This window comes from Lytechinus variegatus, chromosome 12, assembly GCF_018143015.1.
Source record: "Lytechinus variegatus isolate NC3 chromosome 12, Lvar_3.0, whole genome shotgun sequence".
Lineage (NCBI taxonomy): Eukaryota > Metazoa > Echinodermata > Echinoidea > Temnopleuroida > Toxopneustidae > Lytechinus > Lytechinus variegatus.
In genome coordinates this window covers 17,942,545-18,014,633 of record NC_054751.1, presented here as the reverse complement: position 1 = coordinate 18,014,633, position 72,089 = coordinate 17,942,545, and the positions used below count along the sequence as shown (strand labels likewise).

Below are 72,089 nucleotides of genomic sequence, written 5' to 3'. Positions count from 1 at the left end.
GTATATAATATCATACCGGATGAAAACAAGGCAGCTGACATTAATGATATAGGAATATAAATACATATACTGTATAAAGAATGAGTGAAGGTCGATTATGTTATTTGCAAAGCCGCTTATCGATTCTGATGTGGGCGAAAACATCGTTGCCATGGTAACAAGAGTTTTTGTGGAAATATCAGAGATGCCCTTTTAGCGCTCTACCAGCTGCATTTCTTCTCCGATCTTCTTAAAATGTGGCATGAAGGTCCATTAAAGGGATACTCCAGGCTGAGGATAATATGATTCGAACAGAAAACACTGAAAATGATCAAAATCGGAGAAGGAATAACAAGTTATGACATTTTAAAGTTTTACATTATTCCGGTGATATAGTTGTACGCTTGTCTTCATGAATACTCAATGAAAAAAATGATGATGTTATATCCCCAATTGTTCTTTTGCATTTTATTATATAAATCAAGGTTTATTCATTTGTTTACCTTTCAAAAATTAAAAACATTGGATTAAAAACCGATTAAGTGCTTTATTAGATATTCATTGCTGCAACTTATTTCATTATAAGGGAGACATATCATTCACACATGTATGAAATAAGGAAACACTTAAGATTTCATGTAATAACATTTGAAAATGGAAGGTGGGGATGTGACATCATCAGCCTACCTAATGAATATTCATGACGATGTGCATATCACTGTTTTATAAAATATTGCTTAACTTTAAAATTCAATAACTTCGCTATTTGTTATCAGATTTTCATGTAATTTTCAGCATTAGACTCTGTTAATTTTACTCCATTTATTTAGATCAAACTATTTTAGCCTGTGCGAGTATCCCTTTAAGCAAAGCCGCCTATTGATTTTGGTGTGGGCGGAAACATCGTTGGCATGGTAACTAACGTTTTTTTGTGGAAATAGCAGAGATGTCCCTGTGGGCGCTTTACCAGCTGCATTCTTTCTTCGATTATCTTCAAATGTGGCATGAAGGTCCATTATGGTAAAGCAAAGCCGCCTATTGATTTTTATGTAGACGGAGACATATTTCCCATGGTAACCATATTTTTGTTGAAAATTTGGTAAAACCTGTAACTTGTGTTTTTTCCAGTTTGTCGTAACAGTTGGCACACAGAAGCAATATTAGAAGGTAAATGCCTATCATTTTTGGTCGGAGGGGGGGCAGATTACTCTATAATTGCATTCCCCAACAGGAGCTACTGGACAATACTGTCTGCAGAGTCCCGGTGCTGCGTCAAATTATCATCATCAAAGTCGGTGCCCACAAGCAAAATGGGGGCAGGGCCATTGTTGCCATGGTAATTATATTTATTCGCCACATGTGTGTGTAAAAGCTCTATACATCGCAATAATGGATGATGCGGTGGGTTCGGGGGATACATGTGCTGACCTATTATTATTATTATTTTCATTATTATCATTATTAATATCATGATTATCATCATCATTATCATTTTTATTGTTGTTATTATCATTATACATAGTTTTAAAGCTTGTGTATAGTTTTGGTAAATCCACCAAAATGCAACCTATCACTATCATGACTATTCCAATTCATTGCTAGCTAATATGAATGGATATGCCCTATAACAGTTATGATGTGGAGGATATGAAATGAAAATGTGTTTTACAGGATAAATTTTGCGATTTTACATGGAAATTTAACTTGATCGGGTCACCCGATCAAATTAAAATATCTGTGTGTTTTTGTCTTTCATTTAAATCCTATTCCAAATCATGGAATGGGCTGAAAATTTCAAGATATGTTCTTTGTCTGTAACTTTTGGATATCTAATCACTAAATTTACAAGATAAGTGCTTGAATGCCCATTTTTTTAATTTAAAACAAGCATCGCCGAGAGAGGGCGATATATATCCAAGATTTGAATCTTTGACATTTTCTCAGAGAAGTGCAGTTGGAAAAATATCTAACGGTCTCTACGCTTCAGTAAGACTGTCATATTAGATGATATTCAATTATCAATCACATTATTGACCCTTTACCAAAGCTATACACGGGCTTTAAAAGCAGCTATTGCAAATTCTTTTTTTCCTACACCTTTATATCACACATCAATACGTAAGGTCTATGAAGAAAAAAACAATTTCATACCTTCCAATATCTTTGCCTGTACGGGAGATGGACAAATTTCCTGTCGCTACCTTCATATAGCATAGAAGATACTAATGACATGATGAATATAATTGCAGGAAGAATAACTAGTAATCTGGAGTTGGTACACAGAAGAGTCTTCATTTTCTTTCCGGGGTCAAATGAAGACTTCGTCATTAGTAAGTAGTGAACGCTGAGGTGGAAGAGAAAACAAACAGAATAGAATGCTATATTCGCCAAAAAATGATTAATCACGCATTATTTAGAAATTCTTTTCAATGTTATCTTTCAATAAACTATTGGCAATCCTTCATCAATAACTTTGTCTATTTTTTATATCATAACAAACTTGATACCAAGGTTTTTGGCCGATTTTTTTACACATTGTTAGTTGCCTTGGATCCAAACAATACGTGTCAGCATAGATTAAAAAAAGAAGCAATTTCTATTCTTAACTTTCTAGCTTTTCATCATCTCCCGAATCTAACAAATACTTAGAAACACATGAACCTTAAAAATGGAAGCATAATATAAATACAAAAAGAAAACCGTATACTTCTACCCGATTCTTTCTAATGACATGTGTGTGATTGGATTTATTAATCCAGAAAGGGTGAAGATTGCGTTCTATTTTCAAAGTCCATTAGTCAGGGAGGTACAGTGCTTGTATACCTCTGTTATCAACTTACCTAGTTCCCTACAAATAAACCCCTCAAAAAAAAGTTTGGAAACCTGAGTTTGGCCATTAATTTCTCCCAACTTCCAATGTTACACAATGCATATTTGACATCATTTAACAGATCATTTAATTTTCTTTAAAATGATACCATACTTGTTATGATCATGCAATCATGAAAAGAGTAGGATTCAAAAGTGTTGGATGAGGTCTAGATATTCAGATATTCAAAATTTATTGTCATGCTCAAAATAAAAGAAATTACATTGGCATAAAAATCATAAATTCTAAATTGAAAAGCTGCAAAACGAGCAGAAATTGACATGAAGGGTCAATAGACCGATTTCACGGCCGGTTTATTTGGCCCTCTATCGGCGACGCCATTGCTGCGGTGGGCAAGTGCGCTGACCGCGATTGGCTCTGTGTACAAATTCAATGAAAGATTACAGATAAGCTCTGATATTGTGTCATTAACTTCATCATAAATCAATAAAATAAAGCATGGACACCTGGGTAGACGATGTAAGACAATGGCCACATCTGACCGATGTAGGTATGATGAATTTTTGCACTTTGGCTACTTTTTCCCCTTAGTTTTGTCAGTAAAAGTGAGTTGATGACCAAGAATCGCTGTTGGTTTTCATCAGGGAGCTCACTTCTTGTTGCTAGTAAATTGTGTTAGAGTAGCGGGAGAGTGAACGAGACATAGAGTGAGAGAGAGAGAGAGAGGATGAGAGAGAGAGGGAGAGAGAGAGAGAGAGAGAGAGAGAGGGACTGATATTTCCATCTAAGCATGATCAAATAAATCCCCCCTCCCTCCCCCTCCACAAAAAAACCACCACCACCACATTTTATGCAGGCCTATAAGTATCCAAAAGGAGGGGGCAAGGCCCCCTTTCTTAACTTTAAAGTCCTTTCTGTTGATGTTTTTTATCCACTGGCGACGCATTCCTTCATCACGGCCTGGAAACCTATGCAGGGAGTACGGCTTCACACACAAACAGGCTTCATGAGTCCAAGGCGAGTGAATTTCACATTCACTTTGCTTCCAATCCTGAAGCTTTCTCCAATTGTTGTGGCAATTGAACACAGCACAGCTGCGACCTGAACTTCTCCGATTAATGCTCATTGTGAATCTTACAAGAAATCTGCTCAATTGGTCAAAAAAAAAATCGAACGAATGTACCAAATACCCTATTGACTTGTGTACTATAAAAGTTGATTCGCCCACCGCAGCATGGCGACCAGTCTGCTGCCCTCTCACGTTGTGAAATTGGTCAATACATTCGCTCTCGAACATGATTCTTTTGTCTGTGTCAAGAGAGTTAAAAGTCCATTCAAAATAAGCTCCTGCTTCTTCATTTTTTATGTTTTGTTGTGGTTTATGTAGCGATGGTTTGTTTATTTGTTATTTGTTTGCTTGTGCAGAGGTCTGTTTGATTCCATGTTAATGTTGATGTTAAGGTGCATGAAAACAATTAAAAGACTCACTCATCACTACGGAAATAAGAACAGTGACTTTCAATATTGTGTCATTATGCAACTTTTGAATTTTGAACTTGCCCCACATTTCAAGGCACTGCACCTCCATGTGAATCATAATCATATCATGTAGGGTATCATTTTGAAGAAAATTAATGATCTACTCATTGATATTTACTAAAACCGAGGAGGGATTATCGATCAAATTCAAAAGAAACCGCTGAGAAACACACTCATCACCACCCCACATTTCAAGGCACTGCACCTCCATGTGAACCATAATGATATTATGTAATGTATCATTCTAAAGAGAATTAAATGATCTTTTTAATGGTATTAATTACACATTGAAATTTACTAAAACCGAGGAGGGATAATCGATCAAAGTCAGACTTCCAAACTTTTTTGAGGAGTTTATAATAATAAGTTATACATAGAACATTAATAAAGTGGCAACTACGCATGCTGTCTACGTAGAATTTTTAAATTAAAGGCGCACTACATTTGTCTCTCTGGTTTTAGCTCGAGCTGCCTTCCAGCGCTCAGTGCATTCAAAGCATCAATCCTGCCGGGTACCCGTTCATTTCACCTGGCTTGAGTACAACACAATGTGGATTATGTTGCGTTGCTGAACATGCTGAATGAATAAAACACGCCATATATGCCTGAGATTCAAACAATGACTCTGATCGAAACACGAGAGTTACAACCACTAGACTACAGCGACACAACAGATGCTATTCATTGTGACAAAGAAACAAAAACAACCATTTAATAAGTCATCAGTAATCTTTGCCGATCAAAACGTGATATCAAACAAATGTTTGTAATGTTGTGTCTACCGTTGATGTATTGCTACGTGAGTAGCTTTAGGTCCCGGGGGGGCCACTTACATTGACGAGTGGATACCATGCGCGACCAAAAAAACACGTAAAAAGGATGTCTTTTTCACGATAGGGCACGTTACGTACGTAACGTGATAAGGGTGTCAAAAACACAAAAATAATGAAAAAAGGGTATCTATTTCGCTAGGAAAATTACGTGTTTAGGGTCGAATTTGCGGGGATGATAAAACAAAATTAAATGTTTTATAAAGGATGTCCTTTTTGCCCCAACACTACGTGTTTAGAGTCCGATTTGCGCGAGGTATAGAAGGTGGGGTCGTACTAAACAAGCCGACGACCGAAGGACCCGTAACAATAGAACATTCCTGTACTTGTTTAGGGGTTCATTTCAGGGAATAATTGCCAAGAGTATCGTTTTGTTTCCAATACTTGTTAAGGGTAGGGTTTCACACGCCGATACTTGTTAAGGGGTCCATTTTCAGAATATGGAAATTACGTGTTTAGGGTGCTTTTCGAGACCCCATGGTCGCGCATGGTATCCACTCGTGAATGGAAGTGGCCCCCCCGGGCTTTAGGTTTACATGCGATCTCATTGTTAAATAATTCAATCTACTAACCAGGCTTATGTTTTCGGACATAACGCGAGCATAGTTCGCCAATCGGGGACGCATCATTCTATTCCAACTTGAGTTTAATTTGCTTACCAGGAAGTTTCACAAACCCTAGCTTCGCTTACTATACAGAGTGTCCAACTGAAAAAAATGGCACTTTAGATTGGTATAATATTACAATTATTTATACCGTCACAACCGTGAATACATGCAGTTCACTTTCTTCAAGTGGATGAAATTCTATGTTATATGGTGTATTAATCGTGAAAGTATGAGCATTTTTTCATTACACAATAGGAAACCTATCCAAGTTTTGTATTAAGTAGTATATGCAGTCAGGTTTAGCTAACGATGTTTATTATATATTTACGTTCAGCCATTGGTGTAAACCTGTGCAGGATTTTTTTTTCTTCCGGACTTGAATATGACCTAAATATTCGATGAATATATAGAAATTTATGCATAAATTACGAAACCCAAAAGGATGCCTTTGTTGAAACAGGGGTCTTAAAATGTGTAATGTTCTTAAATGCACAGGAATACAGATGACATACAAGTATATAGTGTTACAGTTGGTGACTTTATTCTAACACACGAGCCAACGTGGCATGTCGCTTTTATAAGATTCATACCACATGTCATTCATGTGGTAAGTAGACGGTCAGAGGTGACTGGTCAGAATGTTGTGTTGGGGTTGGATGATTTAAGCTTGTAACCGATTTTGCAATCGGCAACCGATTCCATTCGATTTCACCACAATCGGCGATCACTTGCCGATCTTCGATCATGCCCCTTGACGGAAAAAATCGGATAAAAAAATCGGCGTAGATCTAACGTTAGTTACAATGCGTGATCGTTCAGAACATATTTCAAGATTGTTTTTGAGGTGCTAGCTATTTCGTGGTCACATTAATCAGTGAGAAAGACGCGGTATTATCTCTGACGATGTGGTGATATCATCGATTGCATTTTAAATTTCAATCAGACTTAAAAGAGACAAATTATCCATGCAAAGCCTGTACAGTTCATATATACATTTATTAAAGATTATAAATAAGTTGATGATGATGATAACAAATAATACAGGAACATTTAGTAAGTCTGATGGTGACTATACTCTCTAAACTCCAATCTCTAATATATCTGTATGCTGGAACAATCTCTAAAGTAATCTGCAATCTCTAAAGTAATCTCTAACAATCTGTAATAATCTAACAATTTGATTTGGTTCAGAAGTGAACTCATTTTATATTGGTCTGGTCTAGACTCTTTACGATCAAACAGGTGTTGGTCAACCTTGGACGCTTGACCAAAACAATCTGTACGTCATGTATAACTTTACTCTGAATTGGGGGAGGTGACCTTTTAGGGAGAACATGAAATGTAGTGAATAAGAAACCCATAAAATGTGTGTGCGTCAGAAGTTTAGCTGGAAGAAGAATGAGTACATGTAAAACTTTCTAATGAAAGTTGGAGCTGATATACTTCCTGTAGAAGTATTGATTAAGTAATGATTATGTATTGATATTATATTGAATATGTGAGATATATGTCTTATCAACACATAACAAGAACTTAAAGAGAAATTCCAGTAGTTGCAGTAAACATTGATTTCATGTGAAAGTCTGTAAAACCAGGCTATTGTCAGAATATCATCGATGATCTAGATCTGGTACAGTTACATAAACTGAACTTTGTGAAATCTTGAAATCTACGCTGAAAAATGTTCTCACTGAAGATCACCAACACAGATAAGCGCATGTGGGACAGTGTATTATTATTGGTTTGAACGTCGGCCCGACACTTGACCCGAATCCTGTGCTTATTTGCTAATCTCTCAGCAATTACACAATTTCTTCCAGAATCCATTGGCACATATTTTTTTTATTTATACAAACAGACAATTTGGTGGTCATTTCATTGGATTCTGTACGAACTCATTTTGATATCGTTAAAACAACTGGCATTTACCTTTAACCTCTTTTCCAGAGTTATTCTCAGCACAAGATATGTTAAAACACAATTTACAGAAATCTGAATAGGTAGGGTACTACTAGATGAGTTCGAGGTAAAATGCAACGAACAAGCACCATGCAAGATGTCAATACTAAAATAAAAATTATTACAAATCATTACAGGACAACGGGTACAAGAAAAACCTTAACAAGGGCAGATGGGGGAGTATTAAGAGCTCGAATTAACACAAGAAAACTTTGACAAGGTGAGACAAAGCCTCATTCAAGAACCCCGACATAGCTCCAAGAGAAAGAATGTTTCATAAATAAGTACATTAACATTCAACCGAAGTACTAATAAAGGCGTAGCATTTCATCCCTACAAACTAAGCAGGAAAAAAAATGAATACAGATGTTTTCAGGGTGAGATCACGGATTAAAGTAATGTTTTGATTTAATTTGTTTTAGTAATTGTTAAGTCATGTCAGTATAATACAAATACATTTTAATTTTGCATGGGCCCGCAAGTTGTGGGCCCAAAATCTAAAAAGGGAACTAAAATAGGTGTGAAAGAAAACGCAATTGGACTACGCACTTTGTTCAACGAAATCACGAAACATGACGGCGAAACTTGCATTGAGAGGTTTTCTGACGAGTGCTGTAAGAAGGCTCATACATGTAGGGGAAGGCGGGGTAAGTTGAGCATAGGGGCAAGTTGAACCACCAGCCCCAGGCCAATAATGAATGAGTCAGACATTGTGGTGTTGTCATGTATTGATGACCCACAGCATAAACCCTAAACCCACCACATTGTTTTCAACTTTGAAACAAAAAGTAGTTCTTTAGAGGGAAAAATATGAATTTCAGCCAAAAAAGTAAAAAAAGAGTGTGAAATAGATAAGTGCTTTATACACACACACGTCTTTAAATATAATAAAGACATGATAACAACATTTGTTAGTCCAGGTATGGATCTTCATTCTTCTTGTCATAGTCTTTTATATGATGGATGCATAATATATATGTGGATATTAAATCATCGCACTAAGTTCGGACTGGGGTAAGTTGAGCCAAACAGCATGGGGCAAGTTGAGCCATGGTATTCTTGTGGTAATGTATCTTAAAAAACAAACAAACCATAAAAATCGATTGAAATGCAGGCTGAAAGGAGCAAATTTACATGACTGCTCTTTTCCTTATAAAGGATGTTATTATTTATAGAGAATTAGCAAGTGAAAAGACTTTAAACAAAAAATTGACATGCTGGTTCTCCCCCATACATTTTTTACATAGTTTTTGTGGCTCAACTTACCCCAGAAGGTGGCTCAAACTTACCCCACAGATGGGGCAAGTTGAGCCATTTGACAACTCTTTTTTCAAAGGTGACAATGACTTTCAGTGTGGGGATAGAAAGTTATATATAGGTGAAAAATATTTCAGAAGAATTAAATTTCAAGGCAAGGTACTTATTTCGACAAGATTATTAATCATATCAATTCTAACATGCAAAAAGTAAACACTGTCACAACTTACCCCGCCACCCCCTATATATGTGTTCAATTGACCATACTGCATAAAATTTCAGTCAGTTGAAAATAAACGGCAGTTTATGATTAAGAATTATATACAATATGATTCAGACAGTTTTACGTAATACTCATTTAAGTGCCATTAACATTTTTTGTGGGACTGTCTGGGACACGCTGTATAATGATTTCATATGAGAAGATGAATTGATTGGCATAGTTATCTTGGCCGGGGCTTCCTCGATTTATTGGTAAAACGTAGGGAAATGTCCCCAGTAGGCCATTGGAAATGCTAGCACAAGGAAGTACACACATTTTCACCCCCTCCCCATATACACACACACCCTTTGTCACAGGGGAGATATAATAACAAAAATTACTTACCTCACTTAAAAAAAAACGATCAGCTTTTATGAATATCTTTCACCCATTGAAACACTATACGTCCTCGTGAGGCTGATATTGTTGGTCGGTAATACAATATGTTACAACATGGTATAACCAGCGATTGATTTTACAACGGGGAAAATTACTGTACGTCTAGGAGCAAAAGCATTTGCAAATCTCAACACGCAGAAAATACATATTTGACAAGTTGCATTCTGATCTGCAAGTGAAGAATGAGATATGATACCACCCTATACACAACAAGGAATGAGAAAGTCATAACAAGAAGTCTGTGCATGCGAAACGATGCCCGGAAATAATGGAGACTGACTATGTCATTATGAGTGCAGTGCCAAGTGTTCGCTTGGGTGTTCCGTGAATACATTCCTCTGACAAAATCATTTCCAAACTCATACCTCGTTCACATTTGCCCTACGGCGGCCGTACGGCGAGTCGATAACAGCCGTTTTAACATTTGTGTACCAGCTAAATATGGTGGTTTGAATAAAAATGTGTAAAACGGTTGTTATCGACTCGCCGTACGGCCTCCGTAGAGCAAATGTGACCGAGGTATTAATTTTGTTACCAAAAACAGTCACTGAAATAATGCCATGAAAATGCAATAGATAGTGAGAATAGTCTTTGTGGATGTGTGGAATGGGAATCGATTTAGTTGACTAGTTTTCTTCTATTTGATACTATTTTAATATATTCTCGGGAACATCTCCACCATGTAGGCATTGCGGTGATATGCCTTCCAGTGCACGCATGGCATTTTAGCTGTATTATTGATTGCGTCAAAGATACACAAAGATTTGTTTCGTAGAATCATCTCTTTTTTATATATATAGACGACTTGATTTATGTTATTCGTATGGTTTTGCTGAACACTGGCTGACGAGATATTTTTAATTTCCCATAGTAAATTAATTTCATACTAGCACGAAATAATAATTTGCAATGCATACAGATTTCATGGTGCATTTCACTTTTTGCACATGACTGAAGTTTTTTTGTTTATTTTGTTTTCGATATTATAAAGACCATCCTTTGGTAAGGCATTTATCCTCATTACCAGGTCACTCGGAGATGACCTTAAGCCGTCGGTCCCCTGGGTGCTTGCTCACATGCATTTGTGTTTTCTTTGCAGTCAGGTTAAAATAAAAAACCTCGGTGTAAACCTCGGTATGATAGTTAGTATTGGTCATGTGCGCACATTTTGTTTACATAGCAGACAATGTTAGACTGTGATACTATACGTACGCAGATCCTATTGCAAATCAAAATCAATTCCGGACGATACTACTATAATTATTGGCTTTCTCAAATTGGAGCTATATTATAACTATCAGTCGGTAGGTTTAATAGTACAAGAACATTGTTACCGTCAACAGTAAGAGCGTGTTTATTCATTTTGTTTGGACTGAATTAATTGTTTCAAATGAAAAGAGTCAAGGCACGGAAATATGCTAGTCACGTGATGTTCTTCAACGGATGCCATGTTCTGCCTGCTCGATCTCAATGTTCAGTGGCGGCCCCACAGAAGCGTTGTTAGCTGAACAGAACGCTAATAGTAGGGCCAGTCATATCTTTCACGGGCGACCACCGCCTTGACGCATCGTTTTCACTAACAGAGCACTAACCGAGAAGGCCTATTGGTATCGACAAACTCACAGAAGCTTAGCCTTAATTCCTAATAATCTAACAATAAAATGTCAAGCAGAAGCTAACGGTGGCGCTAATGTTGATAGACGGGTCAGTATATGGTTTGACCCGGAACAAATGGCAACAAATGATTTTTTAACTGTTTTTGGCAGTATTTGACCTCAGGAATAACATACTAAAAATCTACCTAAATCCGCATGTTGGCAACTGGTCATTTTCACTCATTATCCACCCTGGAATCCTATTTGGGTTAATATTCAATGGTCCAGTTGGTAAACGAATTTATTGATACAAGTTAGAGTGAATAGTTACATTCCAGGGTACCAGGATGATCCAAGATGGTGCCCAACATGGCTGCCACAAGCTATATCCAAAAATCCAAGATGGCTTCCAAAACATGAGTTTAAAAGGGCTGTTAATACTTAAAATGGACAAAACTCATATCACATCCACCTGAGAAGTATGATTTTGGTGTCTAGACCATGGTTTCAATGGTCAAATAATACACTTGGACAAGTTACAAGGACAGTCAGCGGTCCAGTATGTTAAAAATATGCAAGATGGCTTCCAAAAATTAAGGGAAATATGATTTTTGTGCCTAAACCATGGTATGGGTCAAATAATACATTGGGATAAGTTGCAAGGACGATGGGTGATACTATGTCTTAAAGTCCACGGTGGCTTAAAAAATAGCATAAATTAGCCGTGTTGGTATTTACAAATGGACATAGCTCATGTAATATCCGTCAAGGACATATGATTTTGATGACTATACCATGGTTTTAAAAGTCAGAATACTAGTTACAATGACAGTCAGTGGTCCTTTCTTTCGAAAATCCAAGATGGCTTCCAAAAACCGGAGTCTAAAATCACTCCTTTTACTTTAAAAATTGACACAGTTCATTTAAAATCCACCAAGATCTACATGTATCTGTAAGAAATAATGTTGGTGTCTAAATTAATACATTCGAACAAGTAACAATGATGGTTAGTGTTCCATTTTGTCAGAAAATCCATGATGGATTCTAAAATTTCATCACTATGAGTGCTGTTACCAACTCATGAAACAATATGTCTACTTATCCCCATGTGTAAGCATCAAGATAATTTCTCACAGGTGGATATTATATGGACTAAGTCCATTTTTAAGTAACAGCGGTCAATTTAGATCCCATTTTTTGAAGCAAACTTGGATTTCAAGGCAAAATGGGTAACAGCATATCAGGGTTACCAGTCCCAAAGTATTGTTTACCCTTGAAATCTTAGTGTAGACACCAAAATAATATCACCAAGGTGTATTTGTAATGTTCTATATTCACTTTTAAGTAACAACAGTCATTTAAGACACCGATTTTTAAAGCCATCTTCGATTTTTGGACATACGTGACACATGGCTGTCCTTTCAGCTTAACCCAATGTATTACTTAACCATTTAAACTCTAGTGCAGACAGCAAAATCATACATCCAAGGTACAGTTCTGATAAACTATGTAAACTTTTAAATAGCAACACTAAATCTACACCCCTTTTTTAAGTCATCTTAGATTTTTTTTAACATGCAGACATTTGACTAGTCTTTTAACTTGCCCTAGTGCACCTGACCCTTTAAACCATGGTTTCGACACCAAATTCATATTCCCTAGACAGATATTGAACAAACTAAGTAACATCAGACATTTATATTACTTCATTTTTGGAAGCATTCTTGTAATTTTTAACATAATAGACCACTGACAGTCATTGTAGTTTGTTCTATATTATAATTTGACCCTTGAAACCATAGTTTAGACACCAAAATCATATCTCACAGGCGGATTTGAAATGAGCTATGCCACTTTTTAAGTATCAGCATCCATTTTAAAATCAATTTTTTGAAATATTGGATGTTTGGTCATACCATACCACTGACTGTTCTTAAAACTTGTCCTAATGTAGTATTTTGACCCTCAAACCAGTTGTTTAGACATCAAAATTGCATCTCCCATGCCGATATGAAATAATCCTTCTCCGCTTTAAGTAACAGCAGTCAATTTAGAATCAATTTTTGGAAGCCAACTTAGATTTTTTGACAAACCAGGCCACTGACTGCCTTAGTAAACTACCCCAATATATTAATTGATCCTTGAAACAAGTGGTTAAGACACCAAAATCACATCTCCCAGGCCGATATGAAATGTGCTATGTCCGCTGTAAGTATTAGCAGCCATTTCGGAATCAATTTTTGGAATCCATCGCTGATTTTTGCACATGCCAGACCACTGACTTCCTTGTAACTTGTCCCAATGTATTATTTGACCCATTTAATTATTGTATAGACACAAAAATCATATGTCCCAGGCGTATGTGAAATAAAGTATGTCCATTTTAATTATCAACAGCCATTATAAACTCCATTTTTGGAAACCCTATTTGATTTTTGGAAACCATCTTGGATTTTTGGACAAACCACACCACTGGCTGTCCTTGTAACTTGTTCCATTGTACTACTTCACCCTTAAAACCATTGAATGAAAACCAAAATTAAAGCATTTTAGATGAATTGTGGATTTTCAGTCTACGGCAGCCATTTTGGGCGCCATCTTGGATTTCCAGGTACACTTGAGGGCTTATAATATTCACTCTGGCTTGTATCAATAATATTTGTACCCCCAGACCATGGAATATGTACCAAAATAGGATCTAGGGTAGACAATGTTCCAGTTTTATCCATTTGCACTGAATGGCGGCCATCTTGGACACCATTTTAAGAATAACCGTTTTCCCGGATTTACCTGTTTACTGTTCAAACCTGATTATTTTCTTCAGCCTTGAGTTCCCCTTCTAGGCAGTGTTTATGTAACCAAATAATTACGCGAGTAGAAAGAGTTTATATACGTTTTTAACTGCTCGAAAAGGTAGGACTAACTACTGCTATTGCGGTTAGCCATGGAGACGTTACATATTTCAACAATCAAATAATGCGAGCGCCAGGTGCGAGCTGAAATTTTTTTGACATGTTTACCTAAAGAATGGAAATACTAAGCACTTTTTGTAACTTAAACAGAATAGGTATATAACTTAACAATTGATGCGAAGCGCGAGCGGAAAATTTCAAGATTTAGACCTAGAAACGAGACGCTCTGTTCATGTTTTGTAAATCATGAAACGGATGAGTAATTGGGGAGTTTCCTTACATTAATAATGCGAGCGCAAAGCGCGAGCAGAAAATTTTTATCTACGTTTTGAACTGATCGGAAAGGTAGACCCAACATGTCAAGGACTGCTAGCAGTTAGCCATGGAGATGTAAATATTTCAACAATCAAATAATGCGAGCGAGAAGCGCGAGCTGAAAGATTTTAAATTTCTACATAAGGAATGGAAAATTTTATTCAATATTGTAATCGTGAACAGGATAGCTATATAACTAAACTATTGATGCGAGCGCGAAGCGCGAGCGAAAAAAATCGAGATTTAGACCTAAGAACGGGACGCTGTTCATGTTTTGTCAATCATGATAAGGATAAGTAATAGCTATCTTCCTACATTAATAATGCGAGCACAAAGCACGAGCAGATGCACCCGCGTGTTTCAGATTTAATCCTAGAATCTAGGCATTCTAAACACATCTTTTATCATGAAAATCAAAGCGAGCGCGAAGCGCGAGCTTAACATATTTGATATTTCGATCTATAAAAGGGTCAATATTAGCTCTATATTTCAAGCACTTTGTAGGAAAATTGTGAGGTGGATGGTCACTTTGAGTTTTGACATACAGGACTGGAACATCCCTAGGACAAGTCATTATATGAAAATAATGACTATCTTTCTATTCCTCTTGCTAAACAAGCGCGAGATGAAATAAACGGGGCAATCTAGTTATTTAATTGACATTTCAGTGCATAATGAGGGCACCGAATTAATGCGAGTGCAAATCGCGAGCCGAACTTTTTAATAAACTGTCATGAAAAGTGGATTTTAAATAGTTTGTTATGTAATCAATATTGACACATACAGTAGTACATAACTCGCCAATCAAAATGCGAACGTGCAGCGCAAGCTGATACGTTTTGACAATCAGGCATGAAAAGTGATATTTTGAAAACTTTATGGAATACACGAAAATGATAAGTACCTGATAAATCAAAATTTGCGAGCACGCCGCGCGAGCAGAAAAATGTTAATATTCTGACCATAGAACTGACATTTTTACAGAGCACTTCATACAAATCAATTTGTACATCACACAAAATAATGAAAGTTCGATTTCCGAGGTGAAATAAGTTTTGTATATTGACCTCCAAACTTGATATTTAAGCTCCATATTGAACAGATTATGTAAATCACCTAACAGGCAATGCGAGCGCGAAGCGCAAACGAAAATTTTATATAGGCTTATTGAAAGATTCTCTTTATTTTCCAAGTCTTCCCCTCATTTTAATCTTTTTTATTCAGTCTTCTTCCTCCTCTTTTTTTTCCCTCTCTTTCCCCCTTTTTTCTTACTTTCCTTTTTTTTTCTTTTTTTTTGCTCCGCCAATAGGGGAATCTGCCTGGATCCGGCTATGGGGTGAATCATACGAATAAAATGTCTCCACAAGAATAGGCTCCATTGGGTACGTACATGTACGTAGTATACGTATGTGTGAACATCCACGTGTCATACTAATATGAAAGATTGCAAGCAGTCAATGTCAAATGTGTATGCCTGACCACTGCATGATCAAGGTGAATTGAATGTACTACTCGAAATTCTAACGCCATATGCAGACATGGACGCGCGTAGCCAGGATTTGAATTTTGAGGGGAGCGGTAAGTGCACGCGAAGCGTGCCGACACTTACAGAGCGAGCGAAGCACTTACCGCAAATATTTTGATATCTCATCATATTTGAGTCAAAAGAAGACTTCTCTTGTGTCTCAAGTACCCTTATCAACTCGAATTTAATTGATTTGCTGTGATTAAAAAATTATTTCGGAAGAAATTATGGGCACCCCAAAATTGGGAAAGATTGGGGAATTTTTGAAATAATTCACCTTACCTAGCAAAGCGCGGAAGCTAAAATCTTTTATAAAAAATTGAGAACGTGAGAACAGAAGTGGTTTAAAAATCTTTACTTTTGTCACATCAGGTTTAATTGTAAAAGTTTTAGCCACATTACATTTCTTTAACTCGCACAACAAAGTAGAAGACAGGTATATGCAGGGAGGAAATACTCCTTCCCCCAAATTTCTTTGAAACTTTAACCTGCTCTAATTTTTTATATTCAGATTATATAACTCAATTACAAAAATCAAAGAGCTCAAAATGAAAAGGGATGATGCAAGCTAGAAGAGGGACATTTCCTTTCCCATCCACGCAAAGCACAAAAAATGTGGGTTACTTTGGAAGAACAAGAATTGGGTAATTACACTCATTTTAAGCGCTTTCTTTTGTATGATTAAGAAATGTCAGTGATATTCAAAATTTCAAATCAATATGGTGCAAAACAAAAGAGGAGATGGATGTGTAGCGATATAGAATAAAGTTTTATCAAGCATACTTTTGCATAGAGCACGGCACGAATTTAATGCCTTTCCCCTTTATGTAGATACTTTGACAAAAATTGTTTGCTGAAAAGTGGAAGAAATAGCATTTAGGGACTCGGGGATTGACGGTAATGTTTACCCACTCCGAACAACAGAGCCAAAGTTCTGTGTCAGTACAATTGAAAAATATACTTTTTATACTCTTTACACCCATGTACAGTTGAGGCCAAAAGTTTACATACACCCATGGAATTCAGTGTCAGTTGTTCGCTTGCCAAACATAAAATTTACTATATCTTCAGAAATACATGTATAAATACTACTGTGAATAATTTGGTATCAAATGAATGAGCGTATTAAGTTTTCTCTCATGATTGGGAGAAGGGATGCTATTTGGATCAAAGTGCATTTCAGGTGGAATTTCTTTTAAAGAACAAAAATATGTTCGTGCCAAATGTATTCTATTCTTAGTTATTATATTTTCAAACATCATTTTATGGAAATAAATAAATGTCAAATCTATGATTTATATTACATTTCTATCATGATATGCCACCACTGAACAAAAGAGTGCAAGCTGAAATGTTTTTGTTGAGTAGTAATTAGCACAAATATGAAATGTTTTTGTCAAGTTTTATATTCAATTTGACTAAAATATGAAGATTTTCGTGGGGAAATCGACACCTTAACATTTCAGCACCTGGTGACAAAGCAATGTGATGAAGGGGCATGACATACTGATTTGTTTGATATCAAATTCGTCATGAAAGAACAAATTGATATACAACGTACAAGATACAGCACGTTAAATGATGCTTGGCAAGTGTCAGCTTTTTCTTTGAATTTCCTGTGTGTATGTTAACTTGTGGCTTAAACTATATACTTTATACTTTCTGGCAATAATTTACGGTTTCTATTGCCGGAGCCACGAAGTAGAAAAAAGGGTGAGGGAAACAAAGGAGAAAAGCAATTTCTATTTTTTTCCCGCGCGGAGCGCGAAAGCCAAATTTTGCATGAAGAGAAAGAAGTACGTCTAGTTTAGGTTTTTATTCTTTTGACACAAAAACACCAATAAAATTAAATCCTTCTTCCCTTTCTCCCTTCGATTTTCCTTTTCCTCCTCCCTTTTTTCTTTTTGGGAGAGTTTTTAGGGGCGACCGCCCCATCCCCCCTCCCTCTGGCTAAGCGCCTATACAGTAGCCGTTGCCAGGTATGCTAAAGGTGTATGAACTGCATGGAAAGTGCAAACGTTCATTTTGACGAGTATGTGTGTGGCTATGCGTGGATACGTGCGTGCCGGGGTGGGTGTGTGGATGTGTGCATAATCAGTAAATCTTTCATTTATCTTCTATAAATCAATTATCCCCCATCGTATTTAATCCCTTTTAAAACACTATGCAAGTACAGTTAAAAAACTATATCACACATTTTATATTCATATTGATTTGAAATTTGTGATTATTCTATATCATATCCCTTACTTAAGATTGTCGCATTGAGAGTGTACACAAGAAGTTAAAAAAAAATAGTTTTACTACGAAAAACGTTGGCCATGAAAAAGTTCATTTTCCTTGCTGACGTCACGCATAGTCATTTTCTTACCTCCAGGAAAAATGAACTTTACGTTTTTTTCGACGATCCCCGCCCCCCTCCGATTCCCGTAGCAGTGTGATGCGATGCGCTACTTAGCTGAGCTATAACCTCCACTGCACTGCATGCATGCCACGGGTAAGTTTCGGCGAGCTGCGCTAGTCTACAAATGTAGACCCACATCTGCAGTGTGTGTACCTCAGCTGATTCAACTAGTCTGCATAGCAGACTATGTCTACTGAGGCTGCAGAAGTGGCTCGCTTCGCTCGCCCTTTCAGGCTGGTTGGCTTCGCCAACCAGCAGATCCCACCTCACGAGCCATGCATGAAAATGAACTTTCAAACTACATACCAGTTTCTAATCTCTCTTTTCTTGCTAAACTCATTGAAAAAGCAGCTTGTTCACAACTAGTTCAACACATCGAAAGCAATAATATGTTTGATTCTGTTCAAAGGTCGCATCATAGCACAGAGTCGGCACTGGTTAAAGTTAATAAACAATATCATGTTTTCCCTTGACTGTAGCAGAGTTGTTTTGATCACACTTTTAGATTTATCTGCTGCTTTCGACACAATCGATCACAAAATTCTTTTATCTCGCCTTTACAGCAGAATAGGTGTGAGATCTACAGCTCTGTCATGGTTTGAGTCGTACCTCACAGGATGGTCTTCCAGAGTTAACATTATTTGTGAACTATCTAAACCCACTAACCTTGATTTTGGTCTTCCTCAAGGTTCGGTAGTAGGCCCCATCGGGTATTATATATACACCCTACCAGTTGGTAACATTATTACACATCATTGTATCAGCTACCATCTTTATGCCGATGACACCCAATATACATTTCGTTCAATCCGAAAATCCCAGGAGATTTAGTTGTTGCTATGTTTCGACTTCAGGACTGTATTTCAGATATTAGAAACTGGATGACAGTTAACAAATTAAAGTTAAATGACTCAAAAACAGAATTCTTCATAGCAGCATCTCCTCACAGCCTACGCAATCTGCCAGATCTAAAGTTAATAGTTGGCGATATATCCATAAGCCCTTCAGTTACTGTTAAAAATCTTGGTGTATTTTTTGATAGAGAAATGTCAATGATGGACCGTGTTTCTCAAATATGCACTACTGTAACTTTTCATTTAAGGAATATATCTCGAATTAGAAGATATATTTCTCAATCGGCCTGTAACAATGCAATTCGTTCTCTAGTTCTGTCCCGTTTAGATTACTGCAATGGTCTTCTCTCTAACATCCCCATTTATACTCAAGTAGATCGTATTCAAAGGCTTCAAAATTGGGCAGCTCGAATAATCTATCAAGTAACACGATTTCACTTCTCTAAACCACTCCTTGAATCGTTACACTGGCTTCCCATACGACATCGTATAGTTTTTAAATTACTTTTGTTAGTTTTTAAGTCTCTTAATCAGCAGGCACCTTTATATCTGCGCGATTGTTTGACCCTATACACCCCTCGCAGGAATGTAATATAAAAATCACATATAAAATCACAAAGAAACTGGCTGGAGATAGGACTTTTAACGTAACCGCTTCTAAATATTGGAATCGCTTACCTTTTACTCTTAGACAATCACCATCTGTTGCTTCATTTAAAAAGGGACATAAAACCTTTCTTTTTTCCAATCCCGATTTTTAGGATTTTAGGATTTTAAGGTTCATTTTTATAGTTGTTGTAACAATTTCTTTTCTTGTTGTAAGCGCTTTGGGCCATTCTGGGAAAAGCGCAGTATATAAATGATAATAATAAAAATAATAATAATAATAAAAATGCAGAGTCTGCATAGCAGACTAAGCTGCGCTGGAACGGTAAAATGCTCTAACGATAATCAAGTGAACTTGCAGAAACTGCGATTTTTTTCATCCAGAATTTATATTTATTCTGCAACTTAATGCAGGATAATTAAATTGAAAAGAAGCATAACTAGGTGATTCGATTAAGATCTGATGTACGGTAACTAGTGTTAGCCGGTGTTATAGGGATTTGGACCGGCTAGTCGATCGGGGCCGGATATACTAATCGACGGCTTTTTTTTACCCGTCGATTGGTTACGGATTTTTTTGTGTGATGCGATCGTCATAGTCGATTTGTTCCGACTAGGCGATTTGTTCCAATACGCTGTTCATGCAACATTATCACCCCTGCAGCAAGAATGTGATATTCCAGTCGTCCTTTTCAACCAATTGGCTCCTCCAAGTCAACCACACCCACAGAACAGATACAGTTGCCGATTTGAGAATCTCAAGTTATTTAGGGAGTTGTATGCATTTTTTAGCACTCTTGTGTGGAGCCATGTAGCCCTATTCACACTACGTGCTCCCTTTGTGCGCCTGTGCTATTCAGCATGTTCAGGGTGAACTTCGAAAGGCATATATCCACCAATATTGCTGGTTTGTCTAGGTGTTCATTACCAAGCAAGTGTCATATCAGGGAGGGGAGCTTAAGATAATACCCTTCCTGGTACGACTATCACAACAACTTCATCAACAATACAAAACGGAAAAAAGACGAAAACAGAGACAAAATTTGTAAAACTGCCTTAACACGTCTTTTATTACACAAAAGCGCCCTCATGCGCTGACAAATATCGCACATGTACATGACACAAGAAATAGGATGGAATTGGCGACTAGGGTGATGGGGATAAACACTGCTGCATGCTCTTCGAACCCCCAAAGTAATCAAGTAGAAATCAAAATGAATGTATCAATACAAGAAAACTATGTCCAACAATAAGGCTGCCAATAACACAGGGAACTCTCATGACACCTGATTGAGACACACACTATGCACATATTTTTTTGGGGGGGCACGGGTAGTCGAAAAAGGAGGAAATATATGAAAATAAAAAGGAAGAGAAAAAACGTAGGAAAAAGAGATCGCAAAAAATGAGGAAAAGTATATGAGAAAAGGAAAAGGGAAGAGGGAATAAAGGGGGGGGGGGGGGGGGAAAGTGAAGGGGGAAAAGAGGGGGAGATGAAATAATGATGATAATAATAAAAGAGCGTGCATGGGCGCGCCCGCAATTTGAAGTTTGACCTAGCGAGGATCAGAAATGATGCTTGACCTATGGGGTACCAATTTGATGTTTGACCGGGAGCGCATTCATGTGTCACATGGGGGGGTGGGCAAATACATAAACTTAGGAGGCATCAACTTGACCCGTTATGAGGGGGCACCAAACTGACCTTAAGCTCGAGGGAGGGGGTGCTTTGGCGCGGATCCGGGTGGGGGGGGCACACCCGGCTCATGCCCCCCCCCCCCACCTTTTGAGAGCCACAAAAAAGGGGTCGAAAGTTTGCTTGTTTGTTTGCATTTATTTCTGCGTTCAAAAACAATACAAAAATATTTACAATTACAATATACAAAGTAATTCACAATATAAATAAGGTGGTCATATTACATAATAAATACAAATAAGGATGTGAGTATAAATTAATCTTTTATAAATGTAAACACTTATAATTTAATAAATGAACGCAGGAGACCACCATCGTGTGCGGTTAGGCTTGAATTTATGGCGGCCTCATAAAGTACCGTATTATGTGCAAGTGCTAACTTTTTTTTTAATTTTTGCTTGACAAATTTTTCAGGACAAAAGTGCCCCCTGGAAATTTCTGGATCCGCACCTGGCTGCCATTTAACAACACACATGTAGGCCCTATATATATATCTTATTTAGAAGTGAATGAATGACTCAAAATTGGTCGTATAGCTTCTCATTGGCGGTGGAAGCCCCAAAATTTAGGAGGGGGTACCTGGAATTTATGGCGGAGCGTTGTGGCCCAGATAAGTCTTTTGACTTTGAAACAGAGGGTCGTGGGTTCGAATCCCAGCCATGGCGTAATTTCCTTCAGCAAGAAATTTATCCACATTGTGCTGCACTCGACCCAGGTGAGGTGAATGGGTACCCGGCAGGATTAATTACTTGAATGCATGAGCGCTGAAAGGCAGCTCGAGCTAAAGCCGGGGTAATAATAATAACAACGCGCCTCGGAATAGAATATTTCTAGATAGATTGCGCTATGTAAATGCATCATATTATTATTATTATTATTATTGATATTATGGTTGGACACAGGAAAAAACTGACAAGCAGAAAAAAAAAGTTAACAACATTTTAGAGGGAACCATAACGATTTTAAACAATTTTAGGGCGGTCCACCTGAATTTGGGGGGGGGGCGCAGGAAACAATATTGACAAGCCAAAAAAATAATTAAAAAATCAATTTAGGGGGGACAGGACAATCGCCCCCTCCCCCTCCTCTCCGCTTCCGTCGCCTATGTAGCTTCTTAATATCACTTTAATTGCACCAAGTTTTATCACAAGAAAAAGCTACAAGTTTTGTATTGTCATTTCACTGATCATTGAAGTATGAAACACCAGCGACGTTCTGTCCGCAAGTCATTTCTCACGCTACATATTTTACCAAATTTATAGAAATATGAAGACATAGGAAAATAACCAGGAGCGGCAGGGCAAATTTTAAGGTGGGAGAGGGACACAGGGGAAAAAGGCAAAAAGCGCACTTAAAATATGAAGAACAATTAAAAAAATAGTATACTATCTACCCTAGTGGCATAATGAGGCAAAATTTTGGGTCAGACATGGCGTACAACGCTTTTTTTTTAAAGCTGCGAGCAAAATTTTGACTGTTTAATAAAAAAATATTTGTGATGTATAGATTTTGACGTAATATTCAGACCAGGGACATGAGGGATGTGTTAATGGACGGATAGGAATCTCTTCGCTTTAGTACCAGCCTGCTTAAACCCTATCTGACGAGCCGACAACAGGATATTGTCTTTAAACATAACAAAATCACGGTCCATATTTGCAATAAAAAAGTTAAAAAAAAACAAATATTTAAAAACTAACGTTAGAGTAGACCCTACTCCAAAAAAGGGACGTTGTACAGTACGGTACCGTGTCAACTTTCCAGGCAGTCTTAGCGCTGCACATGCGCAAAGAACGTACGAAGCTGAAATACCTTTTGTCTAGATCTACCAACATTTTAAATTTTAGACCAAAATATAGAAATAATTGTGATGAAATTACATTAAAAATCACACCAATATATATATTGAAACATTTCACCAACGCAGATTTTTATAGAATATATTTACTACATTTGAACCTTTTGACGAATACGGAACCAAAAAATTTAACCAGTCATTTGGATCCGAAAGGCCCGATCGACTAGCCGTTTTGTACTGGCGGCACTAATTACCTAGCCTTTTGGACCACCGGTACCCGGTCCAAATATCCTATGACACCGGCTAGCACGTTGCAATATGAATTGAGTGAAAAAGCAGCAGGAGCGCAGCGCAGCGGACCTCTCATTATCAGCTTTCGAGTGGAAGCCGCGCGCATCTTACCTAGAAGCTGGTTAGCATTTATAGCTCAGGCGCTATAGGTCTAGAGTTTGACCCTTTGTTTTTTAGCCCGGACGCGCGTTTCCGTTTTACACCCTGGCGAAGGCATTTTCCGGAAAAGTAGCCAAAAAGCGACTACTGAAGAGTCTACACACGTCGCTGGTTGCATACAGCGTGCGACACAGGCATGACAGGCGAGTCCACCACCGCATGCAATTTGCACAGTTACTGATCAGAGCACAGAGTTCCTCGGCACTTCATGTACAGAGAGAGCGGCAGTCAGGAGTGAAATCCGAACATGCTTTTGCAGTCGCGTTGTTTATGATAGTTTTTTTTTCTAAAAATAAATTATTAACTAAATGAATAGAATGACAGACAAAATCAAAATAAACAGATACTTATAATGGAAAGACAAATTGAAGTTTGATGGATTGATACACTTAGAAGCTGCCGAAAAAAAGATATAGAAGACTGATAAATAGATAGAGACAAGATAGATATATAGAAATAGAGAGAGAGAGAGAGGTGGATAGATAGATAGAAAGAGAGAGAGAAAGAGGGAGAGATGGATGGATAGATAGATAGATAAATAGAGAGAGGGGGAGAGACAGAGATGTCGATATATAGAGGGTGAGGGGGAGAGAGAGAAGGATAGATAGATATATATAATATATATATAGAGAGAGAGAGATGTAGATAGAAATATGGACGGACAAAGAGAAAGAGAGAAAAAAGACAGATGCTATAGAGAAGGAGAGAGGGAGAGAATTTGAGAGACAGATAGATAGATGTTAGATAGAAAGATAAAGAATGAGAGAGACAGAGAAGATAGACAAATTAACAGATAGATAGATATATAGATAGAGAGAAACAGAGAAAGACAGACAGATGGATGGATAGATAGGGATAGATAGATAGATGAGAGATAGATAGATGTTAGATAGATAAAGAGGGAGAGAGACAAAGAATATTAACAAATTAACAGATAGATAAGTTAAAAAAATAGATAAATAGATAGAGAGAATAAGAGAAAGATAGACAGGTGGATAGATAGATAGATAGATAGAGAGAGAGAGAGAGAGATATTAAATAGATAATTAAAGAATGAGAGAGACAGAGAAGATTATTAACAAATTAACAGATAGATAGATACTCTAGTTAAAAAATAGATAAATAGATAGAGAGAAATAGAGACAGACAGATGGATAGAGAGATAGATAGAGAATTTGAGAGATAGATAGATGTCAGATAGATCAAGAATGAGAGAGAAGAGCGACCAATTAACAGATAGATACTGTAGTTACATAGGTAGGTAGAGAGAGAGAAATAGAGAAAGACAGACAGATGGATGGATAGAGAGAGATAGAGAATTTGAGATAGATAGATGTTAGATAAAGAATGAGAGAGACAGAGAAGATTATTAGAAAGATAGATACTGCAGTTACATAGATAGATAGAGATAGAATTTGAGTGATAGATATATAGACAGATAGAGAGAAAGACAGACATCAGCAAATCGGCAACTGAGGCAAATGATCAAGGCAAACATTCGTATTGAACCTGGAAAGTATAAGCTCAGCTGCATCTGCGGATAACTTCGGTGCGGACTTTGGATAGCGCGCCCAGCTGATAATCCCGACCTTTCGTTTGAGGACGCGGACGCTAATTTACAACGGTAGTTGATTTTGGAAGAGACTTTAGGGCCCGTCGTAAAACTCTGGCCGGCAATGCAAATTGTGTGACATGAGATTTTTTTTTTCGTTTCGCATCTGCGACGGATACGTTCAATTTGCGTTTCATGTGCAAAATTCTGGTTGCTACTATGGTAACAGCGATATACCCGATTGAGGACGACTTTCCAAATCAACATTTGACTCCTCCTAGAGCTCGAGAGGCCGCCCGGGGGGCCCACTTCCATTGATTAGTGGATACTAAGAGCGACTACGCGTAAAAGGGGACAGAGTGGGCAAGTACATTACGTATAGACCTATGTAACGTTATAATTAAAGGTGTCAAAACGATGTTTAAAATGCTGAAAAAAGGATACATATCCAATATAGGGTTTCACACTTGTTAAGAGATGTATTTTCATAATCTGGAAAGTAATTAATTGCTTCCCTTGTTTATCGGGGTACTGTTCGAAACCCCATGGTCGTGCCTGGTATCCACTCATTAATGGAAGTGGTCCCCCCGGAATTTGAATCTAATCCACATTTCTGCGGAAAGTAAAACATAATGCCCATTACATCGTGTGCTTAGAGGCATATCGTTTGTGTAGAAGGGGTTAAACAAAAGAAACAAAAGAAACCCGCGAGGTCAACACGTCCCTGGTCAAACGTATTGCATGCTGTGTACGTATACGTGTATCAACGCAAGCGAAATGAAATGTTCGGCTGGAGAGGTTAATCTAACCCATGAAATCAATTGCCAGTGATCCACCAATAATCCACATTAAATGCAATATCGATTCGATGGACTGTAAAGATCTATATCTAAGCCTTCATTCAGTAAGTTTTTCCTCTCTCAATATGTAGTCGATTTTTTTGAAAAACCACTTTCTTATCCATGTCATAATTTATTTTAGGTCCTGCATTTCGAATATCTCCAGCCATCAGTCGTAATATACATGCACATATATATGGTGCGGGTGTCGCGGGAAAGGATTTTGCACACGAAAGGCAGATCTGTAGGGCCTGTAATCTCCCGGTAACACAAAGCTTAGCATTGATTGTAGAACAGTTTTCTACGTTTGATTCTATTGACTATAATGTACAATCAATCTTAAAAATCAAGTGTATGATTAAGCGTTAACATTTGTGTTAGGGGACCCTAATATTAGCGTCGGTGAAGATTGCGAAAGGTCCCAATTGTAAACAAATGTAGACGTAGACTCTTCACTAGTCGCTTTTTGGCTACTTTTCCGGAAAATGCCTTCACTAGGGTGTAAAACGGAAACGCGCAGCCCGGACGATCTAAAGGCCTGCATGGTCACACCGCCCGAGCGTTGTTGGAGCGGTCGTGGAGCGGAGAGAAAAATCATCACCGCTCGCTACCGTTCACCATTTTCGATTTCGATTGTTTTCTTTTGTTTTCGATTTTTTTTCGATTTTTTCCCAAATTTTGAGAGCGAAATTCGACCCTCTCTCACTTTCGCTCCACGACCGCTCCAACAACGCTCGGGCGGTGTGACCAGGCCTTAACGCTTTGGTCCAGATTGGTTACACAACAGTTCCCACTTTAAAAAGAGATATAAAACCAATATTTCAGGCGTTTCTTTCGAAAACATAGTGGGGAAAATAGTTATTGCCAGACCAACCTCGGATATATTTCACACTATAAACCTACTTTCTCAAAGTGTGATACATTGTATTCTAATTGATTAATTGATAATAAAATGATTATGATAATAATAATTGTTAGTACCAGTAGTAGTAGTAGTAGTAGTAGTAGTAGTAGTAGTAGTAGTAGTAGTAGTAGTAGTAATATTAGTAGTAATTAGTAGCGGAAAATATGCTAAAATATCGACTGAAAATCTTTTTTTTTAAATAGATGAATATTCCAAACATCATTGAGTATGAAATAGAGATGGAACTTAATAAAAAGATCCAATAGAGATTCTACTTAAATTCTACTTTTTCCAGTTGTGTAATTTCATAAGGTGTTTCTCCAGGCTGAAAATAATATTCAAACAGAATAACATTTACTGAGCAAAACGCTAAAAATCCATTAAAATCTGATAAAAGTAACGGACATAACATAGAATTTACTATATCTTTAGAAATATAAATACTCTACTGTGACGAATGATTATCTTACACGTTTTGATATTTTGAGATTTACTGATGGTTTTAAAATGAGTGTTTTTTCATTCTTGGTTTGAAAACTATATAAAGAAAAATAACTTCATATTACAAAATACAAAATAATAAATGACGACATGATGTAATTAGCGTATTGATGAAGACATGTCTAGATCAGTTTCACCGAAATAATGTAAAGTTTTAAAATGCCATAACTTTGTTATTCCTTACTTGATTTTGATGAAATTTTCAGTTTTTTTCAGTGATTATCCTTTGAATATGATGGAAGTAGAATCCATCGTGCTTTTGCTGCATTCTTGAAAGTCTTAAAACTTTAATATGAACTTTTGATATTTGGTAAACCTGTTCTTATGCTTAACGCAAGCGATACGTTATTAATATTATTATTATTATTATTACAATTGTTATTATCATCATCCTCATCATCATTATTATTTTTATTTATTTCTTTAAATATGTATTTATTTGTGAGAACCAACAGGTTTTGAGGGCCACTGATTCTAAAATACAAATGCGAAACACGCCGCCTTTTACTTGTGAGTGATGAGATATGCGCGGTGAGGGTTAGCCTATAATCTTGGCGGAGGCTGCAGTTTGCTTTCATGCTTAACGCAAGCGATACGTCTGATATGGCAAGACTACGTATCGCTCGCATTCAGCATAACAACAAAGACAATAACTGCAGCCACCGCCTACAAAGGCTACGTGCTTTTTTGCATTTCTATTATAGAATGAGTGGCCCCAAGAACCTGTTGGTTCTCACGAATAAATGAATAATTAAAGGAATGAATAGATGAATAAATAAATGAAAATAATAACAATAATGATGATAATAATCATAGTAATACTAATAATAAATTCATTAATTTAATAATCAAGCAAGCATTCAATGAATAAACAAGTAGTAAAATGTATGAAGAAAATAAGCAAAAAGAATATTATAGAAGAAATCACATAGTATTATTTTCACATGAAAGGAAACGTTGAAAACGATAGCATATGTTTGAAAGAGCAATGTTTATTAAGATTGGTAAATCATACAGAATTTGTATACAAAGGATTTTCATTTTTAATAAGGGGTGTACGTTGTAAAAGCTAGAACATAATAGACATAATAGAGACGGTTGCTGCCATGGTTTGAATTCACTTACACCGTATTTTCGAAAGCTTTTTGATAGAGACGCCATTCCTCCAAGTATTTTATTGGGGCTGATTTGAAAAAAATAAATAAATCTACGTATCGGGAAAAGCCCGGTTGACACTTGCACGCATTGTGGTTCCGCACGTGCACGCACTCATGCGTGCCAGCTTGCGTATAGGTGCGTGGCAGTGCGTAAAATGTTCAACATTTTGACAATTTGCGCACGCAATTCAAATCCACGAACCATTCGTAAATAATGCGCAATATAGCCGTGCATGCCACTGCGTTGCGTCGAACCAGAAATTTCATGGCGAAAAAAATAGTAGGTAGTGTCCGGGGTAGTGGCAGTTCACGACAGAGCGCTCATACTTTGCGCAGAGGCTAAGCATACTTCAAGCATAGTTCCCCGGGAGGGGGGGGCACTTCCATTCACGAGTGGATACCATGCGCGACCATGGGGTCTCGAAAAGCACCCTAAACACGTAATCTCCATATTCTGAAAATGTACCCCTTAACAAGTACTGGCATGTGAAACCTTACCCTTAACAAGTATTGGAAACAAAACGATACTCTTGGCAAATATTCCCTGAAATGAACCCCTAAACAAGTATAGGAATGTTTTATTGTTAGGGGTCCTTCGGTCGTCAGCTTTACCTTATTTGGTTTAGTACGACCCCACCTTCTACACCTCGCGGAAATCGGACTCTAAACACGAATTGTGAGGGCAAAAAGGACATCCTTTATAAAACATTTCAATTTTGTTTTATCATCCCCGAAAATTCGACCCTAAGTACGTAATTCTCCTAGCGAAATAGATACCCTTTTTTCATTATTTTTGTGTTTTTGACACCCTTATCACGTTACGTACGTAACGTGCCCTATCATGAAAAAGACATCCTTTTTACGTGTTTTTTTGGTCGCGCATGGTATCCACTCGTCAATGTAAGTGCCCCCCCCCCCGGGCATAGTTCACGAATGACACATGCAAAATTATGCACATAGGCCAACTGATCAGTGCAAGTGGTCCTGATAAACGAACGTTGGAATATTTAAATTTGCGCTGGATATGTCACAGAATAGAGTGTCGAGAATATTTGCTTAAAGCACCTCGGGACAGTGCGTGTACATTTCGTGAATTATGCTCGGGCAATTCGGAAACATGTCGCAACTATGTCGTAAATGTGTCCGGACAATGCGTGCACTGATACAGGCAAGTCGTGCCATAAAATGTCCTGCACAGGCACGCATAAATGCGGGGCAATGTGGCACCGCAATGCGTGCAAGTGCCAAACGGGCATTAGCAGGGCCCTCATTAAGAACGATTTATGATTTTTCATCATCATCATGCTACTTATCATACCTACCATAATTCTAGGGGGTGCAGCCTATGGGGGTAGCATCCCCAACACCCCCCCCCCCTTCTCAGGGCAATGATTGTTGGACTGATCTAGTATTGCAAATAACAGAGGGATAAAAATGATAAAAATCCATAGCTAACAATCGTCTCCTATATTGTCAGTATGTGTAATTTTCGACACGTGTTTTCGGGATCATGATAAACATAATAAACGAATATTTATGATTGCTTGGCACATTGTAAAAATCTACCCTCATAAATATTATCCGGTTTGGTAGCTTACTATCAATCACCATTGTCGAAATATATATACAAAACAAATTTGTAATGTTTCACTTTATACATCTTGGTTATATTAAAGCAATCCATTTCACAATCTGTATATCCTTCCATACGCAACACAGATAATTTGATAATCGAAATTGATGTAAGGAACTACAGTCATTCTTAGATATAGCAATTAACACTGTATTGCTGGTCGATGAATCAAATTAAATGTCACTCTATCTACATGTCATTCATAATAGCATTTTTGCACATTGAAGATGATCGGGGAGATTTATCTGTTACTTTCTGTCCTGAAATTACCTGAGGTGAAGCCGAGAATGATAAATAGACAAGAATTATCGAAATTTGCATTTGCATACCTGGTGTATGTCAATTTTCACACAAGCCCGTCGTCTTTCTCTCACTTTGAAAACCTTGAAAATGATTTTTTTTCAGATTTACTAAGAATTAAACAAGGAGTTTATTACACAATGCTACACACTCTCGACGGTAAATCAAATTGTGTATTTAAACAAGCAAAGCACTGAAAATTCCATCCTAATCTGATGTAAAATTAAAAAGTGATGACACTTTGAACTCTTACTTAATTTAACGAAATAGTTATATACATCTTGGTCAGCTTGCAATGAGGAGACCGATGACATCACCAACTAAATATTTCTTTTGAATTTTGTCTGAAATATTCTAATTTTCCTCTCGTTGTCAACTGAAACAAAGTCTTATTCCTCCGTAAATAGGTGAAATTACCCTTGTTTTAACATTTTGTGGTTCAATCAAGAGGGCCCTTAATGTGACATTTGTATTAAAATCGGTAATATTGTACAATTCAAACAATAAAGAAAAACAGAAATAGTAACGTCTTAAGACTTTCTCATTTGCATATCGCTGACGTGTGCAAACAACAGTTTTATGAAACATAAGCGAAAGTTTACGATGTCATGATTTTGTTATCTTATAACCAATTTTGATGAAGTTGTCAGTGGTATGCTTGTTTAGTTTTCCCCTGTTGAGTCAAATAAACAATTTTCGGATTGCATTTGACCTTTTATATTAATCATATTATTTTCTTAATGTTATCGGACAGTTGTTTGTGTTTGGATTATAAACCCTAATGAGAGAATTACGATTTTTCCAGTACAGTATAAACGAATATTTATTTCATTAACATATTAACGTAGAGTTGGCACGTCTGCATGTGGTTCCTTACAACCTAATGAATAAACATACAGATTCACAATGTCTACAATTTCCGACATTATTCCCAATGTGCATAGCGAGAAATAGAGTTTAAACAGTTATACCATAAATAAGTGATAAATAATTTACGTGATTATTTAAATATGACATCACCGAGATCACTACATATGATTGTAGTTTAACTATAAACAATGATGCGAAAGTTCGATTTCTGTCTAATGCATACATAATTAGTTTTAGTTACACATGTAGGAAGACATTTTATGTACATTCATATTGCGAAACTACCTTGGGGAAAACAATTCGTATTAATCCTCTCACAGTATACCCACAATGAGATCAAGATAATAATATAACTTCACGCACATGATAGTTAGGTGAACGCATGGTTATGTGAATATCTCTTGTTGTATAATCATGGTATTAAATGCATTGTTACAATGCATTATTAGAAGTGATTTTTTTTTAATACTTCTTGTGCACATTCACAAATACACGGAAAATCATATTATAAGTCCCACTGGCTGCGTACCTATTGTGTAATCGATTGAATGTCCCGTATTCTAAACTCAGGTTTACATTAAACCATGGTTTAAAGATGTGGTTTAAATATGGAGAGTCAATTGGGGCACAGTGCACATCCAATTTATTAACTCATATGACACCCAAATTGTCTGGGAATGACAGCTGAAATATTTTGAAATAGTTTCATCATTATGAAAGCAAAAGGAAACAAAATAGTCTGATAGTCTCACTTCCTGGGAAAAAGGGCGGAAAGGTGTGCCGAAGGCGTGCTATGGGTCAAAAGCTTTGAAAATAGTCCTAATGTGTTCCTTTTTTATTCAAGGTGAATTGGAAAATTGAATTCATCGCACACAGCAAAATCTGTGATGTTAACCGGTGTACATAGAGGACCACACCAGTTATTTTACATCGGTGTTAAATTGGTGGTGTAAGTTAACACCTATAGGTGTTATTACAACACCTTTTTGTTGGTACATTTACACTCTTTGGTGTTATGTTTAATCTCTAGGGTTTAATTTTAACACCTCAGGGTGTGGCCCTCTATTAACACCAGTAGGTATCAGTTTTAACATCGCAGTTTTGACAGTGCACATACTGTGCATCATGTCCATTCTTGTATACCGGTATGTGGTTTTTTTGCACGCGCGATTACATGTAGTTGCAATAATGTCGTAGAGGATTCGTCGTATATGGCATAAACTGTGAAAGATTAAAGACGTGTGCCATGTTCTCAAAATTTGTGTAAATCACTTGACGTGAAGATGGAGGCCTGGGGGCATGGTTTAAGGTTTAATTTGTATTCAGGAATAAACAGGTAACCACACCCTCATTTGTATAGCCTACAAAGTAACATGTTTGCAAGGTGCTTCATGGCATGCCCAATATAAAAACACAATGATGTTGACCCTACAATAATGACAAAGATCAAAGTCCATAAGTAATAATCAAATATTAAAACGTGTGCCCCATAAAGTGTATTTTATTATGCAAATCATATAATTGTCATATAGGTGTGGCATGTTCTGAAAGTTTTTTCAAATCCCTGGCCAGAACATAAAAGATTTGTGAATTTTGTCCCAATAGCTATCCTGTTACTATTGACACTGACGTAAAGATTGGGGGCCTGGGGGAAAATGAACCTCCAAAATTTCCACGACCAAGAAATATAGAAAAAAGGGAAAAGAGGAAAAATGAAACGAGGTGAAATATGACCTTATTTTCTATATGTTATGTTATATCACAATTTTTTTGTATTGAAAAATTTGAACATTTTTTATAGCCCGGTTCGCTCGCTAGTCTATTTGCAATATTTGCCCCATACGCCATATCTGGTCAATCAATTAGATTCCACTCAAAAAAGATCATCATACAAAGGTAACATGGTACACAATTGTAACTTTGCTTTTCTGATTTCTTATTTTGTGTGGAGATAATAACTCATGTTTACCCTGCAAATAATCTCCTCACGATAACGTAACCTCTAAACCTAATTATCGGGGCATTTTTCATCGCTGCAATGCAATGTTCAATCTCATGCAAAAGATCTTATCTGGTCCCTAATTACACTCATTTCAGAGAGAGACGAGGGATCAATCGTTTGGAGTGGGATTTACACTTCTTAATGGTGCATTATAGTTCATTCTGGAGTGAAAATGTCAAAAAAATATACACTGTTCACTCCAGAAGGAACTGTAATGCACTCTCAAAAGATGTAAATACCACTCAAAAACGACTAGTCCCTCGTCTCGCTCTTGAAAGGAGTGTGATGAGCTATTTTGCTTTTCGGGTATATACATTTGAAAATACCCAAATTATTTCATGAAGTGAAGCAATGTCTATGTACATCTTGTTTACGATTCGGTTATTCAAACTGGGTGGTGAGACCCGAGAGAAGGTGTCACTCGGAGAAGAAGAAATTGTATTTAACTCGTGAGGGCGCTTTTTTCAAAATGTCCACCCGGAAAGTTGAATTTTCATGCATAAATTTTGATTCATCTTACATACGACACTACTTCTGTGGAAATCTAATTTTTGTGTCAAAATTGAAAAACGTCATCAGCCATTCAAAAAGCCCACTAATGTGTTAAGTAAGGGTCAGGCTACAGCCTGTTTACCTAATATATTTTGTATTCAGCTAAAAAAAAAACGGTCTAGAAACATCACACAAAAGTTTATCCTTTTCCGAGTGGCACCTCGCTCAATTGTAAGGAAGTCATTGGAAAAGGTCTAATCCACAAGCTCATTATGGTCTCAAACGTTAATATTCCAGGATGGCAGTGTATACAGAGCCGGAGACGTGTTTGCCTTTATTATCATAGTTAATAGGTTTCGAAGAAAGGAAGTGAAGCCATGGGTCGTCTGGTAACTTGCTTTAAAAAACATTTATGATTATCGAATTGCATCCGATACTCGACGGTCTTAACAGCTTATTTTCAATGTCCAAGATGGCGCTCTTCATTGTGCGTTTCATCTGATATGACATGGTACAGCCAAATAAAGGAAATGATCTACATGAGGATAGATATTTCGAGGAATTAGGGACTGTTATACAAACAGGCGCATAGGTCCATTAGTCCACATGTTTCCACACAGTTTCTCACAAGGTTAATCTTTTCACAAAGCTAGTTTTATTTCAAATTCCAGTATTCCTGGTAACTTTTACTTTGAAATAAACATACAGATTCAATACATTCCCTCGTACTATGATACAACGGCATCCATTATGTCACACCAAGGAAACAACATTTCTACTTTATCTTGTCTTATCCATTGTTTCGAACGACTGCCCTTGTTGCAAAAAATGCGGAAAATACTCGCAGGGCTATATCTTAATGTGATAGCCGTTGACCTTCACTTCTGCCTTCCATTTTCCATTGTAGTTTTAATCATTTCCTCCATCCGTTTCCTTGAATAATTTTTTTTTAGTTATGATATTGCTGGACAGCATGAATAAGCTTGGTTACTTCAAAAACTCATTGTACCATTTAAGATTATGAGAGCAAATAGATCCTCAGCCAGATACAAAATGTATACAGATCTTTATATACACACAGATATCAGAAGTGATTGATGTCAGTACAAACCAGAGACTTCTTTATTTGACATTCGTAAAATGAAAATCGTAGCCATTCGGAAAAACGAGTCATCATGCATTTGTATTTCAAAGTTGTTCACCGTCCAAGAAGATGCATGTTTGGGCGGTGTTTCTTTTTTAATCCCTCGGGGATATCGAAATTCAGCTTCAATGAAAAGTTTCCAAACGCTTGATGGAGTTCTCCATCATTTGCTCCACTTCTTTATTTTTCGTCTTCCGTACGAGTTAATCCTACGGTGTATAATTATATTCAGTAGTTCAAGAACACTGGCATCAATATTGCGACCCTGATCTCCATTGTCAAAAGAAATGTAAGGTTCTTGTTTTGTGATGTCTAAATTATAGAGAAGCTCCTCTCTTGCCTTTGATAAATCTTCAACAATAACGACGAAAACACCATAAATAGTCAGTTATATACTTGGTTTCATGTGGGTCAGTCTAGGAACTGTCTAGGGGAGTTTGGGATTTATTGATTTGTTGTATCATTCATCATGCAGAGAGTAATAAAGAAATTTGACAGATATGATAATATAGGGATCAAATACGAATCATAGAGGGCGTTATCCTTTTATACAGATGTGCTTGCCCATGCAATACCAATCATTGACAAAGCTGGTATGATCTCGAGGGTTCTTTGCAGCATCTTGTTTGCCCTCTTGAGCTGCGGCTAAACCGTTCATTCTTTGTTTCAACGAATCTCGGTCCACAGGCCATTGACGGTTTAACCGCCATTGTAATGCGCTTCAACGTTAGATTCCTGTGCGTTTTGGATATCTTCTAGGATAGTGGATGTCTGGTGAATGGTTACTAATAGATAAGTGAGTCCCATGACATTGCCAAGAAGATAGAGCGATAAGAACACTCGATCCAGTACCTTGGCTATCAGCAACCATTCTTTTTGAATGGCTTTCTCCTTGGTCGAGGCTTTCTTATCGACGCTGAGAGCCTCTGTCGTGATAGTGACGAGAATGTCATTCATTCGCCGAAGCTCACCCGCAATCTTCTGGAAGTGTCCCGCGTACATCCCGCCGTGTGAGTTCTCCTTTTCCATGCTTCCACCATTGTGCATAGAGTACGGGTCACCGACTGTGTACTCCTGCGAGTGATTGTTCATGAGGTTCATGGACCTGTCTTTTAGCGGCACCTTCTCGTACGCCTTCTCACGTAACTTAGCCTTAACCCTGTGTCCTGCAGACGGTCGCCCACTTGCGTGTCTTGCAGCACGAGTTGGTGGAAAACGCTTCGGCTCCACCTTCACACGCACTATCGGGGCAAGGACATGTAAGGCCACAACTCGAACCCAATGTGGTAGAGGGTCCCCGCAATTGCCACAGTTGTAGACAGAGACTACGATGACGTTGAGAACCAGTGAAATGCTGACAAGAAACATAAGCACTGCGAAGTATTCACCTGCAGAGGAGTAATAATACGAATAATGACTTCATGATACGATATAAGTAAACGATGGTGAAGTGAATTCTTGTTTCACTGGCAACCCGCAATGTTCGGACCACTATTGAATACTTTCAAGTGCTTTCAACAGACTTCGTTAAACATGTCTTCAGATTACCGAAGTAGCTATGATGGTAGAAATGGGTGATTTAAAATATCGACTTTAATTTCGAAAAATTTGCAAATCTGCTTGTTCATACAGAGATAATGATATAAAGCAGGAACAAAGGTTTGTTTGCAAGGAATATTTTTTTTTTCTTATTAAACGAGCATGATAACGATAATGAAATTAGAGAATGAAGTTAGAGACAATGAAAATACTATCACCGGTTATTTGAAATTTTCATCTCCGATCTGCTCCATTTAGAAGTATCAGTTGTCTATCAAGCGGATTTGTCTTTAGAAATAATATCTATTTTTGGGGAAATAAAGTAGCAGTCGAAATGAAATGAAAGAATGTCAGTAAAATAAATTATACACAAGTTATAATCTGTTCTAAGATGAATACACATACTCTGGTTGCTTTCTTAATAGCTCGTTCCCACTATCGTGCGATCATTTACGAACAACACGATTGGCCTTTCGTAAATATTTGCCCATTCAAAATATTCCTACGATGAATACGACTGCCACGACTGATCTGATATAATCTGATACGATATGATAAGATCAGTACGATTACTCCACGATTAAGTACGCTATTTTAATCGAGGCCGCGCATATCGTGACAGTGGAAACTAGGTATTACTGGTGCTTGAAAGGAAACGCACAGATCGCGACTGAAGGTTTTATCTTCTTTATACAACCTGCGTTTGTATGTATACATGTATAGAGGGGCAAGACGCAACCAAATGTTTGTATTCAAAATAAGGGGCTCTAGTCCAATCTACCACTTGGATTCAATATTTCATGTGTGTCTTTTTCTTCATTTCAATTCATCACATGCAAACAAGTGATTATTGACATGGTAAATATTTCAAATTAAATCAAATTAATGAGCTTCATCACTTCCGATGTTAAGGGACTATATAATTTGCCCACTTGAGCATGTCATACATCATGTATATAGACATGATGAAGGGTTAGTCACACCCGTGCCTCATAAAATGAATTTTAGCGACTGATCATGTGGCTGATTTCTGCGATTGATTACATTGGTTATTGTGAATGATCAATTTTAAAACTCAACTTACGATCGATTGCTTAGCTTTGTGTTACAGGCGCCTGGACGTTAAAAAGCAGCGTGTGTCAACGTGTGTATGGTAAGTCATTAACACATTCACTCCCATCTATTGATATCAATAATTGTATTGTTCTAACAAGAAAAATATAAAGAAATCAAATTCTTTACATGAAAGACAAAGTTTTTGTGCAATTTCAAGAAAATGATTAAATGGCAAAAATGGATTCCCATACGTAGGTCGGTATATGCTAGCGAAAACACGAAGGAGTGACGGCCAAATAAATCATCACATCAATCCTTTACCTAATATAGGAACTTCGTTGGTAGGGGGCATTGATTCGGCAACAATCATCAGAAACACTGTCTTCGAAAGCAAGAAGGTGACACCAAGTGTAACCTATTACAAAGAGAAACAAAACATTCTGGTTATTACTTTTCGCAAGATAGAAAGCAGAGGGTCCATTCTAATGTTGCTATTGTCTGTTTTATCTGAAATCGTATAGTCTGTAATGAATATTTCATGAAAAGTTCAATACATGTGCTGGATTGACTTTGGTTTGTATAGGCTAATGATTCAAAATATATTACGTTAGGCATGACTTCAGGCATCTTTATTGAGGTCCGGCAATATTTTATTCACGAAAAGTAATTTTCTTCGATCATAGATCCACTCAGCATTTCCTTTTTTTTCAATATGGCAAACCTTTAAATGCTCACATTTTTATGTCATGTGTTTCCGATTAGGATATATCCTGAAAGCAACACTCCCGTGGAACGCGCTTGGTCTGTACATTTGTTGCATATGACCCCCCCCCCCAAAAAAAAAGATAAACATTACCATAGCTTATTATTCTAATTATGCGTTACTAAATATTATACAGATATTGCCTACCTAGAGTTTGAATATAACATTTCCATTCCCCGATGGAGTTATATTTTTCCCAAGGGAATATATTTTGCCCGAAGCGCGCAGCGCTGAGGGAAAATATTATCCCGAGGGAAAAATATAGCTTCGGAGGGGAGTTGAAATGTTATTTATTAAAACGATAGATCAGGCAATATCTGTTATATTATATAGTATATGTGGATTTGCCATCAGAAATTGCATTTATCATATGGTTCAAGAGCGAAATTCTTGCTACAGCTCTGATCCGTCTACGTCATAATAGATTTTTTTTTTTGAAAATACATCAAGCGCGTTCTTCATGCACTCGACGCGTTGCGCAACTTGTATGCAGCGAGTGACGTCACCTTAGTGGATATAACGCCGCAATTGAAAATACTACGCAGTATATTTCCTGAGGTGACGTCAAAACCTAGAATATAACAAATGCGATCCTCGCAGCTATGGTCACGTGATGGCGTATTGACCTATCACTGATTCGAATCTACATAGCCTATGTAATATACTTCTTTATTGCATTTCTCTTGAGAATAAATGGCCTCGGCGCTCAACAAAAGGCGTCGGCCTACATACCTTTCCCTGCGATGTAGGTGGAAGAAGAAAAGCCATTGACGCCATCAACGTTATGATACTGGCAGGGATGAGAAGATTGAAGACATAGAACTGAGATCGGCGCTGGAAATAAACAGTGAATGTGACATCAGTGTACGGCACACCAGGGTCATCGGGGTAGTACTCGACGTTGTTGACCCAGGTCAAGCCTTTCATGTCCCACTCGCCATTGCTTATGAATACTGACGTATCACCTGGTGGTTGGAAAATGAATGAAAGACACAAGAATGTTTCAAAATTTCGTGCACAGTCGGAAAGTACTAGGACTTCTGTAGAGGTAATAGTTGCATGGAATGACTTATGTTGATGTTACTACTGATACAGTTACCTACTACCACTACTTATACCACCACCATCATTAGTAGTAGTAGCCGTCCTCGACAGCAGCAGCAACAGTAGTAGTAGTAGTAGTAGTAGTAGTAGTAGTAGTAGTAGTAGTAGTAGTAGTAGTAGTTTTAGAAGAACAAGAAGTATTTAAGGTAGAGTAGTGTTTGGTATTTAAGATTCCTTTAAGATCCTCACCGCCCATCTCCTTTCTTTCTTTCTTTCTTTTTTCTCTCTCTCTCTTTCTTTCTTTCTTTCTTTCTTTCTTTCTTTGTTTTCGCTTTCGCGATGAGTCGTTTACTATTTCTAGGGTCGCTTTTGATAAAAGTTGGAGAGGAATCAAACATCTTTCGTGTCTCCACATCCAAAATAAGCGACCCTCTAGGCTTTTACAACCTAATGCATACTCACCCGACAGAGTCTTGACATTTTCGAAATCTGTAAATCTATCGCAGGTGATAGTTGCAACTAGAAAATAAGACGACTCCTTCAAGATCTCCACTGTTCGATCACTTTGGGGCATGAAATTGTTTTTCATATTCTCATCCCTTTCACCAACATGCCTTTAATGTGCAGGTGCGTGGTGATTTATATTTTTTCAATGAATGAAGGGGATGATGATTTCTTTTTTATCTAAATCTTTAGCCAAGCAATACTTGCAATCAATATGACATTTGCATCTTCAGAATAGAAAGTTTCCGCATTCTAAATTTAGGTTCATTTTGTGAATGAAGTTCTCTGAATCTGATGCCTCAGTCAGACCAACGAAACCGACTCCAGACCGACAAATGGAATTAGGTTTGTCAAATGCTATAGTTTTGATGCTGGTTTAATTAGTGGATTTTTATAGCGTAATATACGTTTCTTTTTCTACCCGGTTGACTGAATGAAATCCTATTGTTCTTGTTTTTATTTCCGTAAGATTAAAAATATACAGTTTTACAAATAAAAAATGTACACTATGTACAAAATTACGGTAGAATCATGATTGATGATTACTAAGAATGGGTACTTCCCGACTGCCTATGTTTCAAATGTCAGTGTCCGTTACATTGTAACTAAAAATGATCAAATTAAATGGTGGTCCTAAGTACTTTCTCCTGACTATTCAGTGACCACATGGGATTGTTGAATTAATAAAGGTCTATCATTACGTGACCATTAAAATGAAAATGATTCACAGGATTCCAAGTACTTTCATTGTCTTAAATGCAAATATCAGTGAAATGAGACACCTTCTAAACTTTGGTTTATTTGGATAGCTATAGTTTAATAGCGAGAATGTCCATGGAAATAGTTATGTAATGTGAGGTTTTTATATCATTTCAAATTGTCCGATATTATATATGATGTTTATCATATTTTGAATTTCATTATAAATTGAATAACGCTGATAAAAGCAATAACGTTAATTTGCAATGGTTGTCAGAAACTTTCTCGGTTAAACAAAAACAAAATACACTACCTTGCCCTTTTAATTCCAACTCTGTACCGTCGTGTTGCCATGGTCCGAACTTCATTTCGCAGCTCTGCTTGTCAAACGGGAAGTACCTCACATTAATCTTGCAATGACCCTTAAAGTTGACGGGAGCAGCCCACATGATCTCTCCATTGTATTTCACCTTTATGATGGTCCCTTTAAGGAATGGTTGGTGTTGCACCAGGGCACTGGAATTCAAAACATCAACAGGATCAGCAAAATAACATTAGAAGATTTAAGAGTAAGTCTATTGCAGGGGCCGCGGAACGGTTCTCAAAGGGGGGCTGATCCAAAAGTGGGGGGCTGACCATGCAAAAAATCACAATCATATGGTAATTTTACGTTTTTCTACACGATTTTTGAAAAAAAACTGGGGGGCTAAAGCCCCCCCCCCCCCCGCTTCCGCGGCCCCTGTATTGTACAGTAGGAGCCCTTTGATAATCAATTTAACTGTGTAGTTTGAATTCGTATCAAATTTGGTTATCAATGTTCGGGCCGACTTATCGTCTATATAATCAAGGTTGGTTATTTTCCTATTCTTTGTCATTTTTTCCTGTTATGCTAAAAGGTCTCCTTTATCAGGCACGTAAATAAGTTGAATAAATGATCTAAATCCACAAACCACATTTGGCCCAAATGGTTACGTGTTAATGACCAATTTTATCATGGTCATGACATTGATAATCTTACTACATGCATTATCATTTTACAACATTACATTCAATTACGTACACATACAAAATAGACACTTCACAATCATACAAGCATTACAACGATAGATCCAATCTAAACAAATTTCGGCTTCGATTTGCAAATAAACATCATTATCCTAACATGTATTTGTTTCCCAAACTTAGATTGGGATTTCCTCCTGAAATTTTGTGACGCACTTAATCTCGGCGGAGGAATGTACATGTAGACATGTAAAGGGTCATTTTATTTGTGTTTTTTTCTTTCTAAACAAATCGGTCTATCGGCCATAGTGTATGATGAATGGAAAATCAAGGACCAGGTTGTTGTTTTTCTACTCTAAACATTAAGGTTAGTGCACATATGACATTTAAAAGTATCACTTATTTTTCACTAACTATGCACAACTCAGTGATATTCAAATGAGACAATCGGGGATGTCCCTCACTATTTCTTTTGTGACTTTTTTATTGTTTTCATTATAAAATGGACCTTTTTTTTTTTACATATTTGACAATAAGGACCAACTTGGCAGAACCACAAAATTTTACACAATGTACATGTATAATTCCACATGTGCAGGGAAGAATTAGAATTCGTTTCACATGACCATGAAGAGAAAATTACAACGTCACATATTACATATAATGAAATACAATGATTACAGTATTTGAGTGATGTCTACATCAGTCCCCTCATTTGCATACCAACCAGGATGTGAATATAACTTTCCTGTAAAATCAAGCAAAACTTTAAAATGTCATATCTTCCTTATTTTACATCAGATTTTGATAAAGTTTTCAGTGTTATGCTTTGTTGATTTCTTCTTCATTCAAATCATCTTTTTGTTGGGGTGGACTTATCCCTTACGGTAGAGCAATGGGTACAGAAGTTGTCAATCCACTGGTCACGAAACAAACAGTCACAAAACCATGACATACACACAAATATACACAGAACACCTAACGGCTACCTGACTGAAATGTCAGCATGCACACCGAATGCACACATCACTACTTGTTTCATATAAAAATATATATTCACACTTTTTTTTCATATAACAACACCTTACTTGTTATAAAAGTATATATCGGGAAGCCAGACGTTGCTTGAGATTAGCTTAATCTTCTTTGTTCCACCATAAAGGTCTGGATCCCATTCAAGAAACTCATCTCTCCATAGCTGTGGAAAGACACATTCACAGGATGTGACAAGTAACATATATGCAACAGCGTCACGGTGTAACGTTACCCCGGCGTGACAGGTATCGGCCACACAAACAACACATTGGGGACATGTTGAGTGTGTTTGATTGTGACATGGATGCTCCTTTTCTCAAAGTGGGACACTATCGTCTAGTATTTTCATGAATGATACATAATATATCACCTGTTATAGTAGAAAATGTCCGGCAACCAAACTCTATCGCTCTGGACTTTTATCTTCTTTACGCCACCATAGTCTTCGGGATCCCACATTAAGTATTCATCCTCCCAAATCTGCATGGAATGTTTCAAAGGAGGTAGAAAAAGAAATGGAGGGCATGTAGAAAGAGCAGGGGGAAGATGAAGAGTGCAAAAAACAAAGCGAAACAAAAAGACGTGATATATTCATGCAATGGAGACATCTAGCCTTAACTCCAGGAAATCGTGAATAATCATGGTAAACTAATCAGTTTGGGTTCGATTTCTTGTAATTCTTGAATATGAGGTTCTTAACGTATTTTCAAAGTAATAACAACTGAAATTGCTAACGTTCCCTGCTGGCTTTTTTTTTCAGACACAATTTCGAAGAAAGTTACTTTGGGAATTAAAAAAAAAGGTTTATGTTGAGGTCACATTTTTCATGATTTTTTTTTCAACAGGAGCTTTAAATGTATACCCTTAGCCTTATATTCGTCAATGTTTTCATAAAGGCTACATAATCAGAAGTGCCCTGAAAAGTGCACTTTAATCGACATTACTCTATGAAATTTGTCGAAGGGCAATGTGTCCATCAAAGGCGTCTTATCATACTTAATAATGTGCATACAGAAGATTCGAGGAGATATGTTTAATTATTATTTTGTAAGAGCTCGGTAATCAGGGAAGTGCATAGTTCTTGTGGGCAGGTTAGAGAGATTTTCACCAAATTCTGGAGGTAAGGCTAACACCGTACAATGAAATCATGGAATCTCGAATAGATGATAACAAATAAAATCACTCACTCATGAACATTGCTAAGAATTGAAAATGATTGAGGTCAGATACGCATGAAGATGTCAAATGAAAGACAAGATGAAGAGCGTCCACTTTCAACAAACAATCGCAGTTGAGTCAGTGACTACATATAGAATCATCATGAGTTGATATTGATAATCGTTTCTGAAAAGTTCGTCTGGACCATGCCGAGTAGAAACCCTCGGAACATTGCGGTATTACCTTGCCTACAAGATTATGATTTGACATCAAGGCACTGAATATCACCCAATCAATCACTGCTAGTATAATACTAGTTTATTAACCGCTTTCACCCATCCCATTCCCATTAAAAAAATAATAATATAAAACTCTTATATATTCTATACCCTTGCAATCTTTAACATAATACAAATGTATAGATGTATTCATATTTCGGAGCTGATAATTACCAATATATAAATCTAATTTACACTGCAATCATATCATTAGATTGGCTATGTCCAATATAATCCTTTTACAATAGGGAATTCAAAAGCTTTTATTAAACATTCACTTTTGAAGGTCATGGGTAGATACAGCTCATGCAATTTTGAAAGTAAGTTTGGCTCGTATAATATCAAATGTTTGTAACTATGCTGCCAATGTACTTTATATGAATAGAGTGGGATGAGAAGCGTGTACTTAAGCTTAAAGGAAATATTCAGATTGGGAGAAAAAAAAAATAGCTATATTTCTCAATCATTAATCTCGAGCTAGATCGTTTTGATGATGAAATTACATGCAGTAATGAACTTTTAGGTGACAAAAGTAAAAAGGAACATAACATCAAGTGTTCCTCGGTAAATATTATGTTTACCCTAGCTGGTTTCCAATTAGTTTGAAGAGAATCCCAACTGATTAATCTTATGTCATACCCCTCCTATTTTACATTAAAAGCAATTTAGCAGGAAGCTGTAAAGTAGGTTTCAAAAACTGATGTGTTCCAAAATATTATTTGATACATTCTTCGTATTCATATTATACATTAACAATATTTTGCAGGAAGCTTTGCAGTAGATTTCATATTGAAATCATGTAGAGGTCTCCCACATAAAGTTTGATGGACTTTCAAAATTTATGTTTTTCCTATATTATCACGATTATATACATTAAAAATCATTCAGCAGGCTTTAGAAAGTGAATAGAGGATTCAAGCATATTATTTGATTGACTTTAAATATGTATATTTCATAGGATGAGCCTAATACTCTCCGGCCAAAAATGCGAAAGTCACGAGAGCAGTGCATGCATATATCGCACAGAAATTTGTTGGCTGAAAAAGGGAGCTTTGTTTTAAGATATGCATGGTACAGCGTGATATCGTACACATTTTATATTTAAAATAGCAATTTTTATACATTTTAATATTATTGGCCTCAGTGAAATTTCTTGATGACTGCAAGAAGGGAAACGATTTTTGCTACATTTCAATGCGACGGTTTGTTGGAAAGGTTGCTGATATTAAGAGATAAGTATTTTCAAAAGAATCTAAAATAAGAAAGGGTATTTTATGGAACACAATGCTAAAAGCAAAGCAAAATGAAAAAGAAAATCTTCCAGGCACCTATAAACATGACAAAATTTAAGCAGTACGGGACAACTCCTTGCTCTCTTCTCCAGAATTTTTTCTCAAGTTAAATGCATGATGTTGACTCTGGTAAACTCAACTGAAGCACTCAAACTTTCATATTGTATGTAATTTCAAACTCGATTGCTCTGTTTGCAAACAAACTGTATGTCATTTTAATATTCACGTGTCAATTTACGAATATTCATGCCATTTGAGGAAGGGTTATGATTGGTTATCGTTTCATTCATTATCTCATCTCTCTTCCGTATACATGTATTAGTTATTTACCTTGTAATTACCTTAATGTATTCATCCATATTATATCAATATTTATATTTGCTTAATCTTTTGTTTTGATTACATTTACTTTATCATTATCATTTTGTATTATATTCAATATGTTAACATTTTTTTACAAAACGAGACAATATATCAAGTGAAAGCATGGACTGAATTACAAATTCTTAATTTTACTATTACCGCAGACCATGCAGTTTCAACAATTCGTTGTAATGGTTGGTTTTAATCGTATAAACAATTTCCAGTACTACCTAAAAACATGGACAAATCTAAATGAAATGACTGCATGCAAAAAGTCAAAACTGATTTCAATGCGAACTAGTTACCATGGAAACACACACAATATCGGTTCGACAAGGGGTTAAGCAGAAAAACTGTCTGATGAAGTTCAAGAAACGTAGCAAGGCAGATGAAATAGAGAGGGGATGATGCTGAACCCTACTGATACTATGGTGAACTTGCATCCTTCTTTTGGATTTCTACAAGGTCTTGTCTTTATCGATTCATATCCACCCATATCGTAATCCCCCATGCAGCGGTTCAAAAGGTTCACACTTTTCCCAGACGTTTCAACGATACAAACGCTAAATAGCTCCTTTCATGGAAATTAAGAGACTAGTCATTATTAATATCATTTTAACTTCAGACTTTAGCCTAAAATTGGTTGATTTACAACTCAGAACCTATGAAACTGCTCTCTTCAACGAACAATTTATTCGTGGAATTCAACAAGTGTATTACGCATGTCCTTCTATTTGAGCATTTGGGGTCACAAAGTATACACTATCTTGCAATCTTTTTCAAGAACAAAACTACACAAAGATTTATTGTGTTCTAGTGTTCTAAGAAATATTTTGGTGATTTCCATTTTCAAACTTATACTTTGCTAATCATTTTTTTAAATTCATTTACAAACGATTGCCCTCAACATGCTCAACAACAAGACATATCGGTGAGATGCTATTGTCACTATAGACTCTTATTCTAAATAAGTTTATTTATTATTTTTTTTTGTTTTGTGCAGATCAACAGTTTGATTTAAGGACATAAACTGTTATCCTTCGAACTTACTTTGTACATTCAAGTTTTAACAAATCAATTAACAAAATATCAATAAGTTTAATTTACGGTTCATTGGATGTTCATGGTAAATACTGAAACAAACAATTCATCCAGTTCGTTTCAGTTGCATTGCTCGAAGAAGGTAAATGGAAAAATAGTTTATCTCATCGAACACAGATATCAAATCAAAAACGCCTAAACAATAAATATGTATATTAATATATATATATATATATATTCTCATTCGAATGTGAGATTGCTTTACTTTGATGTTCATGTCATACCTCAAGTCATCTAAACCATTGTTCTAATACTTGTCGTGTTTATATTCGATAGGATCCTCCACACTATACACTCCAATAAACAATATGTTATTTCATTTTAGATAGTCTTCTTCTTGACTGAAATAAGAATAAGTCATTGAAAGATAAAATTGAATAAAGTCAAATACAACTTACGATCGTCAGCCAAGTCGCACTGGTTAACATCTGAACCCTTTCATCCTACGTATAAAAAAAATAAGAGAAGATTGTGAAAATTCAAAAAGATTATGCAGTCACTGCATCGGCACATATATGTATACCATACATAAGTATAGAGCTAACATGAAATGACAATTTTCCGTAGAAACCGTTTTGTTTTAATCCCCCTCATTTCTTATCTTAATCCATCCTATTACTACATCTCACGTCCCTCTCACCCTTCGTTCACCTCGTCTTTCGTTATTTCTCCTTCCTAGTCTTCTTCTCATTCATCATTTTAAACTTCTCCTTCACATGTCTTTTTTCCCCTCCTTGTCTTCATCCTCCACGTCAGCTAAGAACTTTTAATCGATGCTAGGGATGGTAGGGACTGAATTATGCAGCAATAGTCTCGCATTTCTCATCTAAAGTGCATAAACGTTGCCTTTCTCCAACCGCTCCTGTCTATCTTCTTTTTTTCCGGGTTCAATGACAGAAAAGTATTTTTTTCCAAGGGGTGAACAATAGATTAATGCTAATTACATCAAGAAGAAGGGATTACTTTTCATCAAATACAATCAAATCACCCTCGATCTCCCATCGGCCGATCCTGTCGCTGGAGGTGTTCTGCTGTTCAATCCCATGACGGTCTCTGGAATTTATTCTTTTCTTGACATTATTGCACCCAAAAGGCAGGAACCATTTTGGCGGGCCGATGACCGTCTAGCCACACAACCTTCAATTGTGTCTGCTATCTCGATGCATAGTTTAAATCTTTAATCTTTAAATGCTGTAGCCGTGATCAGGATGAGCTCGTCCTCCCGATTTTAAAGTAGATAATGACTCGCTTGTGATATACTTTTTAATTTGCTCTATGCAAAAATTATGTTTCATAAAAAGACAAGCTTAAGGGGCATCCCCCCAAAAAAATTATAATAATAATAACACTAACAATGATTAAAAAAACATGAAAAAGAATAAGAGAGAAGGGTGATATACGATTATTTTTTTTAATAAGTCAAAATTCATCATAAAATTGGATTTTAATACAAAGAATGTCGGAATTTTGCTCACTCGCTTCTATCACTCTTTTGTTTATAATAAATTTGTCCAATGCACCAGATCTGGCACCCTCAAAATTATTGACTCATTACGTCATTGTTAATTGTGTTAATACATTTAAAGTTATGCTTAAAATTAATCTTTTTAAATCTTAAACTGATCATATCATAATTATGTTTATTAGCATATTTGATGGTGTTTCTTTATTCATGACCTGGTGAGAAAAAGTTGAAAATTAATATTTGTTTTGATATGCAAAGTATATATATTTCCTTTATACTCCATCTTTCATTTTTCTAAACCGCTTAGAGGCAATTTGAGAATTTGCGGTATATAAATTTGTTTTTATTACTGTTGTTAATACACATGTTATCCGACATTTCGCAAAATTTCGTATGTGTTATTATTGAACAGACGCCTCAGTGATGAAATTTAGTAGAGAATCTTGCTGTCGGCGAATGTTTCCCTTCACGTCAATATTATTTCCTTCCCCCATCCCGAAAACGAAACCATGTGAATTTGCAATGTACTAGCGACACCCTCGTCCTAAGATTACTTTTACAAGTTTAAGCAAATATTTAAATGGAAGGATAAATTTTACGATGTATAATGCTTACGGCCCTTTAAATCACCTTTGGTGAAATTTTTTTGTAATATTAATTAGCATCATTTGTACTAATGTGACATTTTCTAGAATATATATAATATATATAGGAAGCCCTCCGTATGATATTTTCTATGAAGCTTTTATCCCATTTAGTAGTGCGATTTAGCTAATATAAAAAAGGGGTTCTTTAATGCTGGGCTTTAATGTATTGATATCGGAAGTGCTTATCGTATTTCATCAGAGGATTTATGAGCGAGCGGCGTCGAGTTAGTCTGCTGTGCAAACCCTTCACTCGAGTAAAGGGTCTGAATTGCAGACTACTCATGCCTTGTGTACTCAAGTCCCTCTCACAGCAAGTTTTGTGTGTGCGAGTCTTTGCGTGGAGACACACTTGTTGAACAAATTTCCAAATAGGGTCTGTCCCTGCAGACTAGTGTTGAGTGGGAGTGCGTAAATTATGTGGGCATATCCCTGCTGAAAAGAACACAGTCATTGTCATACAATGTGTTCACAGTGTGTGTGTATTTGAGTTTTGTCAGACGTGTATCAATCAGATTTGATTATTTACGTCTGGGACCGACCATTAACGTCACCATCCGAAAGACGTGACTAGGGTTCGAACCTCGAACCTCTGCATCAATTTGTAACTTCCCACGTAGCTTGGATTACAGGCGCACGCCACAACTCCCAGTTCACAGTGTGGAATGTGTGAAAGTAAGATTCACACTGTTAAGATGCTCAAATTCAACAGTGTGGAGATATTTTCACACTGTGGACACCTCAACATTGTGACTGTTCACAGCATGTTCATAATATAGTCGACTATGTGAATATGTGATTCACACTGTTGAAATGCTCAAATTTAACAGTGTGAAGGTGATTTCGCATTGTGTTTGACACTTAAAAGACCAAACCATGACTACATGCTACCTTTAAGGCTATTTTAAATCGTACTGCAGACGTCAATACTTTGCACCATTCTTCGGAAGTTTCTGGAGAGAGAATGAAGACGCGGCGCACGGACCCCCGCCGACGTTGTTTGCCTTACACGTGCCTTAGCTGTGCTCTTCAGAGCAAGGTCCATTACAGTGCCTATTAGGTAATTAGCCTGTTTCTCTGAACATGGTCGGGACCCCTTTCAAGTCACCAGAATATTTTGACAATAAAGTAGACGCTAATTGACATAATGGCCCCGTTCAAAAGGACAACGGGCTCGTAATATAAGGTTGACAACATGGCGTACATACGGGGACTCATGAAGAACGGCATGTATGCGTTCATTAAGGAATCTTAATTGACCCATTGTCTGTATTCTATAATTTGTATTGAGCTATCGTAATCTGTATATTATCCTTCATAGGTTCTACTCGAATGCGAAGGATTTGAGCCATGACATTCTGGAAGCAGTAGATTGCCCCCATCTCGAACCATTTAACATTAACAAGGATGAATGTAAATCAAGAAAGGGATAGATAGACAGTTATATACAATAACAGACAGCGTCATTGGAATACTAAGAAAATTCTCTATAATAATGTTAACCGAAAGTTCCTTTTATATTTCGTCTTGACTGATGACTTTTTACATTCACTTCAAGAATCTATTTCAGGCACATTTATACCCCCTCCCCCTTACAGATGTGCCTCCCAGATGGATATTATCTGAACAAACAGAAGACTTCCTGACTCCCACATCCCATTCATTACCTACATGTAACATGCAATAACATTTGTTTTATTCCAGTCGTCATACATTCTTAATGGCAATTCTTGGTCCCTTAATAGTCCCTCTCTCCGATCAAACCCTATTTTGTCAGGCTTCCGAACCAGTTGTTTTCCCCTCCTGCAGAATTAATATAATCAATGCTGCTGTATTGTTACAGCACTGAAACTGGAACATAGTTAAAAGGATAATTGAATGTGGGTGTTTTGTCTGGCTTTTAAAGGTATTGAGTTTATCTTTAAATAGAAATATAGTAAACTGATCATTAAATCAGATGTTTTTATTAACTATTTTGATGTTGCATTGCAATTGTTAAATTACTGATATCTTCCCGAATCTACGGTGTTGTTTTCATTTGAATTGTCCTGACACGTTTTTATACATGGCTATGGGATGAGGGGGCTTATGTTACGTAGCAACCACAGGACATCAAGAAGGTATGTTAGAAGTGGATGATTTATGTTATCAAAGTCACCTTCATTTTTTTTGGCTTGTATAATTTTTCCTGAGCGAAATCATCTTTATTTCAAAGTTAAAACTTTTTAAAAACGTTTTGCTTGTCATTTTTTTGTTTTCAAATTCAGCACCTCCTTTTGAAGAAAAAAAGTTTTGTATTGTATTGTATTGTATTTATTTAATCACGGTAAAACTTACATTCAGTCATAACAGACTGCTTTTCAGCAAGTCCATTTCAGGACCCTTCACGTGTATTGATTAAAATACTTTATTTGTTTTCATCGTTTTTCTTTATCCAATCTGTCACCGGAATCAGAATTAAATCTAGTGTTACAAATATCATACTGCTTTATTTGGTTTTAAATTTTGTAAACAGTATCATGAGACCATACAACATTTCAACAATCTTTGTCTATATAGTTACTTCAAAGGAATTCAGATATGTCAAAAACAAGACGGTCGTAAGCCGAATTAGGCAAAGGGGCACGAATTAACACGCACCATCTGAAAAGTTCTAATCCGTTGTCAATATTCGATTAAGGAGGATCTTGGTCAACAGCACGTATAAAGAGAGTATCCGTCCTACATGTGGCCGTGCCTGGAATATTTTGACCCCAATATCTTACTCTCTTCCTGAAGACATGACCTAACAAGAGAACATCTTCACATACCCGATCACATAATCCCCACCCTTAAGTCTGTATTTCTTTGTTTTTTCTACACTTACCATAAATTAACTCAATTCAATCAAAATATACTGCTACATGCCATGAATCTTCATTCGCAAAATGATATTGGACAAGATGCGGAAAACTTAATCTCACATGTACAGAGCAGAGTTGTCTCTGAAATAAAGACAAAACTTTTTCCAACTTCTTGGTCCGCAGGTTGTGATCAAGATAGTTGAAGCCATACAAACAAGTGAACAGGTGACATATATTCTTGCATTCTGGTTATAAGAAAATAACCCCACCCCTTCAAGAAAATGCTCTTCGCCTCTGAGCAGGTATTTAAGCGGCCATGTGGGGCCGAACCAATTCACCACAAAATTGATTTATTTTATTTTTTCATCATACTTCACCGAGACTTAATACAAAGAGCTGAAAAGCTTTGAAAAAAAATTTCGACGTCATCGTTTCAGTATATTTGCCACAATACCAACTTTATTTTGTACAATATCGTACATGTCATTGCCCTATCTCCTATTACATATTCATATCACGAGTTTTGTAGCTTCTAGATATTGTTTCACCATGGCTTATTGGCATGTTCGTAATTGTCAGAGACTCAGTGCGCGCCCTCTTAGCATGTTTGTGACCAGTGTTGTGATTCGGGCACGCAACTAGGCATTATTTTACGTCATATTCTACTCTTTGGAAAAATCATTTCAAGATCTGGGGAGCGTTTCATGAAAGGACTTGTCGGACGTTTTATCCGACAAGTCCCATTTTATCCGACAGTTACTATAGTAACAGTGCCTCTCAGCCAATCAGAATCAAGGAAAGATGTCAGATCTGACAACTTGTCAGACAAAAATGTTGATGAAACGGTCCACTGATCTTCACGTCAAGAATGTTTTTTTTTTATGCGAGGGCTTACCATATCCAATACTTGATTGAAGAACAAGATGAATTGAACATTAACCACAGTCGATGCGTTCTTGACTGGGCGTACTTGGGGATCGTAGTCTTTCATCAGATCAAGGATCAGTTGGTGTGTGTCCTCATCGGCATTGACTGAAACAAAACAAAGAAGAAGAAACAAAAATACTATTACCACATTCGAGTGTGTACACATTCTGAATATAAGACAGACACTGTAGACCCAGGAACCCGCCAACCAGATAATGGGTATCTTTCTACTCCGTTTCTATCTTTCTATTAACGTTGATATCTATGTTAGATATTAAAGAAGCGACTATTGTGAGTGTCATAATACTGCTGGTGGTGGTGGTAGTGGTGCTGCTACTACTACTACTACTACTACTACTACTACTACTACTACTACTACTACTATTACTTTCAATTTTACTTCTTCATCAAAGTCTTTCAGTTCTAGTGTGTGTTATACGTCCAATAATGATGTCAATTATGTTGATGATCATGATGATTATGATGATGACGATAACGGTGATGATGATGATGATGATGGAGATAATAATGATTATGATAGTGACAGTGATAAAGAATTTGAGGAAAACAACAGAACTTTGATCTAACTTAAAATCGATAAGCTATGAATTTTAAATATCAACTGATTCGTGGATGAATTTCGTTACAAAACAGATAATTTCTTTTTGATTCGTCACCGTTGCAATCGACATCGATTCGCCCGTCCTCAGCATGCTAATCAACCCAGCCAATATGGCCACGAGTGGAGTACATAAGGGCAAATGCCCAACCCACTCGGTGACTCTTTTTGTGATGCAAGACGTACTTTAAGACTCAGGGGGGAATTCCTCTTTCTATTTCTTGCACCCAAGCTATCTTCGCTCACTATGCCGGCAAGAAGGTCGCTCATTTGACGATGTATATTGCAGTTACGACCTTTTGCGCCCAGACGATACGTATGTGCTCAGGCCGGTATCGATTCGATCGATCGACGGCGAAGATGGTCGGCGCGCGTAAGTTGCCTGTCACATTTGGTTGGCTTAAATATCACGGGTTAACGAAGGTCTTGCCCCGTCTGATCTGTGATGCAACAAAAAATATAGGCAGTTATTTTCATAGATGAATGGAAATCTCAGCGGGATTTGCTCCCCGATTATCAGCTGGAATGATTGGCCTACATTATCACAATGCATGGGTGAATAGAGAAATAACTAATCTTGTGTTTTGTTGATATATCATGATGAGGGGGAAACTGAGTCGTGATATACATGTACGTTTCTAAACGTTTAGCAATTTAAGATGATGCTGGTCAACGCAGTCAAGTTGTTTTATTGAAATAGAATATTGTATACTATCTATTCATCTTTTTTTTATTTTTCATTTTCTTTTCTTTTTTTCATTAAGGGAACGAAAAACTCGTAAGAAGAAAAAAAGATTTACTCCCTTTCAATCGGAGATTGTATTGTTCAGACAGCATAGATACATGATGACGACACAGTCAATTCTGCAGCTATCATTGGTAAGTTGCAATTTAGTTTGCCTCCATATCATTGTGATATTTGTTCATTATACCTATCAAGTATGAATGTATTCACGCTCCCTAAAACGTGTTCCAATCATGACACTCTTTGTTATTATCTAACAATCACATCCCTTTTGACTGCCTATCATACTAAACAACCTCAAAACTTGGTAAAGACATTTGACCATGGTTGGGATTGACACGGGTGATATTGGAAAGTCTCCATGCATTCCGTGGTTATTGAACATTCAGTCCGACAAGATAACATGAACGCATGATGAAAAGAGAGCTGTCGTCATACCGAGCTAAAACAATCGCCAACTTAATATCCGTGAAAATGCCGAAGATGTTTTTCTTTCACCGGAGAGCTTTATCAAATTTCCCATCATGCCCCTTGCGGTAATCACGTTATATTCTGAGTATTGGAGCAGCCATAGGCTACGGTATATGAAATGCTTCAAACTAAAGATGAAAATAACGCTGTTAGCGATACCCATGGGATGTGCTCTTATGGGGTATTTGTTCTCAGCAACGTTTGATGTGATCTGCTTGAACTAGTTCGGGTTCGATGTCCAGGCAAATTGCTTGTCCTGGTTACGGTCAATTATAAATAGATTTAACCACATCATATGATCGATATGAAGTGAAAACGGGTAGTTTTATGCCCGTTATTTACGAATCGTCGAGATTCCGGTAATAAAGCATTATCGAGTACAGACTGTACGCTTCAATATGCCAGCACAGATTTTTTAACGTGCCTATATTCACCTCCTGTACGTTATCATAAAGGAGATAAGCTGAATGACGGTGACGCAGATCAGCCTGCTATAAGTATTGAAATCACCGAAATTAGTGCAATAAAAAACGGTCATTCTTGATCTTGGATAAAAAACCGGCATTACGGCAAACGTGTGCGTTCAAGCAAAGCTTCTCAAAATACATACCAGCAGAGGTATGTTTAGTTTGTTTCAAACGTATGCTGCACTTTAAGTGTTACATCTTTTGTCAGGGGAGTTAGGAAAATACAATATTGACGATATTTCAGACTATCATGGGTTTTCCTTGTTTTATAAAGATTCACCTTGATGAAGAGTATCTTCAGTTCACGTAAGTTTTGCAATGATTATTGTTTCTTGTTACTGACTTCCTAAAAGTGGGAAACTGATCAAAATATTGGGACTTTGGGTCTTACCAATACCAGGACTGCATTAAAAGCGCCATCAGATTGTCTTGCGTGCCCAGCACTCCGTCAGAGTTTATGAACATTTAGATATACAAAGCAATGCCCAATGACATTCATCTCTTCAAGGTTTAGGGCGATTGATTAGTTTTGCTATAGGATGAACTAATCCGCCAGTCTTATTATTGACACTGTAGCCGGGATATCGATACTCCCAATTCGTATCCCCAAAACCGTCTCCCTCCAACCCGTGTGTGAGATGGAATCTCGTGGCGACTCCTCTGTGATCCCGTGTTTGTGATGACTGTAATCTATTCACTCTTGGTTGTTTTCTTGCTTTCACACCTAACCCAGATACTTCATCTGATCTCCGGTTCACTGTGCCAGAGTTGTATCTTGGGGCAACAACATCCTGGTGGATCGATTCCTTTTCTTTCTTGTCTCCGTCCTGAGCATATAGTTTGAATTTCAGGGGACGGATTTCTGGTTTTTCTTGGCATCAGGGGGGTTTACGTCATTGTCAGTGTGTGTTATGGTTGCCATTCATCAGAATCATATTCAACTATTTCAAGATGCATGTGTCTTCAGAGGGATTTGTTTTCACAGGTGGTTATGAATGATTTAACCATTATAGAAAGCTGATCTAACATGTCAAATGTTTGTGGAAAGTTCATGGAGAAGTTATAGAATAATCATGAGACGAGAAGCCTAGAACTATATCCAGAATTTTGTTCGGAGCTTGGCGTATTTTCTCCGTTTTTATCTTTCATTCACGATCTTGTGTGATATAAAGAGCTTCCATTCCGCTGTCAGTATTGGCTCAGATGACTCGTCATGTTTCAAGATCTGCCATGAAGATAAACTTTCAAGCAACTAATGTTATATTTTTTTTTGGCTTGTTTTAAACATTTTGTCCTCTTCTTCTGTGACTGCTGCTCCATGCTCTTAATAAAATCATCCCTGTTTCATAATCTTTTTCTCGTCTTTATTGGTCTCCTCTATTTCATTATATTCTCTAAAATTTGCTCATTGTTCAATTTCCTGTTGGCTTTATTCCTCCTCTCGTTTCCGTCATCTTTTCTTTTTCTCATCTTCTGCTTCACTACCTTTTGTAAAGATATTATACAGCTGCCACTACTTCTACTTATTATACTTCTTCAGTATTTTCTTAATCATCGTCATCTGTTTGTAAAACGGCACTTGTATGTTAACCGTTACAGCTGACTCTCTGAACCAAATGTCATTTTACTTTTTTTTTGTCTCATGCTTTTTTTTTGGGGGGGGTCATGTTGGAGGTACTTGTTGAATTGGCATAATAACTTTATTTAATGTTTATTGATCAAGTTCATGAAACATCGACATAAAGGTATAAATAAGTTATTATTTTGCACACATCTTATTGATCTCATGATCATGGTCAAAGGTTATTTTGGTTCAATGGATGTAGTATTATCAGAAGAATGAATGATTTATTCTATGGCTGTTTTCAAACTCAGCACTGCTGCTACATCGAATCTAGTAATGCAGGCGAGACTGTCAGAGGCGTTCCACTTGTTTTGTTACCCGACTGTTAACGCAGAAATTATCAGTCATTTTCCATGGGAGCTTATACTTAGTTTATACTACAATTTCCACGAATCCTGCATGGTTTATACAGCCATGTCCCTAGAATGGAACAACTCGAGTTCTGGTGTTTATTCCCCCAATCGTTCTCCTTTTATATTCTTCCATTCCCCTATGGCTTCTTCCTTGCAGGATGCAGATGGTGAAATACAATACACACTCCCCTTTTACAACTCATCTAGCTTCTCCATTCTGCGTCACTGTCAGACAATAAACCAATCCCACTCCCACCCCCCCCCCCTCCCCTAACATTTCAAACTTGGATGAGGAACAAAGGTCGTGCTCTCCTTAGATGGTGTAGATTTTTTTAATCCTATACGTTCCTCGCAAGAATTAGACCCGGATAGGCCTACTTCTCTAGATTATATCATATAATTGCATACCTAAATCCCATTTCATATTCATAACTTTATAGATTACTTAATCAAAGAGCTGAGAATCTATTTAGCATCTTAACCGTAATCCTTTGAACATATATAACAGAAGTCATAAGAGATCTAACATCCCCTAAATGCAGGGACTAACTTCGAAAAGTACAACGGTTGATTAGACGTTCGATACTGCATTACTTCATTTGAAATCAGATCCACACTTGTCCCACAATACAATGAACTCGCCCTCCTCTCTGCTCAAATGAATTTTTGGTTACCTGTTCCTGTGCAAATGCAATTTCTCCAATCACCCCCCCCCCCCTTCTTACATCTCTTCAGTCTGTCAGCAACAGATAATAACAATGCTTTTTTCTACATTTTCTCCTTCTTATTTTAATAATAATAATAATAATATAGGATATTTATATTGCGCACATATCCACCTTGTTAGGTGCTCAAGGCGCTCCTATATTACCCGGCTAAGCTAGGCGTTCATAGCGCACACAGCTTCTTAAGGAATTACTTCCTGCCGGTACCCATTTACCTCACCTGGGTTGAGTGCAGCACATTGTGGATCAGTTTCTTGCTGAAGGAAATTACGACATGGCTGGGATTCGAACCCACGACCCTCTGTTTCAAAGTCCGAAGACTAATCCACTGGGCCACAACGCTCCACGTTCCCAAAACCAGAAAATAAACTGGCTGCAATTCTTTTCAATTTCTATCAACACGAAATAAATTCCCTCTCAATATTCCGCAACATTTATCACTTGATCTTTCCGAAAAGCGCACACCTCTATCATCAGACTTAAATCCCAAACGTAACATTGATTATTGCTTATATCTTCTGAAATTGACACCATTTTAAATCAATTATCATAATCGTTATCACAATTCACTCTCTCTCTCTCTCTCTCTCTCTCTCTCGTTCTCTCCCTCTCTGCCTCATTTTCTCTAAAATTTAAAATGTCCTTTTCCCTATTCGCATGTGTTAAATGCTAGGGTTTAGAAAATGGTGGGTGCGTTCTTTTTCACATTTATATCTACATAACTATCCTGTGTTATTATTGGACCAATGAGATATCACGTTCAAATTAAATATTTTTCATTCTGAGCTATCGCTATTACAATCAGTGTTAAAGATTTAGTAAACTTTCACCTTGAAGCATTTGATGTGATATGTAATCGACCAGGCCTACTCATACATTGGCTTACTTGAATTCATTTATTACTATTTATTACTTTTGCTCATACGACTCATGTCATGTCAATTAACTTATCTTAATTATTTCTTTTAAAAGCATAATAGAATGAAGTATTAGCAACGAGTAACCAAATTTTCTGTCGTGTAAAAATATCCTAATCACGAATCGCACATACGAAGCATTCACTTTAAAAACAGATATAACTTTTTTTATTAGATATGTATGTCTCTTTAGTAAGAGAATATAATTATCGGCGGTGTTTACCGAAAGTAGTTTATGGTCATTAATTTTAGACTATGTACAAATTTCGCACACCAATTTTCGTATTCTAGAGGCTTTTCCTTTCTGTCTATCAGTGTACAGGAATGAATTACTGCATAATTGAAATCATGATTATCTAAAACACATCCTAGTTAATCAGGCGAGGAAGATTAAAGCAATCAAGTTTCTGAGTTGTGACACATGACGAGGGAAACATGTTTGGTAAAACATGCGATGTTCTGACTTCTTGATAAAGTACCGTGAACCTGTCAATACGTTTGGGAGTAGTCTTAATAGGATACAGGGGAAGAAGGGGGCCTAATTTCATTTCGAAATTTAGTTCACCTAGTCAGGAAAGTGACGTGTCTAGTATACAAAACAAGATGATATTTGGCAGGAATGATCGGGTTATTCCTTTATCAAAATCCGTGGGTACCCATGCTCAGTTCATCGAATTTTTACTATTCACCGTACGGACAGAATGAGGAAAGGCGTATAAGTCGAACCACAAATTCAAAGTTAGGAACAATGGGGGGATCACTAAAACTTCAGTAAATCTCAAACTCGCAACTTTCTGAGTAGATTTAGACAAAGGGTATAGCTACTATTCCAGCTTCATGTACTGAATTATATATTTTAATTTCTTCCTCAAATGACACTTGTCTCCTTCATCATTGTACGGGTAGAAAGTATAGTTGTAGTGATGAAATTGGGGTTTGAACTGAGGATATTCTTCTGACATCATTTCTCCGAACTACCAAACCATCTATCAGTTACTTTAGCTTAGTAAGCTACATAAATTGCTACATCTGTTCTGTCGAGAGTAGATTTGTCAGTAAACAAACATTACTGCTTTGTGAAATCCTCCCGCAGAGACCCAAATGATTATGGCAATTTTGCTAATGAAAACCTTATTAATATAGAATTCTAAAAAATCTGTGTTACTTTAATAATTATTCAACCAATGCTAACAGTTAGTATAGTTCAGTGACATCCTCAGTTGAATCAGGAGGGTTGTTTCTTAAATTCTTACTTCCGGTCTGCCTGCATCCCCCTTCTCCCTCCGTCTCTCTCTCTCTCTCTTCCCCCTCTTTCTCCTCCCTATCTATATATCTATCAATCTATCTACCTCTAATCCGTTCTCTCTAGGCATGGTCCTCGGTGCCCCCATAGCTACACCTTGACTCCATAACATTTGCAAACTATGATGATTCTCCAAATCTCAACTTTGAACTATCCTCAGTTTGTCCTTGGTGCTTCCATCCTCACACACCATCACACCATTACTGGATGTCGATGCTGTTTACAGATCCTTTCTTCCCATCGCCCTGCCTGAGGGTGGGTATACGATGCATTATTGACTCGACAAATGCCGCCGGGAGATCAGCGATGGAATATTGAACAATTTTTTAAAAAGTTAGTGTTCCCTTCAGAATATGTCACTTAATCATATAGTTGACGGCGAAAGTCATTTAATGCTCCCCAGTTTGCTCCTTTTTTACCACAGTAAGAATAAAAACCAGCAGTTGTTTTGTCTGCCAGTGATATTGTGATTCCGCAAGCAACTTAAGTTGGTTTTGTAATTGGCAATCAGAGGCAGCTACCACCCTAACAAAGAGAAAGAGAATACTGTTGTTGTTACTACTACTCTAATAATTCTAATAATAAAACAAATCTTACCAATTCATTGCTACAGAAGACAATTTTCATTTAAAGAATCAATAACTTGAATCCTTCGACTCGAATTCTTATATGATAAACAATTTAAAAAAAAGCTTTCTCTCTTTATTTCCGTCGCTTACATGTGTTTGTTGACATCTTCTACATGAACCCTGCCACCTTAGACGAAAACCTCGCTCATTAATGATTTCACATCTACTGAAGAAAGCACGGTGGTATTCGCTATATACTACGGATTCAGTTTTGTCTTTAAATTTTTTATTACCGTTTTCAATAGAACAAAATAAAATGGTCTTATATAATTACAACTAAATTTGCAAATGAGACTTAAACAGACAATGCAAATTGAAGTAGCTACAATATATGCTATTCTTCCATTAATAAAGCTAGATATTATATAAAAGCAAATTATCATAAACGTTGTAACTATTTGAGAAAATGGAGGGATCCACTGGAAAAAAAACAGCCCCAAAACACCATAGATTATGTTATACAATGTCATGTCTAACACGGTTCATTCGATATCAAAATATAAAGAAAGACATGTTAAAATAAAAACAGAACGATGTGTTTTTGCATGTTCTTTGTTGGTTGCAATGGTTTTCCTCGATAAAAGTAAACAATCGAATATCAATCATGATACTTACAGTATCATGATTAAGGATGTTTTTAAATGGTTTGGGTAAAGATTCAGGTCATTTAATGATCACTTTCTTAGATTTTTAATGAATATGAGGTAAGATATCCTGATTTCTTTTTAACACGATGAAACACCCCCACCCACATCACTTCTATTACTTTTTAGTGCATTTTTTTTGCTTGTTTATTTATTTTTTAGTAGAAAATACCTAATGAAATTGTTGCAGTAGGAGCAGATGTGAATAATTGGAATGAGAATACAAAGGTAAATAGAAATGAAAGGGGAAAATAATGTAGAAAATGTACACCCTTCTAAGAATACATAGTACTCATTCCCTCATAAATCAATTGGACGGGAATACTGAAGATATGGATTTTTTATTGAAGTGGGAATTATCATTTTCTTCTAAACTGAAATATCATTTAGATCGACAGATGGTAGCTGTTGATTTGTTATCAAACACCTCAATTTTAAGAACTATCTGATGCAATTATCTTTAAAAGTTTCATTCTGTGGAAATGATCTTAACATTCAAGATTATTATGGCAATCTGTGAAATAAGAATAATATCAAGAATATACAGGCTACACGAGTAAGCAAGGCGGTGTTGTTTTAGCGGAATTGTGATTATTCGTGACACTTAGTGAATTCGAATTTGATCTGAAAAGCAGAGTGGATTAAAGAAGGGTTAAATGATCCACTAAAACCAATTTAGAGCCGGTTATTGATAAATTGTGATGATGGCAGTTGAAGAGTGCATTATTGCATAGAGCTGCGTTGTGGCCGATTAGAATGTTTACCTTCCTCCCAGTTAAGACAAAGTATTCGAGATTAGAAAGGCATTGTCAAAAGATATGTCCAACGCTCCGAACGTAACATTGTATCACATGATAAATACAATCATTTCTGCACTCTAAAAAACGAAGAGCTAATTCAGCTCTTAAAGAGCGTGTATAGTGACTGCACTTCGGAGTGCTGAACTGTCTAGTTCAAATTTGAACGAGAAAAATCAGCACTCCGAAGTGCGTCACTATACACGCTCTTTAAGAGCTAAATTAGCTCTTCGTTTTTCAGAGTGAGTAGAACAAGAATTTTGAAACTTGTTTATCAAAAGGATAGTATTCTTCATGTTCGATGAAGTTCTTATATAAAGCCATTCATATGTTCTGAAACGTACCTCAGAAACAAATAAGGAAGATTTGCAAGTAACCGATCACAAAAGGTCACTTACATATTTGATTATTTATATTTAAACCACTTCATGAATAAAAGTTATTATCGTTTACCCGGCGAAGCCAGAAGAGGAACCTGTTAAAAACAGCATTTAGTGACTCATGAATAGGATACATATCGCACTAATCAAATAATGCGAATGCGAAGCGTGAGCTGAAAATTTGTGCATTTTGACCTGAAAACTGGGTATTATAAGCTTTTTTTGTAATTATTAACAGAATAAGAATCTTAAACAATAATCGATGCGAGAGTGAAGCATGGACCAAAACTTTTGTAATTTTCGAACCTAGAATGTACTGTTTTACTTTAAAAAGGGTATTTCATTTTGAAAGAAGGCACATTTCATTTTGAAAGAGAGGCATTTTCCATTTTGCAAAAGGACATTGTTTTCTCATTGGAACCTGTCCCCCCCCCTCCTCCTCCTCCTCGGTTCCGCCGCTCCTACTGTTTACGTATATCGTATTTCATGTATGCTAAGTTGCAGCGGAATATAGTATAGCGGATTTCCTAAAAAACTGAAGCCTATGATCAGCAAATCATCTGCTATTATGATTATAGCATTTGATATTCCATATTTCCAATTCAAAATACGTCTCTCTAAAAATAAAGGGGGAAAAAGGACCTTTATTTGTAGGCATGTGGGAACGCAAGGCCGAGTATTAAGTAGTAATGACTTCTGGGTGATGGTTATTAGTTGGGCTTCGACGGGGCTCCTACGGCGTAAATCCACCTGAAAGTAACCGAGAGGCCAGGGCAGGATCGGGTTTCTCGTGTACTCTGATGACATCCCGGATCTCATCTTGCCTTTCCATGGCCTTTGTTACTTCTATTCCAGCCTCCCACTCGAAATCACTCGAGACATATTCAACTCGATTCATTGATTATAGTTTCTTCTCGTCCGTGTCCATCCACAAGAAAATAGCTGGTTACGAAACAAGATGCCATTAAACGGCCATGCTTTCAATGTAGATCTATCAGGGGTCCGTTGCAGAAAGAGTTGCGTTTAAACGCAAGTCAACAAATCAATCGCAAGTCCAAAATGCGTGCTCTTGATTGGTTGAAAATCAAGTTGCGCATGATTTTTAGAGTTGTGATTGATTGCAACTCTTTCTTCAACGGGCCCATGAATAACTAACTGTGGAGGACACGGGCCAACTTTTATATTAGGTTAAAAGCTAGGCAAGTAATTGGAAGACTATATCCAATAATGCATCCGACAAAGTCGTTGTTGCTAGGAGAGATAATAATATAATAATAATAATAACGTTTTATTTACCCAGGGTAGCCACTTCAGTTAGAAAACTGCTCAACCAGCGGGCCCTGCATAACATAACATGTTATCATTACCCTTCTCCAATCTAAATGCTGAGCGCCTAGCAAGAAGGCAGAAGGTCCCATTTTTATAAGTCTTTGGTATGACTCGGCCGAGGATCGAACCCACGACCTCCCGTTCATGAGGCGGACGCTCTACCGCTGAGCGACCATGCCCGGTTAGAGATATTTTTGCAAATGCAATAATCGCTTTTAGAATAACATACTAAAATACTTCGTACGTAGATATTTGAGGATGATGATTTCATGAATATGCATTCTCTTAAGGAGGGTTAGATCTACTAATAAAATATTTTTTTTTTTACTTTTGTGAGAAGATTTAAGGCTGAAATGCAGATGTTCATGTTGTTATACATGCCGACCAAATTTACCCTCGGCTTGTGACCCAGACTCAAAGCGCATGTCTAGTACAAAGCATGTCTATGGTGCTTTCAATCACATTCTAATTTGGTGTCACAATTTCATAATTCAAATTCGAGGCTTTCCCCAATGGTCCCCCTTCATCCCGCGATGCGCCAGTTTGGTCGCTGTACTTACTTTCATGTATGCCTTTATCGAATTCTACCAACTCGTGTGATTTGCAGGGATTCATAAAGACGAACAATATACTAGATATGCCTTGGGTATTTCATACTGCTCGTAGGATACGTGGAGACTTTTCTCAGGGAGCCTATTCGGACTGGGGTCACCATTGCTGCAGTACACAAATCTGTCGTGCCAGCTTTGTACTCTGTTGGAATGTTTTATACACTTCGTCGCTGAGGAGACAAGTATATACATTATTGATTGAGTATCTCCAGACTGTTTTGATTTGATTCGTATTCCATTAGATGTACATGTGGAAGGAATGAAAATAGGGAGTGTATAAATAAAAGCACAACCTTATGGTATTGCCATGCCATCCATTGCAAGTTTGTAAGAAATGATAATGGGCAGTTGGAATTAAAAATGGAGAATAAAAACCAATGACATTGGTATATAAATTGAAAATTTAGGGTTTTGCTTTAAGAAACAGTGTTCCATCAGTTATACCTGAGAGAAAATTTACCACTTGATACCATGCTCAAACATACCCTTTCCAAACTTCCACGTTTAGGTCATTATTTCTGCGTTTACCAATTAGTACAATGAATAAACTTTTTTTATATGTTTAATTTCAGTCTCATAGGAGCCGGTGATAGCCTTTCCCTGAAACTACGAAACAAATTTCCTTATCTATTTCCCCTCACGGAAAACTGGGCATGGGTTGTGATACTGCCCCCTGCCCATCTCGGACACCTACCAGGACGCCTAAAGAAATGTTAAATATAACATTGGATAGAGAACCTGTCCCTATAGGGTTCACCTGTAAGATGTGACCGAGAAGCAGTAGAAGGGGCAAAAATCGATGCTGGCTTAAAGCAGAAACGTAAGCAAACTTGGGAGGGAATTACTTATGCGGAGGTGGGAGGAACTCACATCCGTCACTGTGATAGAAATGTTGCTTCCCAGATCTTAAATTAAAGTATTTTTTCTTTAGGGGGATTAATCGTATATCAAAATATCAGGAAGTCATTGTGCAAATTAACTTTTGTTCAATATTGGGCATAAGAAAGTTCAAATTTTCCTCATCTTTGAAGAATTGACAGATAGATGTGCTGATCATAGAAGCTATCCTCCTTTCAACCTCCTTCCCTATGAAAAGTAATATTTTACCCGACGTGCTTGACATTCAGTGTAATAGCCCTATAACTACTAGTAGCTAATATTCTTAAGATTTTTAAGGTGTGTTTAATCTATGGCATTGGTAAATTATTGAAAAACTTTTTCTTTTTACATGGAGGACATGCAGCTTGCAATTTATATCAAAGGGATCGAAGGTCAGAAATCGGTATGTTGAATTACGTTCTTATTTATTGTTTGTACCTCAATGCGCGTGTTCGTAATTTTGGAGGTGGTGTGATGGGTGACATACCTCTGAAATGTTAGATGAAAGGCTGATAATATCCCCCAAAGGAAAGAGTTTCTAATGGGATTTACAGCATGGAAAAAATGCCATTCCACAACGAAAGGTAGTCTACATGTACAGTGCGTCCCAGAAAAAAAGGAATCCGGGATTCCCAAGTCTTTTTTTTTCTTCAAAGGCAAATACATGTAAATTACTATATTTCATTTTCAAAATCATATGATTTAATTATTCTTCTTTAAATTGACACTTCATATGAGACAAACACTTTACGCATTAATGAACAAGACGAGTTTGAAAATGTTATGTCAAAATTAGATTGCGCCAAAAAAATTGGACAAGATTTGTTCGTAATAAGACGACCGTGCTTACTTGACGATTTGCTCATTGGCATTTCTTTTGTATTCTTTGTTTAGATTCTCCTACTGGTCCCTGAAATCAGAGTGGATTAGAGATGAGATTCCACACTTGCCCTGAGTCCAAAATTATAGTAAAAGCATATTCAATAACTGTGAAATCTGTCTTTGAAAGCGGGTTTCCTTTTTCGTGGGACGCACTGTATGTGTGGGTGTGCAGTGTCGGTTACATGTAGGTTTGGTTTGTTGCTGGAAATCTCTTTTGAATCATACAGGTATATACAGATATTATGAATCCTATCATGTCTTTATCAAAAATGAAGTAGTGAGGGTCAAATGTTTGAAAATGATAACATAATCGTGATGAGGGAGAAGTGCATGCGTGGTATCGTTTTCTATTCGTCACGGATGCTTCGATCCGGATGGCGGACAGTGCATGGGCGAACGCCCATCTCCGTATGAAAATATAGGGTAAAAAAAAAGAGTTGATCGTTTTGCCCAATAATAATGATCATGACAACTATCTTGAAAAGGACGCATGTGATGCAAATAAAAAAGAGTATTGACAAATACTGAAACCATTAAACTTATCATAAAAATACGACAAATAAAGATGTTATTTTGGGGGCGGGCTTTGCGCGCAAAATTATTTTGGACGATTTGTCACTTTTATCCCACCCCTTTATCCAAAATACAGATCAACGCCCATCATATCTTTCGTCCAATTGACATCGTTGAATCTTACTTAAATGGTTGGATTTCATAACGTGATGTTATATTCGCCAAGGTTCAGGTGACGAAAAGTGAAGGCTTTTGTATTTTCCGAGTGTAAAAATAGAGGTTGGAATCCAACCCTCGGAGGATTCACCAAGTTTGATAAGAGGCTGACAGTTGTTTGTTCGGTCGAATTATGGATTGAATTAGGACCATCGATTTTAGGATATGGGTGGTTGGGAGAGCCCGAATGGACACAGCCAGGGGCATATAGGCACTCCATCTAATTGCTTGATTTCTTTTTCAAGATGAATGAAAACATAATGTCCATCAGTCGTAAGGTGAAGACGTATTTACATGACACCAATCTACAAACAGTTCTTTGTCTATTCACTTTGCCAGAAGCGGAATGGATGAATGTATTTTTTAAGATCATTTCGACGTGACATTGATCGCTTTAAAAGATTAACAATATATTGCAATATGAACCCTGTACATAGTATGAAACATTCGAATTATTATTTGGTTGTTCTCAATTATATTTAGTTATATTGTGTACTTATTATTTATTTTTTAATTCAAGGATTGTAAACCCTGATAAAGGTATGCAAATCATATTAATCAATCAAGTTGATATGCTGTTAGGCGAACCAAACTCTGTTCTCTTGAGACGGCAGCATACTATGTTAAGAAAAAAAAATATCCGTGGCTTATGAAAATATCTCTTGACCTGTCTACATTCGTTTAAGTTGTTCATTAAATCTAATATGCTTTGCTTTTCAGAACCATCTTGATACCATCGTGTCTATATGTATGATGAATGAGCGAAAAAGGTCACAAGTAAATTGAATTAAAGTATGCCAAATTGACACGGCCGTATCTAACACAATATTAACTTGATTGCCAATATGATTAGGAGACGTCTGGTGCGGTCGAGTCTAGGGGATGTGGTGTTTTGATGCTGTTTGAAGGGTGTCTGATAAGGAGACAAGTTTGGACCGATCCATGTGGATGCGAGTAATGGTAAAAGTGATTCCACCCCTTGATATTCATGATGAATAAGTAACCTCAAACCCGTAACACGTAATCTGACTTCACTTGTAAAAATAATGATGATGATGATGATGATGATGATGAAGATGTTGATGGTGATGATGATGATGATGATGATGATGTTGATGTTGATGGTGATGATGATGATGATGATGGTGGTAGTGATGGTGATGATGGCAATGTTGTGGTTGTTGATGATGATGATGAAAATGAAAATCATGATGACAAAAATATATTGTATTGGTATAAACATATAAACCGAAAATGGAAATATGACGATAATGAAATTGTTATTGCTTTTATTTATGTTTTTATGTCTATTATCGTTCCCAGTGCCCTCTTGTAAATTTTATTACGTGACTGAAGTGACTGACGTGGTAGAAGAAAACTGAAATGAATAAATAAAATCGGATGTGGCAGTTGTGGTGGTGGTGGCGGCGGTGGTAGTAGTAGTATTGATGGTGATGGTTCTAATACTGAACATGCTGAAATGGATCATGATGAAATCAAAGAAAGGGAAGAGATGATATTATAATAGGTGCTATGAACCAATATCAAAAGACCCCCGTACCCACAAATAAGCACTTCTTTTTCATGCCATTTCAAACAATTTCATGGATGATCGCACATTGCTATTCAAATTCTTCAAACGATTCCGCGACACGTCCATTTCGTTCCATTTGCCCATGATCTCTTTTAACCTTATGTTAGCACACTACACTCCGACCCCTTAAACAAAACAGTTTCTCCTTTCTTATTGGTTAACAAACACACTTTAGTGGTGGTTATCGCAGATGTCTTTGTTGACCTTTCGTAAATGCATGGAATCAGATTTCTTCTTTTAGGAGATATACTGTACATACGGCTACTACTCATTGGATGACGGGCGCTCCTCTATGACCGTCCTATCTCTGACAGGCAAATTAAAATAAATCGAGAAAAAACTCTCTTTTCAAAACATCTCCCCCCCTCCTTTCTCATGTATCTCCCCCCCCCCCCCCCATCTCTCTCTCTTCTATCAGTCTTTCTCCTAATCCATTACTTTTTCATCAGTCCGAAGAGCTTCCCTACACATTGGTTATTTTAGTCAATGGTCAAATGAGTATCAACACTGACTACGCTTGTATCAACTTACAAAATGTAGGTGTCTTGCGTTAGGTTAACAACGACACATCACCGCGTCCGCCTCCATTAGGACAGTCAAGTGGCAGAGAGGGAAACATTATCCACAAAGTGGATAGCTAGGAGATCAAACTTGTCCGTCTTAAGTCTTGCCAGTAAAATGCAACGCTCTAAAAAGGATGAAGGAATTCACTCAAAGGTCGATACCGCCCTTGCAATCTCTATATTAGTACATGTATGTTGATGTTGGGTCGGCAACCTTCCCCCTACCGACGTGGTTCTTGTTTTTATCTTGCACACTTCATTTGAGTCTGGTAAACAATCCTTATGAACAAAAGAAACAGTTCCTCTCATATTGCATTTCGTGTTCCTGGCTAACACATTTTGTTTTCACTCCTTTAGAATTGTTGTTTAAATGTGATCACAGAGTAAACTTTAAATGCTTCATACATAGACCATACATCCCGAGTCCTTTGAAATAGCGTGCAATTATTCGGTAGCATGAGGTACATGGCTTAGTGAAAGGCTGCATACTCTAACCTGGTGATTGAGGAGATCACCTTGCCTACCATCAAATTGTCACCGTGTTGGTTATGAATGGAAATCCAAACTAATTCTAGCCAGTTAAATCATTAACTGATGATTCTGAATGGACTATTTACAATTACAGAATCCGGTAGTCGCCGGACTAAGTGGAAACTACATGCCGACCTAGGTTTAACCCACCTTTCAAATTTCAATCGTTTTCAAAATGTATCTCTTGATTACATGAACGGACAGGATAAATTAAAATAATTAACAGTCAATGTAATTATGATTTTATGTTAAATCCCTTGCCTAAAGAAACCATGTTTTCTTTCATTGCGACCTGTTTTATGCAGGAATTGCCAGACTTTCATGACTAATTGATTAAATTCATTTGCGAATTCTCTTTGATTTAGCTAAGATTGAAAGCGGAGATTTTCATTTCCCGTCGATCTGGGTCGCAGACATCACGATTAGCAAGGCTGTTCCACTTAAATATTTGAATATCTGTCGTAGAACCAAAGAGGACAACATTTTCAACCCGATTCTCGATATCGATCGGAGGAGACAGGGGAGTTTGATTTATTCAAATGTGTCTAATTTTATCATGTTCTAGTTCCTTGTTTAATTTCCGAACAATTTTTGTTATTCCTTATAATTCATTTCTTAACGCCACTGTGCATTATTGTGAAATGTTTAAAAATGATTTCAAGCATAGAAATGGCAGTCGATGGAGAGATCTTGATCTTACTGAAAATTTTGAAAGTGTATGATGCGAGATCTTACGTAATTACACATATTTTGCACGTGGCTATAACTTCCTTTACTGAAGGTATATGCCATGCACTCTCTTCTCTAAAGCTTAGCAAAGTAAACGGACGTGTGTGAGCGTCCTTCTTTAAGAAAATAAGTTACAACCTCATACACGATCCTAGTCGGTGTCGCCAGCGGCCACGTGCTTCACTGTCAGCTACTCACAAGCCTAGACTATACCCCCAGACATTGCGACTCGTTGACAAACTCATCTGAGAATCGACGTCAAATAATGATTACGAATAAACCATCCGCGATCAATCCATCTTTCTTCTAGCCTCAGACAAAGAATTATCCATCACATTTCACGCCCAGTGCATCATTATCAGGTGTCTATGATTATAGCCCACAAGGACCGCATGGATGAGGAAGGATTGGTTAATTTATTTGCTTTACTTTGTTCTGCGTCGGGACTGTAGCGGCATTTTGTCAGAAACATAAACGGTTTATTATAGGTTTGTTTCATGATGCTACTTTATTATTGGGTTTGGAATTTTCTAGGTTCCTTTTCTCATTATTGTTGAAGTATTTGTAATTACTTTTTATCTTCTATGTATTCGATTTTTTTTAAATGAATATCTGTGAAGTGCCTCTTCAGTCACCCTAACTACCACCATTCTTTGTTTTGTTCCGTGCCATATAATGTCATTACTAGTAAGAGCTTTAATGTTTTATTGAAATGTCTTCAATATAGCCGACAATTTTTGCAAGTTTTTTATCCTTGTCTGTATAATGCCGTATAAGGATATGCTTACAAATACAATCTACAAAAGTAATCGCATAAAAAAGAACAATATATACATAACGAGTCCCGCAATGACATTCATGATCATCAAAAAGCCATTAAACGAACCGTAAAAAGTTTGGCATTATGACGTATTTAAACAGTTGTGTTTTTGTATGACTTTGAACTTTTTCTATAGTCGTATAATTAGGATCAACTATTTTGTAACTGTTCTAATGGCAGAAATCCATCCATTGTTTTGCAGGCCCATAGTCAGAAGGATACTAGTAGAAATATTACCAGATTCCCTGCATCAATTTATACAGCAGTGCAGGGATTGTTCTTACTATGTTCACATCTAATAAAGATACAGGATGCTTTCGGGTGATATAGGAGAGAATTATAGGTTGGTGTTCACCCATCATTTAAGTTAATCATGTGAAATTCCTTTGAATTCGGTGTCTCACATTATGATTTATGATATCCTAATCGCTTTGGTGCACTTCTCCCAAATAATGAATAAACAGGTATTTCATTTAAGTTTTTCTCAAACCATGTTAACAGTTCGAAGAACCCTGAATGACATTATTGTTCAGCAAAGATGGCGAAATAAAAACCACTGTGAAAGCATCAAACTTTCTCAATTTTATTTTTGTTGCAATCTGTTAACCTCTACTTGTTAATGGTGAAATGGCCAGCTTTTCTCATTATAATATGACAAGAATATTCAAAGATTTGACCTGTGAGTAATGGAAAAGGGTATAGACAAGTATACAGATAAGCATTAGATTTCTATAATTTCCTATAATCACATGTGACAACATTTATTGAGTTAGCTTTAATGACATAACTTGACATGGGGAGTGGACCAATCACGCGTTTCGTC

General features: G+C 36.9%; 2 protein-coding genes across 2 annotated transcripts in view; both read right to left on the bottom strand.

The window, feature by feature from the left end:
* LOC121425680 (NXPE family member 1-like) overlaps positions 1-9,960 on the bottom strand; it is a 23,992-nt gene extending 14,032 nt beyond the window's left edge. The window contains exons 1-2 of the mRNA XM_041621841.1: positions 9,610-9,960; positions 2,131-2,323 (exon numbers count right to left, since the gene is read on the bottom strand). Of these exons, the coding sequence (XP_041477775.1) occupies positions 2,131-2,307 (177 nt within the window). The 5' untranslated portion in view covers positions 2,308-2,323; positions 9,610-9,960. The remainder of the gene's footprint in view (positions 1-2,130; positions 2,324-9,609) is intronic.
* Positions 9,961-34,364: 24,404 nt separating this feature from the next.
* On the bottom strand, positions 34,365-53,025 carry LOC121425640 (neuronal acetylcholine receptor subunit alpha-10-like). Its single transcript, XM_041621767.1, has 7 exons — positions 52,894-53,025; positions 47,445-47,489; positions 43,225-43,334; positions 41,131-41,333; positions 39,303-39,535; positions 38,129-38,222; positions 34,365-36,600 (listed from the first exon to the last, which is right to left on the bottom strand). The coding sequence occupies exons 1-7, from the start codon at positions 52,987-52,989 to the stop codon at positions 35,912-35,914; spliced, it is 1,470 nt and encodes a 489-aa protein (XP_041477701.1). The 5' UTR covers positions 52,990-53,025; the 3' UTR covers positions 34,365-35,911.
* Between the last annotated feature and the right edge of the window lie 19,064 nt (positions 53,026-72,089).

Coding starts and splice junctions, on each gene's coding strand:
- LOC121425640 (XM_041621767.1), bottom strand. CDS start 52,989: ATGAAAGACTACGATCCCCAAGTACGCCCAGTCAAGAACGCATCGACT. Junction 47,490..52,893: donor TCAATCAAGTATTGGATATG/GTAAGCCCTCGC, acceptor TTTTATACGTAG/GATGAAAGGGTTCAGATGTT. Junction 36,601..38,128: donor CAACGAAGTTCCTATATTAG/GTAAAGGATTGA, acceptor ACTCCTCTGCAG/GTGAATACTTCGCAGTGCTT.